Consider the following 60,834-nt stretch of genomic DNA (forward strand, 5'->3'; position numbering starts at 1 on the left):
CAGTGGTCCAAAGAAGGACAACTGGTGAACTTGCAATTGGGTCATGAGTATCCCAAGACTTATTAATGAATATGAAGAGTGATGGCTAGCCTAGTCGCACAAATTGGTGAAAAGTTAAAACCCCTTTAGTTCTCTTCTGGAGTTCATGAGTCAAGAGTTATGGATTTGGTATTGTGTAGACCATAGTATAGCTGAAACAACTCTGGTTTCATTAAAATAAAAAGTTTAATTATGATCTTTTTGGTAAGTTTTTGCAAATGCTAGATGACACGAAGATTCCATGACCTTCCTCCCACGGTCACTATTCCCTGGCGTATTACACACGTGTAACGTCCTTGGGTAAGTACTTGTGCTTGTATAATGAGAACACTGGGAGACTTCTTGACTACTCCTGGGGCTGACAGATTTAGCCGGTTGCCATTCTTGTACCAACTGCAATACAATTAGGGGTTAAAAGAAAAATGAAAAGTTAAGGTAATAAGATAATCTAACATCTATATTATCATGCTTGTTATCTGTATAGTAAATCACCATATATAAATAAAGTGATAATGTAATCCTAGGTTTTTATTTTTAGATGTGTACAACTTTACAAATAGTGTAATACCTGGACACCATGGTAACATAACACCATTAGAAATTAATATAATTTGTGAAGATTTGTTAGATTCCATTTCTCGAATAACTGTCATGGCTACAATGTGAATGGAAGTAATGATAATACCGTGAACAAACATATCCATATGAAAGTAACCATCAACAATGCTAACATATTTGTGAAGGAGGCAACGACTTTCTTCTATAGACAATTCTTGGAATGCATATTTCCCATCAACAGATTTTTCTAGTTTGGACCTCAGGTACTTAAAGGTTTACTGTATGCCTGGACTGGTTATTTGACAATTATGGCAAATGCCAGATGTGCTGTTACCCCAAGTGTGTTGTTAGACCACGGGCGTACCTAAAGGCTCATGAGTCCTGGTCCGAAAGTTCAGGTAGGGCACCCACTCCTCTTTCAAGGTCATATCTCTGTAGCTCTTATGTCAGCATGGTATAAGTAGAAGACAAGTATACAATTCAACAGAGTAGTAGGGGGTAGTGTGGCAAAGTGGGCCTGTGGGTCCGCCCGCTTTAGGAGCAAGGTCACAAGTACAACTTATTGAAACGAGGCAGTCGGAATGGAGGAGAGAGAAAATGGACATACAATCCTGCACTTTGGTATGTAGACAGGAAGCTTTATTCATGTATTGGAACAGACCACCACATAGAGACCAAACAATAAAAGCAGCCTAGCCTATATGTCTCGGGTACGATCACCCCTGCTCATGGCCTGTGGCTGGGCCTGACTACACATAGCCTCCTGCAGTAACTGTCAACATCACTTAGCTTGCCATAGTGCTGAGATGACACGTCTTGTAAAAGGTGCAATAATGTCAGGCCAATTTTGAGGCCCTGCCTCCTTAGCCCCTTCCTATAAGGTTACGACTTCTTGCTACTACAATTTATTGTGTTTTTTTCAGTCATGAGCAATGTGCTGTGTTAAAACCATAACACACTATGGTCCTTTTTTAATGATTGTGACATCAGTACAAGCACCTAAAAATACAGAGGGATTCATCAAGACTGGCATAATGTACACCAGTCTTGATATTCCCTGTGGCAGGACTTTATGCATGGTGCAGCTGAATTAATGAATATAATCACTGAATTTAATGAATATTAATGAATATTTATCAATATTTATATTATCACATTTGCTCTGTAATACACTAGTGACAGTTGAGTATGCTTAGGGGAGATGATAGACTCCCTTTAAGTAGTAAAGAACGTTTAAGAATGGTTGGCATGGTGAATATAGTTTTTCAGTCTATGTGGTCTTATTGATTGTTCCTGTAGTTGTACGTCCATACCGAAATGACCTTTATTGTAGATTAAAACTTTCAACGTTGCTCAGGCTTAGCGGATGACCACATTGACCATATCCTTTATCTGATATACCCATAGTTTGATCCCTATGAGTTAGGAGACTATTTCCTTTAAAAATATGTAACAAAGTATGTTAGGAATGCCTGTTTACCTGACTCTCCAGCGTGGTTGTGAGGCACTATGGGTACAGTTGAGTGTAACCATCTCATCCTCGGAAGCATAAAATGGCTTCACCTTGACTTTGTGTGATTTTGGATTTTCATTAGACACCTCTTAATGGAAAGAAAATGAGAATCAGTGTCACCCGACTGGTGAGTGAGTGGAGTGTGGGATTATTATTATTATTATTCTATATACATGTAATATTTAAATATTTTCTTACCTTTACAACCCTGACACTTTTGGTAACATGGACTGTGTACTCTGCAGCCTTCTTGCTCTTTCAGTGTCTCACAGCTGGATCTTGAAGCTGGGCAGCCTGTCAACAAAAACATTACTACAAATGCCTCCTTTGCATCCCAGCCCCACTCCCATCCTTGCCATTGTAAATGCCTTAACACAGTGAAAAGCAATTTCTTTTCTCTGCATAAGTCATCATTTCTGTTTTTCTGGTTTGTTTTACAAGGGACTGCCTTTATTGAAATTATATCTCCCCAGTTACTTGACTGATATTCATGAGTTAACATTTGGCTAGGATTTAGAAAGACTTGAAAGAAAAGGCAGGTGGTTAAGGACAACAACATAAATGTAACATCTTTGCCCGTCTGGGCTTTGGCGTCATCATCTGGCCGCATGCTGCGGCACAGGAGGCGTGTTCTGCTGTGATTTCTTCTTTTGGGTTCTTCTCGCATTGTCTGAACACTGTCCTATTCTTTCACCTTGGTAAATGATTTCCCACCACACCCATCTCCTTCACCTTCTTTCCCTCTGCTCCTCTAATAGTTAATTTTGGCCTTGCCCTGTGATTGACAACCTGCCTTTCTATCAAGTCCAGGGTGGGTTCTTCCTCCCTATTTATTCTTGGCTCACATTCACATTGGTGCTTGCTATTGCCTTGTGCGTGCTGGCTTTCTCTTCCTGTTATTTCTTGTATTCTGATTCTTGACCTCTGTCTTTCCCTATAGACTACTCTTTTGGATATCGATTTTGACACTGCATCGCTCGACTGTTACTGACCCCTGGCTAGCTGACCTCCTTTGTTGTTGTTTGTCTTGTCCGTGTTTTGTGTGTCACATACTTAGGAAGGGATCGTCTCCAAGTTGTTGCCTATTACCTAGGATAGGACTGGCAAGCAGGAAGGGACAGTGTGGGGGGGGGGAGTTTCAAACCAGGGCTCACTGTCTCTTGTGCCCCCTCTTCCAGGGTTCATTTACAGCACTGGAGAACTGCTGTCTCGCACTTCCCTAACAATATAAGGGTGAAACAGCATCAGTTCTTTACAATAAATGACACAGAAGTAAACAGTTACCATATAGATGTTGTATAGCCAAAATATCATCTCGTGCCAAGTGTCGAGTCCGTGTATATGTAGCATTAGGATGCATCAGTGCAACAGTATCACTAGAGTGCCATAAGCCAAGGGCATGACCAATCTCATGAGCTGCCACCTGGACCAGATCATTATACCACACGCCTGTAGGAAAGGTAAACGAAAGAGTAAACACCAATGATAAATATATTCGTAAGATGGTGAGTACAGCACTAAAGCAATAATATCAGAAATTAGAACTTAAATTATTTTAAGATATATATATATAAATATATATATATATATATATATATATATATATATATTAAAAAAATAATTTAGATTTTTAATATGTAAATTGTAAGCCCCATATACAGTGTTGGCCAAAAGTATTGGCACCCCTGAAATTCTGTCAGATAATACTCATTTTCTTCCAGAAAATGATTGCAAGCACAAACTCTTTGGTATTATCTTCATTGAATTTGTCTTCAATGGAAAACCACAAAAAGAATTGTCAAAAAGCCAAATTGGATATAATTACACACTAAAAATAAAAAAGGGGGTGGACAAAAGTATTGGCACTGTTTGAAAAATCATGTGATGCTTCTCTAATTTGTGTAATTAACAGCACCTGTTACTTACCTGAGGCACCTAACAGGTGGTGGCAATAACTAAATCACACTTGCAGCCAGTTGAAGTGGATTAAAGTTGACTCAACCTCTGTCCTGTGTCCTTGTGTGTACCACATTGAGCATGGAGAAAATAACGACCACCAAGGAACTGTCTGAGGACTTGAGAAACAAAATTTCGAGGCAGCATGAGCAATCTCAAGGCTACAAGTCCATCTCTAAAGACCTGAATGTTCCTGTGTATACCGTGCAAAGTGTCATCAGTATGTTGAGGTTAGAGAAGCTCCAGAATCCACCTTTTGGGGGCCAAGGGCCTTCAAGGTAGTTTACATGCTGGAGAAGATTAAGGACTTTATTATCTTCAGATGTTTTAAGAATCTAATATACCGTATTAAGGAGGAACAGCATGGATATGGCTTTGGCTAAATTGTTAAGGCGCATTATTGTGTCTGCAGAAGATGTCACAAACCTTCAAGATCCAATAGTTCGAAGAGCAAATGCTCTTTAAAATACTTTTATTCTACCATGTCAGCCCAAGCCTCAGTGACAGTAGCCTTCAATGAGGTCTCCAGAAATTGACATATTGACTAGAGATGAGGAAATATTATTCAAAACTAGAGTTTCGAATACTTCACTCCCATAGGAATGCATGGGAGCGGCCATACAAAAAGGGGTTAAGCGCCGGCTGCTTAACCCATTGCTGTACTCTAGTTTCGAATACGAGGGGGGACCCAAAAGTTTCCAGAACGAGGCTGCTGGGCACGCAGTTTCCGTAGTACGCGATTCTGCAGCTAGTTATTTGTTCAACCACGCCTTCTCGGGCAGTGTGCCAAGCGGCTTTGATGCAGAAGGTTTCGTCTACCCGCAGTGAATTTTCTTGCAACAGCTGTTTTGTCCAGCCGTCATTTTTCTTCATGGAGCGCGGCTGTGAAGTTTTGCTTTCTGCTTGGAAAAAAAGCATCGGAAACCATTGAAAAGTTGAAGACCGCTTACAAGGATGACGCTATGTGTCAAGCTCAAGTTTACTCGTGTTTCACCTGCTTTAAAAATGGTGAAATGTCAATTGATGATCAACCGCGTTCTGGATGTCCGTCAACTTCCCGAATGGACGAAAGTGTCCAAAAAAATCAACCAGCTCGTGCGTGAAGATCGACGACGAACCATTGAGGAACTCGAAGAGTTGTCTGGAGTGAGTTGGAGCTCGATTCAGCATATTTTATCGGAGGATTTGGGCATGTCATGGGTCTCTGCAAAGTTTGTGCCGTGACTCTTGACTGATCAACAGAAAGAGCGTCGCATCGAAACATGCCGTGCTATGAAAGAACATGCCGAAACCGACCCAGAATTTTTTTCTAAAATTATTACGGGAGATGAGTCTTGGTGCTATGCTTACGACCCGGAAAGCAAACAACAATCAAGTCACTGGAAGATGCCATCCTCGCCCTGCGCCAAAAAGGCTTGTCAAGTGAAGTCCAATGTGAAGACAATGGTCATTTGTTTTTTTCGATGCAAAAGGGATTGTGCACTCGGAATTCGTTCCAACAGGGCAGACCGTCAACCAGGTTTTCTATTTGGGGGTTTTCAAGAGGTTGCGAAACAGTGTGCGACGAAAAAGGCCCAAAATGTGGAAGTCTGGTGATTGGTTTTTCCACCACGACAATGCCCCAACCCACACCGCCATCTCGGTGACCACTTTCATGGCAAGAAACGGCATGGCTGTCTTGCCCCACCCACCCTATTCACCTGATATGGCTCCCAGTGATTTTTTTTTTATTCCCACGAATGAAGCGGAACCTCAAGGGGAAGCGTTTCGCCGACGTGGAGAAGGTGAAGAGGAAAACGACGGAGGCGCTTGCACACATCAAAGTAGATGAGTTTACAAAATGTTTTGAACAATGTCAGACGAGATTTGACGTGTATTGCCGCTAAAGGAGAGTACTTTGAAGGAGATTGAAGGAATTTTGTACAAAAAAATAAATACACGCTTCAAAAACAACTTTTCTGGAAACTTTTAGGTACCCCCTCGTACTATTCGCTCATCTCTAATAATGACCTGTGTTACAACTTCAGAAGGATATTGATTCTGGAGTTTTTAGAGATGATTCTTTAAACTCAATAAAGTATATTGGGAGCTGAGTTCTTAGTGGAGGCCTCCCTCCACAGCTGTGAACCTTGGATGCTGGACAAAGTTTCAACATACAATACTGGTGATCCCACATATTAACCGAATAATCTCTTTAGTCAAGAACTAGATAAGATTATGGCAGGCCTTGTCAGTTCTTGGGAGGTAGAGCCAGATAGTCTAGAAGGGACAGATCCCCTTAAAGGCCTCAAATATCCAGGTCACAACATCAGAGTTGTTTGGAGTTTCAGAAGTCAAATCCTTCTGCAAAGTACCCCAAAGATGACAGGAAAAAGAAATTTAAACTATGACATCAGCTTGAATCTCTTTCTTCCTGGGGTGACATCAGACATCTTGTTATTTTCTACAATATGGGTCAGAAAAATGAGTCCTAAACTTCATTTAGTCAAGCTATTCAGTAGACTTTATCTCCTCTCCCCAAGACAGGTTTATTTAACAGGCCTTCTTCCAGAAGAAAGCCAGAAGGTTCTGGAAGATTTGGTTCTAGAATACCTGCATAAATGAGTGTTAAAAGATTTTCCTGCAGGAGAACAAGGATCAGGGGTGTATTATCCAGTATAACTCATTCTCAAACAGTCTGGAGATTGAGGTAGTATTGGTCTATTATTGACCAATCATTTCATCAGAAGGAAGAAATTCTGCATGGACAACATAATATTGGTAATTTCGATACTGGAATATGGAAACTTCATGGTCACTCTACACTTGAAAGATGCCTATCTTCATGTGCCCATTTACCATGCTCATAAAAGATTCTTGAGGATTGCCGTAATACTAGGAGGTCATACAAGACATCTACAATTCACTGCTAGGATAGGGAAAGCACATCAGATCTCTGTTTGCATTGGAATGAGAGTCTTAGGTCTCATGTCAACAGCAATAGAAGCAGTTCCCTGGTCTTAGTGGTTCCTCTGGTCTCTTCTGAGGGACACCCTCAGGGTGTGGAATCAGACCCCCAGGAGACTTAATGGGAAATTTTCCCTTCTATCAAAAACTGTAGGTAGGGTGAGTCCATGCAGTGCCGCAATTCACAACCATTACGGACATGTCCTATAAATTGCGGGCCACGGTTGCGGCCCGGGCACACCACAGATAAAATATCTGGTGGTGTAAGAGGCCACATTGAATATAATGTGTCCGCAATTTAAAACCCTCAATTGCGGACTTACATTACGGCCGTGTAAGACCAGCCTTACTCCAGGCTTTCTGTTCTGTTGAACCATAGAATTCAGTTAAGATATCTGGCTAGATTCCTACCCAATGTTTGTCCCTCAAGGTTAGACTTCATTCCTTTCAATCCCTCGACCTCTCAAGGTGTTTGAGAATCCACCTTGTGATGAATGGCCCAGAGTTATGTTTTTTTTCACTGCCTTCTCAGATATATTTCCCTTTTTCCCTGTTAATTTACTCGACCTGATTAGCAAGATGCCAGAGATACTGTCCAATTGTCCAAGCCTAATTCCTCCCTGGAGGTAGCTTGGCTCATCCGTTTGTCTCAATCTGGGCACGGCATTATCAGGATTGTGCTAACTTCATTATTCTTAGCAGGGGGTTTCTGGGATCAGTGGACTGAGAGCCTTGCTCTCACCTTTTAGAAGACAACCTGACTCCTCAGGACAACTGCAAAGAGTTATGACCGTATATAGTCATACTGGTACAAGGTGAGGGGGAGAGCTGCCCACCTTCCTGACCTCATCGTGGGAGGGGGCTGAGTGGAGATATATTGTAAGACATGACAAGACCCCAAGCTCTTGTTGTTCTTCCTGGACTGCTGGGATGTGTCACGAAGTGCTGTGATGCTGTGGAAGCTAATCCCTTGGACTAAGGTCTCTATTGCCTATGGAGATACCATGCACCCTGGACTATTCTGCTAATGGGGAGCTAAACCCTTACCACCTAAGGATTACTTATGGACTCTAAAGGACTGTGCCCTGGATTTCATGAGGTGAACTCCAGAGACCCAACTGGGTATTCTAATTCTATTTCTAATCTTTTATTCTTTTTATCTTACTGCACTGTAACATACCTTTCTGTAACCATATAAGCTTGTATCCACTAGCATATACCTCTATGTATGTTGGTTGTCTAGTATCGACCCTCTTGGGTTAATAAATATAAAACTTTAGAAGGCTCGTCTCATATTATCCTATAAGACCCGGTCCCTCTCTGAGAGTGAGAGTGGACGGTAAAGGTAAGAAGGTGATCACAGTTTTGCCCGTGGCAAGGCCAGGTAGGCCAGAGGCTGGGTAAAAGTGGCTTTGGGCAGGCGAGATCCTTCACACACCTAGACAGGTCTAAAGGCTTATGTGCATGGAATACCTTACCTCTTTCCTGCATGACACGATTGAAACGTATACTAGAACTTGGTTCTATTGGTTCGAATTCCAGCGGTCTAGGGAATATTGGGCTCTGGACCTTCCTCCTAGATTCAGCTGGTGTGATTTATCTGTGGATACTGCAGGTGGGTGTTTCTCTCGCCCTCGGAATCTGCAGTTTCTCCTTTTTGATAGAGGTCCACTTGGTACACCTGTGGTGGGTGGTTTAGCGGGTCCTCCTTTTGCTCGCTCTCTTCCCTCTCCCAATCCCTCCCTTCCCTGCCCCCTTTTTTTCTTCTTCTTCTTCTTCTTCTTTTTCCTCTCCTTTTTCCCTTTCCTTCTCCTTTCCTGTTCTCTTCTTTGCTGATGGGGGTTCCCCTGGTGGCCCAGTGATGGATTCTGCTTAATGTTTCTATTGTTTTTCGTTTATTTTGTCTTTTAGTGTCTCCTCATGTTTTGGAGACACTTACTAGTCCTGTTGTCTGTTTTAATATGTTCTTTTGAAAACCTTCAATAAAAACTTTGAATTCATAAAGACAGGTCTAAAGAGTTCAGGAAGGCAGATAACCTCTTGATTATCTTTCCTGGTAGATACAGGAGTCCAATCCAATCCCACCTTAGCCAGACAGATAAGAGAAGATCTCCTTTATCTCTCAGGATTTAGATCCACCCAATTTTGATAAAGCTCATTCCATGAGATCAGTATCTACCACCCAGGCACAGAGAAAGTTAATCTCTCTGCATCAGATCTGTGGAGCAGCTTCTTGGAGCTCCCAACTTACATTTTGCAATACACTATAAATGAGATCTAAGGAGTTCAGAATCCAAGGACTTTGATCATTCAATTTCACTGTGGCAGGTGGACCACCCCTATGGGTTATACGGGATATCTCCCCATTATTGTGCTGTTTGCAGAACATCAGGGAAGCATTCATTTACAGCAGCACAAGGCTTCCTGCCTAGTTTTTAGTTGCTTCTTTATAATTACACAGTTGGGGTGGGGTCTTTCTTCTTTATAGAGTAAATAGGTGGGGTGAATGTTATTTAATTAAAATAAGGGATCTGTTTTGGGTTCCTTGGCTCAATCAGCTAAAGAAGCCATGGCAAAATAGGACAGGAGGCTTATTTTTTCCAGGTTTCCAGCTTTGGTTTTCCTCCCTTTGAATAAATAGGAGGTAGTATCAGGACATAATTTGACACTGATTTTGAGTCCTTCGTGTGATCTTTATATGCAAGGTAGAAAATCTAACCAACTCTGTGGGCAGTATGTTAAAGAGCAGGAGCAAGCTGTTAAATATAGTCATATTTATGGGAGAAGATTCAGCAAGTAATCTGTGAGGCCTTTTCTATTAAAGGGAGTCTATCACTGCCCCCAACTACTTTAAACCACTCCGATAGTGCTGTAGATGCTGTTAGCGGAATAAAAACGATACCTTTCTTATGTTCACAGCCCCAGGGATATGGAGAAAAAGCACTTACCGTATTTTCCGGACTATAAGCCGCACATAAAAACCTACGATTTCCTCAGAAATCGTAAGTGCGGCTTATAGTCCGGTGCGCCATATATATGGATGGAAGCGGCGGCAAAGACTGCGTGCCGCTTCCATACATACATAAAAGGCACCGTAAGGGTGCATTCACACTACCGAACGCCGGCGTGTATCACAGCCATACACGCCGGCGTTACAGCAGGGCTGCCGGACACTTCCTATTCATTTCTATGGGAGCAGGCATGCAAGCGCTCCCCATAGAAATGAATGGACAGACACTTCCCATTCATTTCTATGGGAGCCAGCATGCGAGCGCTCCCTATAGAAATGAATGGAAAAAAGCAGTCCATTCATTTCTATGGGGAGCGCTCGCATGTCGGCTCCCATAGAAATGAATAGGAAGTGTCCGGCAGCCCTGCTGTCACGCCGGCCTGAAACAGAACGTGAAACTTACCCAGCGGTGCAGGGCGGGCGGGCGGGCATTCAGGCCTCCTCTGCCTCCGATGTTCCGTCCTTCTCCTCCGGCGCTCGCTGATAATGGCCGGGGCGCATGCGCAATATCATAATGCTTCTACTGCGCATGTGCCCTGGCCATTATCAGCTTGCGAGCGCCGGAGGAGGATGGAACATCGGAGGAAGAGGAGGCCTGAATGCCGGCCCACCCTACACCGCTCGGTAAGTTTCACATTCTGTTTCAGGCTTTTATTTTAAAACGGGGGGGGGGGGGGGAGGTAGTTTAACCTAACGTTTACGGTTGGGCTCTATCAGCATGATTTTGCTGATAGAGCCCCTCCTCGCCTGCCGAGCGCTTCCAATAGAAGCGGCTGGCACGCGGGGGGTTAAGCGGCCGCTGGCAAAGTCTGCCTGCCGCCGCTTTCAATAAGATATAATGCGCACCGGACTGCGGCTTATAGTCCGGTGTGCCTTATATATGAACCGAGATGGACTATAAGGCGCTCATGGGCAATGCGGCTTATAGTCCAGTGCGCCTTATAGTCCGTAAAATACGGTTTATTCTTTCTTCAAATTTATGAATGACAAGACAAGGCATTTGTTTTCTCAAAGCCTCTTAGATATAATTCTAATACTGCTTAGTTCATATCCCAAAAAAATGATAACATTTTATTACCCTGCTTCCAGCTGAATCGTGAAGGTCCAAGAACCCAGAACTCATGATTATCAAAGTGGATCTCTCCTCTTGGTGGCAGAAAAGCATGAGCTAGTTCTCCATTCAGACCATCAAAGCAGGGATGTAATGGGGAGTGCCAACAGTCACTGTGATTGAAGGAGTAAAATCCTAGAAAATTAAGAGTTGAGTAAAATAAATAAATAAACACATAAATAAAGTGAACTGGGATGGTGTTATATAATGAAAAGAAATGCTATGTCTATTAATTTAAGATGATCTTGTCTGCCCCAGTTACAGATGAAGAGCTCATTGGTATTTTGAAGGGTCTCCCGAATGGTAAAGCCCCTGGCATTGATGACTTCACCTGTCTATACTACAAGAAATTCCAGACTGTCTTCATGTATTACTTGTGGAACCCAGGAAAAAAAATATAGAAATCTGTTCTCCAGGATGTAGTTAAAGGAGTATTCCCATAACTCTTGTTCTGCAGCCTGAAGGCTCTGTACTCTCTTCACTTACTGGATTTCTCGCACATTGGTGGGCGGGGTTTCACTTGCTCTATCTGCTATGATCCACAGTATGACGCTGATGTGGAAACTGATGTAGCAGAGCTAGATTTGAGTCAGCTTGCATTACATACAGAGGTAATGGAATCCTCATCTCAGCCCTTATCAGCCAAATTCAATTAAACCGGCTGATAAGTGGAAAAGATGAAGATAGATAGCACAGTAATCCCGGAGCTCTCATCTCCTCCTCCCCTATATGAGGAGCTCCGTTGTTTGTCAGCCCCTCCCCCCCCCCCCCCCCCCCCCGAGAGCAGGCAGCTACGTCACTTGACAAATGAGCAGATAATCCCAAGGGCCAGTGTCAACAATGAAGTGAATAAATTAAGATAGCGGCCAAACAAAGCAGTTTTAATAAACCAATGTATTTAGGAAAAGTCTTATATCCACATAAACGAGCAGTATAGATAGGATCCTTGTTATGGGACAACCCCTTGAAGAGAGCAGTGCCTCTGTTTGCTGCCCTCTAGGGGCAGCCCCCTTAACATCATTCATGACTTTTTAATAAGCCTAATAACATAATGCAGGGATTATTGCCAAACGAGTATTTCTATTCCAAAAGAAACAGATTCCCAGCTGCGGACAGCGCTGTTTCGATCTGTTGGATCTCGTCAGCGCAGCGTAGGGATACTAGTTTGGCAGATCCTTGTCTATAGTCTCTCACTCAGCCAAACCAGTATCCCTATGTTGCGCTGAGATCCATCAGATCGAAACAGCACTGTCCACAGCTGGGAATCTGTTCCTTTTGGAACAGAAATACTAATTTGGCAATAATCCCCACATTATGTTATTAGGCTTATTAAAAAGTCATGCATGATGTTAAGGGGGCTGTTCCTAGAGGGCAGCAAACAGAGACACTGCTCTCCTAATTACATCCTGGAGAACAGATTTGCATATTTTTTTCCCATAATCCCCTAGTGGAGCAGAAATGGCTTGTAAGTCTCCATTCGCTTGTCCTTGTGGAACCTATTCAACTCATTTCTTGAAGTTGCTCCCACTCAATGCTCCACTCTCAATGCACTCTCAATGCTCCACTCTCAATGCTCCACACTCAAATCACCTTAGTCCCTAAACCAAACAAAGACCTCCCAGAGTTCTCCAACTATAAATATCTATGCAAGGATCTGGGATTACCAGTAATTCATACAAGACCAGAAAGGGGTATCCCCACAGCAACAAAAATCAAGATTAAAACCTAACTTTTATTAAAGTCATTTAAAATAAGTCTATAAAGTTCACGTGTACCTCCTTCTACCACCTAGTACAATAAAATCACTATTCCTCACTGAGTGGCAAATCTTTTTATGCAAGCGTGTGTTCTGTGATACCTAATCCGTATGTCGGGTGTTCACCCTGAATCTAGGTACTAGTTCACACCACTCTCTATAGCTCACCTAAGCTGACAGGTGGATTCAGTATCACAATGTGAAGACCAAGGTTCTATACTCATAAATTAGGCCTCTCACAGCAAATATACTGTTTCATACATGCCCAAGTCATATGTTAGATATCCTAGCATGTGGTCCCTCTGGTTATACCTAATACAGAACTGGCACCATGTACCTATTCCTGTCAGTCCACACATGCACAAATAAACAATTCTGTGTATGGGCAATTCGATAGTTTAGGGGTGAATGTCTATATTTAGGGGTGATTATCACTGTATGTGACCTCTATGTTGATAAATTTAACTAGGTCACACACAAAGCTATATGTCTTAAATAAATGAAAGAAACAAAATCCCGTCATTCAGACCCTGGGGTTTCACTGATGAAAATCGGAAGATCCATTGCGCCTCACGGCGAAGAATCATCTTATCCCAAATCCCACCTCTCATGGGTCTCGGGACCTTTTCAATAACCTGGAAGCTGAGACATAAGGGTTCACCATTGTGTTTGTCCCAGAAGTGTTTGGACACGGGAGTCTCTATATGTCTGAGCACATCGCCCACATGTTCGAGGATTCGCACCCGCAGTTGGCGGCGGGTTTTGCCCACATAGTTCAACTCACAAGGGCATGTGATCACATATATCACCCCTTCCGTCCTGCAGTTAGCAAACTCTCTGATTTGGAAGATGTGTCCCGTGGCACCCGCACGTATCTCCTTGCCCCGTTTTATGTAGCAGCAGGCTTTACAAGAGCCACATCTGTGGGTGCCCACCACTCCCGTCCGCCCCAGCCAAGTTCCCGGTGTTTGTAGGGGGTGAGAGATGACTGTGGGTGACCCTGTCTGCCAAGTTACGACCCCTCCTGAACGTAATCGAGGGGTGTGGGGGAATTACCCCACAAATGACAGGGTCTTGTTTTAAGATATCCCAATAGGTTTTAAAAATATTAGTGACCTCCCTTGACTGGCTATCATAAGAGCCGATCATACGGATCAGTTGTTTCCCCTCCATTTTTGGTTTGGGTATCAGGAGGGAGTTACGTGTGACCCTCCGTGCGGATTCTCTCGCCGCTTCTACCAAATGCCGTGGATATCCACGTGCCACGAAACGTTCAATGAGAGTGGAACTTTCCCTTTCAAAATCTCCCATCTCCGAGCAGTTCGTCCGTAGTCGCAGGAACTGCCCTTTGGGTATTCCCCGTTTTAAGGGCTGTGGGTGTTGACTATTCCAGTGTAGGAGTGCGTTGGTTGCAGTAGGTTTCCTAAACAAGGTTGACGCAAATGTACCATCATTTTTTAGAGTAATCTCCACATCCAGGAATGGTATAGTTTTGGTGTCATAAAATGAAGTAAAGTGTAGATTAAACTCATTAGAGTTGAGGGCATTCACAAACTGATCAAATTCAAGCTTAGTCCCGGTCCACACAATGACAATATCATCAATGAACCTGAGCCAAAGCACTATGTGCCTGGCCCAGGTTTCTGCATGTTGGCCGAAGACAACCCTCTCTTCCCAGTGTCCCAAGTACAGATTAGCATAAACGCTGATGGTATACCTGTCCGTCAAAAAGGAACACGTTATGCGTTAGGGTAAACTCCAGGAGATCTAGGACTAATTTATTATGAGCCCCAAACTGTTCTCCCCGGGTCCCTAGGAAGCGCCCCACAGCCCCACACCCCTTGTCATGGGGGATGGAGCTGTAGAGCGCCTCCACATCCAAAGTTGCCAGGGCCGCCCCAGATGGAATCTGGATGTCCTCTAACTGGCGGAGGACATCCATCGTGTCTCTGACATATGACGGGAGGGCCAACACGAAGGGCTGCAATATTTGGTCTAAGTAATTGCTGACCCCCTCGGTGACCCCCCCAATGCCAGAGACAATGGGGCGGCCCTTAAGAGGATGATAGCCCTTGTGGACTTTTGGTAGACTATAGAATGTAGGGACCCGGGGAAACTCCGGACACATGTACTTATATTCCTGATGTGAGATTAAACCCAAGCTTCTACCCTGGTCCAACAACTGGATCAAATCTCTGGCAAAATCTGGGGTGGGGTCTGAGAGAAGGACCAAGTAGTTGTCTTCGTCCTCTAGAATACGATTGCACATGGAGATGTATTCAGTCCTATCCATGACAACAACATTGCCGCCTTTGTCTGCATTTTTTATAATAATTGATTTATCGGACTCCAAAGATTTTAAGGCGGCACGTTGGTCATGGCTAAGGTTATTCCGCCTAGGGGTTCTATCTCTAGCAAGCTGGGACAATCTCTCTCTGACCATCCTTTCAAAGATATCTATACATTTATAGTCCCCAGGTGGTGGGTTATTGCAATTTTTTGGTTTCAAATTTGTCAGTTGTAAAGTTTCTTCCTCCCCCTGTGCCTCCAAGTAGAGGCTTTCCAGTGTCCTTAGCCCCTCCAAATCCTCCACCTCCACCCCTAATTCTCGTGCCCTTCTGGTCTCAGTTGAATCCATAAATTTGGACCACCGTAATTTCCGGGTAAAAAGTGCCAGGTCTTTGACCCAGTCAAAGTGACTAAAATTTTGGGAAGGTACAAATGATAATCCTCTAGCTAGGACTACACGTTCAGAATTTGTTAGTGGGCGCTGAGATAAGTTAATAATTTGTAGTGCATCATCTTGTTTTTCCACTACAATGGGGGTAGCCCCTCCATTACATCTCATACTGGTGGTGGCTATTCCACTCGCCCCCGTAGCATATAGCTCGTTATCTGTGGAGTCTGGGCTAAAAAAACCCCAGATATATTGGCACTCCCAGTGTCCCTGGCGGGGTTACGTGGTTTGTTTTTACCCCTATGACCAGATCTCAGCCCTCGTCCCCTACTTCGAGTTGTTTCCCTGGGTCTACTATTAGAGTCATTGTCAGACCAATCGTAATCTGGAGAGGAAATATCTGATATAGTCTGGGGTTTGTTCGCCCCCCAGTACGCTCTGTTCTCTTTGAATTCTTGTAAATCGCGAGTAAATTGTTGATGTTTGTTGATCTCTACGCGTTTCATCAAGATCATCAGGAGACGATTAAAAATTTTTTGCAGGCTGCCCTAATAATTATAGCCTGCCATCTAGCCTATTGCAATACCAGCGATATGGCATGTGGTAAAAACCACAGTTGAGACCGGGACCCTGATTCATGGATCCCGGTTGTAGTAAAGAGGCTGACACTGCGCTCTATCGTCTCGCTCTTAAATAACCCCCGAGCGAGTGTAGGGCTCCACCTCTTTTAGGTCACGCCCCCTCAACAGGTACCCACGTGGGGGAGTGATGTCTCAGCGACGTCACAGGGGTGGGGTGGGGGGGTGGTTGGGGGTTTGGCGTGTCCCAGCTGGAGCCGTTCATTTCATTGGCCCAAGATTCCTCCATGTCTCTCCTCAGAAACAAAATCACAATACCACAGATAGTGATACTGTTGCACTCATACCACTGCCAGTACTTCAGTCCAGCAACACAATGTGAACACGGTTCAATAAGCATCCAGGATATATTGTATTGATGTTTAGACGGTAAGTATCCTCACCCCCCCCCCCCCCCCCCCGAGTATATGGATTCAGTATCACAATGTGAAGACCAAGGTTCTATACTCATAAATCAGGCCTCTCACAGCAAATATACTGTTTCATACATGCCCAAGTCATATGTTAGATATCCTAGCATGTGGTCCCTCTGGTTATACCTAATACAGAACTGGCACCATGTACCTATTCCTGTCAGTCCACACATGCACAAATAAACCATTCTGTGTATGGGCAATTCGATAGTTTAGGGGTGAATGTCTATATTTAGGGGTGATTATCACTGTATGTGACTTCTATGTTGATAAATTTAACTAGGTCACACACAAAGCTATATGTCTTAAATAAATGAAAGAAACAAAATCCCGTCATTCAGACCCTGGGGTTTCACTGATGAAAATCGGAAGATCCATTGCGCCTCACGGCGAAGAATCATCTTATCCCAATTCCCACCTCTCATGGGTCTCGGGACCTTTTCAATAACCTGGAAGCTGAGACATAAGGGGTCACCATTGTGTTTGTCCCAGAGGTGTTTGGACACGGGAGTCTCTATATGTCTGAGCACATCGCCCACATGTTCGAGGATTCGCACCCACAGATGTGGCTCTTGTAAAGCCTGCTGCTACATAAAACGGGGCAAGGAGATACGTGCGGGTGCCACGGGACACATCTTCCAAATCAGAGAGTTTGCTAACTGCAGGACGGAAGGGGTGATATATGTGATCACATGCCCTTGTGAGTTGAACTATGTGGGCAAAACCCGCCGCCAACTGCGGGTGCGAATCCTCGAACATGTGGGCGATGTGCTCAGACATATAGAGACTCCCGTGTCCAAACACTTCTGGGACAAACACAATGGTGAACCCTTATGTCTCAGCTTCCAGGTTATTGAAAAGGTCCCGAGACCCATGAGAGGTGGGATTTGGGATAAGATGATTCTTCGCCGTGAGGTGCAATGGATCTTCCGATTTTCATCAGTGAAACCCCAGGGTCTGAATGACGGGATTTTGTTTCTTTCATTTATTTAAGACATATAGCTTTGTGTGTGACCTAGTTAAATTTATCAACATAGAAGTCACATACAGTGATAATCACCCCTAAATATAGACATTCACCCCTAAACTATCGAATTGCCCATACACAGAATGGTTTATTTGTGCATGTGTGGACTGACAGGAATAGGTACATGGTGCCAGTTCTGTATTAGGTATAACCAGAGGGACCACATGCTAGGATATCTAACATATGACTTGGGCATGTATGAAACAGTATATTTGCTGTGAGAGGCCTGATTTATGAGTATAGAACCTTGGTCTTCACATTGTGATACTGAATCCATATACTCGGGGGGGGGGGGGGGGGTGAGGATACTTACCGTCTAAACATCAATACAATATATCCTGGATGCTTATTGAACCGTGTTCACATTGTGTTGCTGGTCTGAAGTACTGGCAGTGGTATGAGTGCAACAGTATCACTATCTGTGGTATTGTGATTTTGTTTCTGAGGAGAGACATGGAGGAATCTTGGGCCAATGAAATGAACGGCTCCAGCTGGGACACGCCAAACCCCCACCCCACCCCCGTGACGTCGCTGAGACATCACTCCCCCACGTGGGTACCTATTGAGGGGGCGTGACCTAAAAGAGGTGGAGCCCTACACTCGCTCGGGGGTTATTTAAGAGCGAGACGATAGAGCGCAGTGTCAGCCTCTTTACTACAACCGGGATCCACCATCAGGGTCCCGGTCTCAACTGTGGTTTTTACCACATGCCATATCGCTGGTATTGCAATAGGCTAGATGGCAGGCTATAATTATTAGGGCAGCCTGCAAAAAATTTTTAATCATCTCCTGATGATCTTGATGAAACGCGTAGAGACGCTATAATATAAGGGACGAACATATCTGATGTCCTAGAATATCAATCTGTCCTCACAGATACAGGCAGAATAACTAGCAGGGTCCAGAGCTGCAGGTTCTCAGAAGTGTCCAGGCTCAGGCAGAGACTCCCAGCACAGTCAATTTGAAACCCAAATGTTTGAGGAGGGGAGAGGGAGCGGTCAGAACGAGCACCTGTCAGCTTAGGTGAGCTATAGAGAGTGGTGTGAACTAGTACCTAGATTCAGGGTGAACACCCGACATACGGATTAGGTATCACAGAACACACGCCTGCATAAAAAGATTTGCCACTCAGTGAGGAATAGTGATTTTATTGTACTAGGTGGTAGAAGGAGGTACACGTGAACTTTATAGACTTATTTTAAATGACTTTAATAAAAGTTAGGTTTTAATCTTGATTTTTGTTGCTGTGGGGATACCCCTTTCTGGTCTTGTATGAATTACTGGTAATCCCAGATCCTTGCATAGATATTTATACTTTTTGGATCAAACCCGCTACAGGGGTTTATCTGTTTAACCCATTGAGCACCATAGCTGGGTTTCTGGCAGATGGTGATGTATCAATCCAATGGCTTGAGGAAGCCAAAGTGGTCTTCTCAGAGAGAGAATTAACACAGAGTGAAACAACAGGTAGCATTAAAGAGACATTCAAATTACTTACCAAGGTTTATCATGACTATACACGTTGTTGGTGGGAGGTACGGGCACTACAAAACTATTTGGAGAACAAGGACCAAGTAGTTCTGGTCTTCTCCAACTATAAGCCGATAGCTCTCCTTAATTCTGAAACTTAAAACTTAAATTGTTCACAATACTTTTAGCTAATAGGCTTAACACCAATAGTTCTGCTATCCCTGCTCTTCTATTGATTTTAGACGCTGAGAAGGCCTTTGACCGTATCGACTGGTCTTTTATTATGGCTACTTTGGAGAGGTTCAGTTTCTCAGGGACCTTTAGCTCTGCAGTGAGAGCACTCTACTCCTCCCCTCCTGCAGTTGTCAAGCTCCCATACACTTCCTCCTCATCTTTCCCTAACCGCAGTGAGACCAGACAGGGCTGCTCTCTAACTCCCCTTATTTTTACCATCTGCATCGAACCCCTAGAGTCTAAAGTGCATTCTAATCCTGATGTAACAGGGATCTCTGTGTGTGAGTTGGACTTTAAAATCAGCCTCTTTGCTGGTGACGTCCTGTTGACCCTCACCAATCTCCACACCTACCTCTCTAATCTCATGTCGATGTTACAAGATTATGGCCACTTCTCTGGTTATAAGATTAACGCCTCAAAAACAGGGGCTTTCCCTTTAAATATTTCCATCTCTAGCCTTCATCTGCTTCATCACAATTATGACTTCCAGTAGAGAGACCGCTCCCTCCAATATTTAGGCATCTAACTGTTCTCATCCTACACCACCCTATATTCAGTTAATGGGGTGCAATTGGAGAACAACTTTCACCTGTAACCAATGGGTCAATATAATTCTGGGGATACCAAAGTTATACAGTTTTATTTACGTTTTAACCCTGTAAAAATCTAAACTTTGCAAAAAATTCTTAGATTTGCAATATTTTGACACCCATATCTTTTATATATTTTACATTTTCTCGTACAGGGATGTATAAGGCGCCTTTTTTGCAGGGCCAGATCTACTTTATTAGTTATAGCATTTTGGAGAATGTTTACTATTATGATCACTTTTTATTCTAATTTTTATGGAAAGCGAAAATACAGCAGGTTGGCTCTTTTGATTTCTTTTCCTGCGTAGCGTTTTCCTTATGAGAAAATACTTTTATATGTTTGTAGACCAGGTGTTTTCAGACTCAGGGATGTATAATTTGTTTATGTTTTTTTTTTTTAATTATTTCTCTTTATTTTAAATCTAGGGAAAGAGGGTGATTTAATTTTTTTTTTTTTATAATTTTAAAACTCTTTTTTTTTGTTTTCAACTATTTTATTAGCCCCCTAAGGGGCTTGAACCTCCAATTCTTTGACTGCAAGTACCATAGACTGTATTGCAGTCTACAGGACTTTCAATACATTACTATTGTTATTGTTTACATTAATTATAGTCCTATGGCAGGCCTGAGAGCCTTCAGAAGGACGGGGTAGGTTCTGGCCCCAGGGTGGACTTTTTATACTTTGCAGAGATGCATCAGAGTACAGTGGCCATGATCAGAGTGGACTCTGTTCACTGGTATTAGCTCTGGGTCTTCACTTTACAGTAATATACACTGACCAGTTTATGCAAACTACTGTATGGGGAATGACATGGCCATGGAGGACTACACGTGTGTAAGATTATAATGAGGGAGCTGTGATGCAGACATAGAACAAAGTGCTGCAAGCAGGAATTTTGAGCCCCTTTCCCACAGTATAATGTTCCACATAGTTTATAATGCTCCACAATATAAAATGCTCCTCTGAACCCTTCACAGTTTCCCCACATGGTATATAATGCTCAACAATGACCCCATACAGTAGAAAATGCTCCCCTGAGCTCCCCATAGTGGTCCCACATGGTATATAAGGTTCCACAAAGTATAATATGCTCCTCAGAGCCCCAACACAGTATACTACCCCTTAGTGGCAGCAAATAGTACAATATGCTCCCCAGCAGCCCCATACAATATAATATGCTACACACAGTATAATATGCACCCCACTGTGCCCCCCCCCCCCAGTATAATGCTCCACAGAGGCCCCACAGAATATAACATGCTCTCCAGAGACCCATTCCCCCATTATAATGTTCCACAGTGGCCCCCACACAGTATAATATGCTATCCCAATGCACTTGCAACGGGCCCTATGATAGCGAGGGCCTCCTTGGGACGTTGGGATCGTTTTGCATTTAGAGAGCTGTCCCGGATATTGGGCCTGGCTGCCTTGACACTGAATATGGTAGTGAAGCAGGGAGCTGTTGTTCCCTGAAGACACCTGGGCGTACCTGAGACAGAAAATAACAGGCAAATGAGGAAGGCACCTGGAAGGAAATAGTATATATTGTGGGGAATAAGAAACTAGGGGTAACCGCGGGAAAATATATACTCTGGGTGCAACTGGAAGGGGATGTTATACTATAAAATAATATGGGGGGGGGGTCATTTGGAGGGACAGGTTAATGTATTAATATATGTGGCCCACTTGGGGATGGCAGGTTCATGTCTGAAGAGCCACTTGGGTATACAGCCTAATGTCTGAGGGTTCACTGGGGAGGGAGTTAATGTGTGATGGGCCCTTATATTATATGGGGCCACTGCAGGAGCAGCTATATTGTATAGGGACATTATACTATGTGGGAGACAATGAGGGGCATTATAATTTAGCCATCTGAGGTGGTGATGGTGGGGCCTACTTATGAAACCTTTGCACTGGGCCCATTGAGGTGTTTAAATGGCCCTGTACATGAAGATGATGAAGCCTTTTTCTTGTAGATGTAGTGAATATCCCCTTATCATTATTACAGGTCTAAGTGTAAAGAGATTATGAGAAATAGCTCTGTACTGTCTATGCTTACACTTGTATATTGTGATTAATTTGCCTCCTAAACCACAGTTTCCAAATAGATTAACCACAAATATGATAGTCTGGCTTTGTACTTTCCACTCATTTCCTTATTCACCATTGTTGCTATCCTCTGCACCTACTCTAGTTCACAACCATGTTTTCAGTTGGTCATTAAAGTGACATTGTGGGCAGGAGCTGAAACCCATTGGAGTGACTCCAGTACAGGTCAGAGTCACAAAATCAGATTTACTTTAGGTACGCATCTGTGCTTGGTTTTCCATTCTTCGGGTCCACTTGGGGCCCTGAAAAACAGAAACCCAATCTGCTTTTAAAGTGGTTATCTATGGAAACCCATGGACCCGATAGACTATGATGGGGTCCACCGGTTTTCCGGCTGAAAAATGCAGAGAGAAAAGTCCTGCTTGCAAGATCTTTTTAAATGGAACGGGAAACAGAATCTCTGAGTGCAGATGTAAACCTAGCCTAAAATTATTGTGATTTAATGATAATAAAATATGAGCTCATACAAGGTGGTGGAACGCTGTTTAGATGATGGCTATGTTCTAAAAAAAAACTACTATAATTACTATTATCTACACCTCAGGTCAGAGGGACATGACAAATGTGAAATTCACATTATTAGGCTCCATTCCCACGGAGTAACGTGCTACTCATTCTGACACGTAAACACGTGTCAGAGTGTGCGCTTCAAAATAGATTCCATTGACTTCAATGGGTGCCGTCTTACGTGTGCTACACATTGAAATCAATGGGAGGCTTTTTAACCCATTGATTTCAATGTGTAGCATGCGTAAGACGGCACCCATTGAAGTCAATGGGATCTGTTTGAAGAGCTCACTCTAACATGTGTTTACGTGTCAGAATGAGCGGCGTGTTACTCCGTGGCAACGGAGCTTTAGTATCATAGATAAGACTGAAGAAGGTGAACGGATTGGGCCGAACAGTCAAAAAAGGTCCATGGTATGAATCAATACAATTAGAAAATAAATTGACAGTACTTACCAATGCTTAGGTCTGACTCGTGTTTAGGGAGTACACGTTGAAAGGTTAGAGGGGAAACCTTACTCCACATACTGAAGGCAATCTCTAATGCTTTATCTGTGTCACCTCTGTTTAAAGTATTGGGATACTGGACAATCCTGCAGAAAGTCAAAGGGGGAATATTGTCTACATCAATCGTGATGATTTAGTAGCACATAGTGTGATGATATATAAGCCTATTTAAAGGTAAGAATAATTCTTTTGTATATAGCAATGTTAGTTGGGGTGTTTCACCTTTAGTAGATGCTGAGTAAGTATTTCATGTATAGTTAACTCACCTATATGTTAGGTTTAAATGATCCCACTTGTATCCCAGTGGATTTATGGTATAACGCTTCCATCTGCCACTCTGTGACGGGAAGACCATACCACAAGTTTGTCCATTGCCCCGGATCTGCATAAGAATAACCAGAACAGCTAAGTATTATAAATCTATTGAATCATTGGGGATAGAGACTGATATGAATGATGATGGAATATGTGGTGTCTATAATAATAACATGAATAAATTACACACACATATCTATCTATCTATCTATCTATCTATCTATCTATCTATCTATCTAGAGATGGATATAGATATAATTATACTCACTCCTATTTTAATCAAATATATTCTAGGATAAAAGCTGCTACTCACCATATCCTGTACAGATCCCTGCTGATGCCAAATGCCAAAACTGAGCAAAAGAAAAGAAGCGCCAGTGATAACAAATACAGACAGACTAGAAATGCCAGCAGTAAACAATGCCATCCTGGGTATATATAAGACACCAGACTCAAGTGGCGGCAGCTGCGCTCCTGTTGAGTATCCCAAAATCATTGCAGTGAAATCAAAACACTACAATCTCCAGCAGGAAAAAAATGTGGATAAAAGATGGGAGATCAAACAAACAAATATCCTATGGCAGGAGGGAACAAGGCTATGTCTGAAAGAGGAAAGAAACATAGATAAAAGTATGAGATCTAAAACGAAAGCAGACATGCATGGTACAGAGGGAAAGAGGAAAGTGCAAGAGAAAAAGAAGGGCTGCGGACCTCATGTGTGTTTTGTTAGTGGACACGTGGAGAGATGAACAACCCTCTCTTTGTCTTAGATTCCAATATGCCATTTATAACCATATGTTACATTTAACACCCTCTACACGGCTTACAGTATAACAAATTAGACTTTGTGAGTGCATTTACATTAACGCGTAATACATTCTCAGAATTGTTTAATACATTTTCTAATATACTTTATTAACAGATTTTAGCTCCGTTTCATGAATTCCGGCAATGTAATACATTTTCTGTCCCTGCAGTATTCTTATTCTAAAGCCCAACAGAAACGCTCTCACTGCCTCACACTGTCAGTATGGAGGTATGGGTACAATATAGACAAGCTGAGACTGGGGTGGGGGTCACTTCAAACAATTATTTATCAGGCATTATAAATCATATGATAGGGGTTCTTTGTCCTATGAAAGAGGAGATATTTCTCTTTACCTGAGACCATCCCAATTCTACATGTACAGAAATCTCCCAATTTCTAACCCCTCATTCACATCTGCGTTCGGTATTCCGTTCAGGGAGTCCGCATGGGGACCCCATGAACGCAACTGGAAGCGCTGTACAGTGAAAGCACACGGACCCCATAGACTATAATGGGGTCCGTGTGCTGGCCCTGCGCTGCCACCGTGAATCATGCGGGCAGGAAAGTAGATTGTGAACTACTTTTCTGTCCGCAGGATCTCTGCAGAGATCTGACGGCAAGCACACGGATTCCATTATAGTCTATGGGGTCCGTGTGCTTTCACTGGCACACCGCTTGCAGTTGTGTTCAGTATTCCGTTGGGGGGGGGGGGGGGTGTCCTCATGCGAACTCCCCTGGACGGAATACCAATGCAGATGTGAACGAGGCCTAAATGTGTTTTCAGCAGGAGCTATCTTATGAAATGGTCCTAACAGTAAATGACAACTTACCCTGTATGACTGTGTATACAGAGACAGTTGTCAGTCACTGCTAGGTTTGTCCACTGGAGGGGCCACATGGTGGCTCAGTGGTTAGCACTGCAGCCTTGCAGCGCTGGAGTCCTGGTGTTCAAATCCCGCCAAGGGCAAAAAACCATCTGCAAGGAGTTTGTATGTTCTCCCCGTGTTTGCATGGATTTCCATCCCATATTCCAAAAAGACATACTGATAGGGAAAATGTACATTGTGATCTCTATGTGGGGCTCACAATCTACATTAAAAAATAAATAAAAAAATAAAAAAAAAGGTTTGTCCACTGGACTCTTATTTTTTCTAAGTATAGAAAGAACAGAAAAAGAAATGGATAAATGACAGGTCATAATGAATCCTTTTTTTATTTTTTTTATCACAAAACTATATATCATTCTGCTCAGCTCCAGGGGTGAACCATGGGTTTCTGCCGCCTGAGGCGGCGTCAGAAAGCTACGTCAGGCTACGACTATGGTACATATGGTACCGAAACGCGTCAGCCCTGGCGTTTCTCCACATCCATGTGAGTCAAATATTGCTATATATGTCATGTATTTTTTGGAAAAAAAAAAAAATTTTGTACATGTTTAAAAAAAAAAAAAAATCTATGAAGAATAAAGCAAAGTCGATTTTTATGCCATTTGAGATTGCTGGTTTTCCTTGGAAGAAATTCCTTTTAACCCTTGATCGTATTGCTCCTGACCGTGGACAGCGCCGCACCTCCCATGAGGCGACCTGAAGCGAGCGCTTCAGGCGGCGCTATGCCAGGGCCTCAGGGAGGGCGGCATTTTTGGTTACCTAAGCCAGTCCAGAACAAGCTGTCCTGGACTGGCTTAGCACCGAGCGGTGGTTTGAGGAGGCCACTGGAGCAGCGGTGCTCCAGCAGCCTCCTCTCACGCTCAGGGAGAGAGCAGGTCTTCTCCGTGCCTGCTCTCTGCCGGCGAACGGTGCTAAGCTCCGCCCCTTCACTTCACCATGCCCCCTCCACTCCATCACGCCCCCTCCACTCCGCCACGCCCCCTCCGCTCCGCCCCCTCCTCCCGGCGGGGAGGGGGGTTGGCTTTCTGTAGTTCGCCTCGGGCGGCGAAAGGGGTAAGTTCACCCCTGGCCGTGGAGTTTAATCCGTGCACTCTACCCAAAGTGTGGGATATCATATATATATGGACATAGCATTTTTGTCTTTACTATGCATATATCTTTCTGTGCTAATCTTTGAAATAGTGGGCTGTGTTTCCCTTTTCCCCTACCCTACATGTGCTTGTCAGAAAGCCCCCCCGAGGAGGGGACGGAACGGAGGGGGTGGGGCCGAGGAGAAGGGGTGGGGCCGAGCAGAGGGGGCGGGGCCGAGCGGAGCGAGCATCTTTAGCAGGCAGAGAGCAGGCAGGGAGAGGACCTGCTCTCTGCCTGAGCGTGAGGGGAGGCCACTGGAGCAGCGCTGCTCCAGCGGCCTCCCCAATCCACCGCTCAATGACAGTGACAGCTTGTCCTGGACTGGCTTAAGTCAGCAAAAATGCCGCCCTCCCCGGGGCCCTGGCATAGCGCCGCCTGAAGCGGTCGCTTCAGGTCGCCCCATGGGAGGTGTGGCACTGCTCAGCTCCTCCTGTTCTGTTGCCTGCAGATTACACAGCTTTTTCATGGTGACAATGGTGCCCTGTTCTGGATCCCAGCATGGCTGGCTCATTCCTGGCCCTCCAGCATTGTATCCATTTAAATCGTAGGCCTTAGCATGCTTCCCCTCTCTTTCTAGTCCCCAGCACAATGTGCTTTTAAAGAGGACCTTTCATATCCTCGGTCACGCACGGTTTTATATACCGCTAGAAAGCAGACAGTGTGCTGAATTCAGCTTTCCTATTATATGCCCCTGGTGAAGAGCTATCGGTGCCATTACCGTAGCTCTTCAGTGTCAGAAGGGCGTTTCTGACAGTTTGTGGGGAACACACACGCTGTATGCACACTGTCAGCTTTCTAGTGGTATATAAAACTGCAGGTGCCGAGGACCTGAAAGGTCATCTTTAAATCATGGTCCTCAGCATGGTACACCTCTTGGAAGTCTTGCATGGCTACACTTTCATTCCTAGACCACTTGATAATACTTGCTTACATTTCACAAGACACGTGTACAGCTCACCTTAGAACATCCTAAGAATTTTGGTGTTGGGTAAACCTAAAGCCATCCCCTTTTGTGGCCCAGTTCTTGAGACTGATCTGGCACAGTTCGGGCTGTTGGCATTTCTGCTCAGCACCTCAGTACAGACTGCATTGACTATGGACGTGGAAGCTCTCAGACATTTTTGGGCTGTTGTCTCTTACAAGCCTCTACCGTATGCTTTCAGTAATATAGCATATCACAGAGCTGCAACCATATTGATCTCATGTCCTATATATGGTTTTTCTAAAGGGTTCTCACAAAAAAAAAAGTTCAAAAAAGGGGTCTTTGGATAAGCAGGATAGTCTGCTTATTGACAGGTAGCTTCCATAGAATATAATAGGAGAAAAGGCAGTCAATGGAAAAATTGCTCTTTAACCCCTTAGCAATAAGTGACATAATAGTACATCCTAGATGCCAAGGGGTTCGCACATCTGGACATACTGTTACGTCCCAAGCCATCCATCCCCTCACTGCACTGTTGTTTAAACGCCTAAGGGCTCGTTCACATCTGCGGCCCGGCACTCCGTACTTAGGTTTCCGTTTCCTGCCTAAATCACAGGCAGGATACGGAAACCTGCAGGAGTCTCTCTCACCCATTCATTTGAATGGGTGAGAGAGATGTCCGGCCGTGCGCGGCGGTGAGCGTTTTAGGCTCTCCGCCGCGAAACCAGGTTTTATAATCCGGACACAGAGTCGGACATGCAGTACTCTGTGTCCGGATAAAAAAATCCGGTTTCGCGGCGGAAAGCCTAAAACACTCACCGCCGCGCACGGCCGGACCCGGTCTATGGTTTCCATCTTCTGGCATGCAGAAGACGGAAACCATAGAACGGAGACCCCAAACGCAGGTGTGAACCCAGCGTTAGATGTTGCAGCATCTAAGGGGATCCGCTATAATAATGTCCCTCATCACTCAACTCCCCCCCCACCCACCCAGTTAGTTTGGGGGGTTGCCAATACAAGATTTTGGTAGCCCGGGGTCTGACTAGTGACCCCATACATGTGTATTGCCGTGTATACTACTAAACCAGCGATCAGAGCATCACTCATTCAGGTCCTCTAGTGGGACATCAAAAAAGTGTAAATAAATAAATAAAGTGTGTTAATTTTTTTTTTTTAGAAATGTATAAATTAGGTATTGCTGTAATCACACCAGCCTATAGGATAAAGATAACATGTTACCTATGCTGTACACTGCATGCCAAAGTATTTAAAAGGTAAAAAGCAATGCCAGAATTTATGTTAGGGGGTTTGGGGTTTGAAAGAGTTAATAAAATGAAGTTAAAAAGTTATAGGCACCCTAAAACTTACTAGTGCTTTCCCTACACTGGTTAAGTTTTATTATTAATGTACACCCAGGTCCCTTTCAGCCATGTTTATACATTATCCAGAGGACTGTGGGGAGAGGCTGCAACTCTGGATCCTCAGTCTCTCCTGCAGCTGCTTGAAGTCTATGACGTTACTGACTCTCACAGTTTTGGGCCGCAGATCTATACAGTAGAATGGAGTTGGACATGGAGAGTTGAGCAGCTGCAGGGAAGACAGAAAGCAGAGTTCCAGCCTCCCCCTGCAACCCTTCGCAAAAGTAACCCCCGGAGGACCAAGGTGTAAATTAATAATAAAGCTTAACCGGTGCAGGGAATTTACTGGTAACCGTTATTATTCTCCAGACAGGGTTGCACTGGCCCGCCAGGGAATCGGGGAATCCCCCGGTGGGCCCCGAACCTTCACTATCAGTCCTCATTTTCCCAATGCAGATGCATTGACCAGGGGCCCGATCGGGATGTCAGGGGCCGCTTCGGGCCCCTGGCCAATGCATTTGCATTGAGAAAACGAGGACTGATAGTGGTCCGGGCCGGATCTGTAACCCCGGGGCCCCAGGCTGCCAGCAGCACTGTAATGATTAAAGATGGCTGGCTGCCTACAGTTTCCCAGGGCCCCGACACTTACACAGGGGCCTCCTGCCCGTGGTATACTTTCCCTATTAATACAGGGAAAGTATACATCGGGAGGACTGAGGACAACCTGTGCAGCTGCAGCTTCCCCTATGCTATCATCCAACTCTCTGTGCAGCCCGGAATTCCCCCCTCCCCCTCCCAGCAGTGAGTCATCGCTTATCCCTTACATTGTACAGTGTGGGGACAGGAGCAGTCTATAGCCGTGCTGCACTTCCTTCTTCATAAATGTGAGTATATTCTTTTTTTTTTTTCTTTTTTTTTGGTAAATGTAATAATTAATATGTATATGTTTATATTTGTTTACCCCTTAAAGGGGTTGTCCCATCACAAGGATCCTATCTATACTGTTTGTTAATGTGAATGTAAGACTTTTCCTAAATACATTGCTTCAGCAAAACTGCTTTGTTTGTCCGCTATATTACTTTATTCATTTTTTTGGGACACATCCCTTGACTTATCTGCTCATAAGTCAAGTGATGTATCTGCCTGCTCTGAGGGGGGAGGGAGGAGGGGCTAAGTGCATGGGAGCGAGCCTGGAAGGGGGGGTAGTTTACCCTTTGGGGGGAAGGGGCCGCCAATGCAGACCCGGCATCTACTGTAATAGAGAGGCGGATGCCGAGGAGGGTTAGACGCCAGAAAAGATGCACAGACGACGGCACAGATGCGGAGGAGCGGAATAACAGCATCGCTTCTGCCGCTGCTGGCTTCATGCAGGGCAGGAGCATAGCGATGTTGCAGGCATCTGTGCCGGCGTCTGTGCATCTGTGCCGGCGTCTACACTCCCCGGCATCCGCCTCTCTATTACAGCGGATGCCGGGTCTGGATTCACATATGCACATATGCACGGATGCCGCTGGCCCTGCGTGCGCACTCATAGACCAGTCTAGCCTTCACAATGCGAATACAGACCGGCACCCGCTGTAATAGAGAGAGGCGGATGTCGGGTCTGTATTCGCATTTGTGAAGGCTAGACTGGTCTATGAGCGCGCACGCAGGGCCAGCGGCATCTCGCCGCTGGCTTTGCATATGTAACCCCGCCCACCAATGACGCAACAAAACCGGAAGACAGAAGATTTTTCAACAACGAAGACTGGTGAGTATGCGACGTGGGACAACCCCTTTAAGTACTGTCATGGTGTCTATCATACACCACTACCATACACATATCATTAGGATAGACACCATGATAGTACTTAAGGGTTAAAGTATGTGACTTGTATACTCTGTGAGTACTGTATGATTGTATACAGGTATGTATGCAATACCTGTATGTGTGAGTGAATTTATATAAATGTATATATTTATATGTGTGAGGATATATGAATGTATATCTATCAGTGTGTAGCTATATAGTGTGTGCAGTCCCATCCACACATTGCAGAAAAATACACACAGTGGACACACTGCAATTTCCAAAACTGTTGCGGTTTTGGAAATTGCATCATGTCACTTATACCTATAGAATCACCTATAGTGTCCCTATAGGTATAAAAGGAAGCAGAAAGTCCTCAGAGGAAAGCTCTGCGGAATTTCTGCAAAAAGCGCTGGGGGAAAACTGATGCGTTGCCGCCGGGGATTTTCCTGCAGCGCTTTTTTGCTGCGGGACGCTGTGTTAGACCTTATCCAACAGCGGGACGCAGCTAAAAAATACTGGAAAAAAATTGTGTTGAATCACAATGTATTTTTTCCACAGTATTTTTCATTGAGCTTTTGTCCCAGCACCCCATTGTCCCCTGCCTGTGTCTGTTCAGTCTCATGGCCTTATTTCTGGAAATCCTGTACCTAATAGTCTCAGCGATCACATGAGGTGCAGGACTCCCAGCAAGGACGCGCCGAGACTAAATGGACACTGGCGGCAGACAACGAATCAACAGGGACAGGTAAATGTGCCTTTTATTTATTTTTTTATTTTCCACCTCCCGCCCAGCATATGGGTTGCTCCTGGACAAATCTTTAAGGGTAAGTTCACACTAGTTTTTTGGTCAGGATTTTGAGGCCGTATTTGCCTCCAAACCTTGACCAGAAAGACGGCTCCCATTGAAATCAATGGGAGCCGCTCAAGAGCTTTTTCCGGGAGCTGGCTTGTGACTCGCGATTTGGCCTGAAGACACACCCTCCTCCGGACTAGGCCCATTCATTTGGGCCTAATCCGGAGCAGAGAGCGTGGCTGGATACCGGTGCAGTGCACTGGCTTTCAGTCATGACTCCCCGGTTTGGATTGGAATCCATCTATAAAATGTATTAGAATTAGTTGTCCAGCACCATCCCTGTCCTCAAGGTTGTGTCTGGTATTGCAGCTCAACTACATTCACTTCAGTGGAGCTGAGCTGCAATACCTCATGAAACCAGTGGGCAAATGTGGCACCGGGAAACTCTTTTAAAATCTTAGCTTCCTTAATCTCTTAATTCCCTGTGTGGAAGCTTTGGACAGCCCATTTAAAGGGAGTTTGTCACCAGACCCAGCATATTGTCTGAGCCATGCAGATAGATAGGTTAGGGTCATCTGAATCAAATGGGGGGGGGGGGGGGATGGGGGGGGACTCCTACGCTGTCGGCCTCCACTGCCATCCTTGTTCAATGACGTTGGAGGTCACATGAACCCGGACGCAGGGAACCCGGGATATCAACCAAGCCCCACAGATAGATTAGGGTCACTTGAATCAAATCCCCATGTGAGTCGCACCCCCCGCTGCAGAGATGTCACTGGTTTTGTCAGTATGCAAATGAGCACAGCACATATAATGTCTAATGATCCAGGCACCAATTCTCCCTTCCTCAGGGCCATTTCTAGATGAGCCTGGGGCAGATAACTATTCTCCTAGGGGCTGTATGGATAGCCGTTGAGGTCCAGAGCTGGTGCCTTTCTGTACAGCCCAGCATAGTCTGCACAGGATCACTATTACCACTGAACTGAGGCCTCAACTGACATCCGGAAGACCCAGGTCTCCTACAACCCGGCCAAGTGGCCCCTGATTGGCCATGGCTGAACCAAGGGTAAGGGTTTAAAACACTGTGGGAAAACAACAGGAAAGCTGCAAAACAGTGACATAGACCACAGAACATAGAAGACGGGACATACCAACACACCCCAGAGGCACATTAGACAAACACATAAAGCAGTAGCACTCTGGGATGCTGCACCACTGAGGTCCAATCACAGTCACCTTCGAGTTCACGGTACCGAATCACTATCCCGCCCAGGGAACATACATATTTAGAAACCCTTACATTTAAAACCCTCCTTGTTCGCTCGATCACCTGGAGGTCCCTAGCGCCCCACCAGGAACGCCGTGGCACAATCTCTGACCAGATGAGGATCACCCTGAAAAGAAATCCACTAGTTAATCCCGAACTAAAGCAACAGGACATATGGAGTCCCCTAACATTCGAATGGTTAACCAGGTACCAATACTGAATAAAGTCGTTTTAGAGCTTTGGATGCATACGTGGATCAAGCCCACCACCCAAAAAGTCTGTCGAAGCCAGACCACCGATCTTGTTGCTGACCAACTCACCAACGCGAGGGGCTGCCAAAAAGGCCAACGCAACTGCCATGCAAAACAAACGCACCACCACTGCACCTGAGCAGACTCTGGGTAACATGGACATGAGTCTACTCAATAACGAGAGGGAAACCGGATGCCTGACGTCTCAGTATACTGACTCTTTGGACCACCCCTTTGACACTAAGTATTTTGACCATAAATGACACCCAAGCCAGAAGTTTTATGGCCACATTGGCCGACCATCCCCTAAACCGCAACACCATCAACAAGAGAACAGTAACGTCCAGTAAGACGGCTTCCTCTGTGGGTACCTTACAGCTCCATTAAGACCTCCCGGCCAGGTCCCACAAGTAGTCTGGGCATCCAGTTCCCTCCCCATCCGCTGAGAGTCAGAGAAGCCTGAAGACCTGAAACTACGAACGGGAAAGGGCAGTCCAAACACCATTCCCCTTTTTATTCTAAATTATGCAAACTGAACTTCTGCCATGCAGTCCCTGTCCCTCTCCCTGAACGGTCCAGGTCCTTCAACACTGTGTGAAATGAACCTTAGGTTGTGTATTAAATTCTGCAGAAAAGTACAGTATAGCTTAATTTTTTTAAATAAATTTTACATTTAATTTATATTATATGTTATATATGTTATAATATCGTTTGATATAAAAATATAAATAAGTATAGTCTAAAAATACATTACAGTATAAAGATAGAAAAAAACATGGATGGAGTTTTGAAAACACAAAGTAGAAAAAAAAAACTGCAGAAAAAAATGAGCATGTTGTGCTTGTGAATTTTGAAATGGGCCCTCGTATTCTTTCTAAGGCTGAGACTTGGGAATGTCACGGGGGTGGGGGTGGGGGTCATCACTTTAATGCATAGATGAGAAGTGAGAGGTACAAATCAAAGCTGTAACTGCTGATCCAAAAACTACACTTCAGGGGCCCCTTATACCCCCGGGAGAAAATACAGAAAATGGAGAACATCCCCGGGACATTGATGCCAAGGAGCCATTCCATGTCCAAGAGCTACCGCCTGCTAAAAGGACAAGAAAGACCCAAAAGAGAGGATACAACGTAAAGACTCGTCCAGAACAAGACCCAGTAAGAATGGTCATGCCTGATGTGAAGGCATCAGGTGAAGGTCAAAGAGTCAGTCGTAAAAGAAAGGCACCAACCTCCAAGGAGAATCAGCCCGGGACCTTCCCACCAGCCAAAAAATCTGCAGAGGAACACACTATTAATCCATCTGCAAAAGTTCTAGGGAACCCGGAGAAGAAAACACCCCAAGTGGAGATGCCTGATTTCTGGAGACAGCACAACATCAACCAGCTGTCTCCAGAGCACTTATCTATTCTGAGGAGTACAGGAGAAGCCGGAATGTTGGATGATGACATCATCAACAAAGCCCAGGAGATCCTACAACGCCAATATGAGGACTTCGATGGCTTGCAGCCCTCTGCCGTTCTTCTCTTTCCAGGCTACATTGTACTAAAAAAAGCGGTACAAATCCACTACGATGAGAACAGGGTGCACTGGCTGACCACCTGCTTCAGAGATGGCAAAATCCAAGTGGCCGACAGCATCAAGACCAACAATCTGTCTCCATCAATCCGGGAGCAGATCATTAATATCTACAGTGACGTGGTCCACGAACCCCTGAAGAACCTGATATTTCTGAATGTGGATCAGCAGAGGAATACCTATGACTGTGGGGTATTTGCTATAGCGTTTGCCTATGAGCTCCTGGCAGAAGATGGTGACCCCACAGTCATGTATGACCACAAGAAAATGAGAAACCATCTTATATCCTGCCTGCAGAATGGCAGGATAACAGGATTCCCCAAAATGGTCAAGTAATGACTCCATGTCGGCCGACATGTAGAGTCCATGGTGGGCACAGTGATCGCCCTGACCTTCAGAGAGACCTAAGACAGACCCAGGTCCTCCCCAGTAGTCACTGCCAAACCCTGAGAATTGCCAGTGACCCTGGTACTTGACCACGGCATGCCAACCTGTTCTATCCGGTAAGTAACCATTGACTTATCTAAGTTCATTAATGTACTGATTATAATAAATGATAGGGGGGGGGGGGGTCACTGCTATTATAGGGAGGGGTCTAACCTTCATTGTTTTCACCTTTTCTTTCAGAATGAATATCAAGCAAGTGTTGATGTTGCTGTCTACGCCATGGAGCAGAAAAGATTACCAGGAGGCAGATTACCGGCTGGTCTCTACTCTCACCCTCGGACTTGATTCTTCACCAGACTTTTCGCAGTCAGATGCGTTCACTGAATAAGTGGATTTCCTGCTGCATCAGGAGTCAGATTCCGGGCTCGGTCTCTGTTCTCACCATCCTGACTTTATCTGGAAACATCTAGATTTATCACCTTGTATAATTTAAATAAAGAAGTCAGTATTAGGGCTAGTTCACACAGGGGCAATGAGGCAGATTTTGACAGCGGATTTTGCCTCAAAATCTGCCTCCATACAATGGTGGTCTATGGAGACTGCTAGCATTAATTTTTCTGCTAGTGTTTTTTCGCCGCTAGCAGAAAAAAGAAGCGACATGACCTTTCTTCATGTGAATGGGAGGCAGAAAATGCATCATGTTTTTTTGCAAAAAATGCATCATTTTTTTTACGGTTCATTCACTTTAGGGGAGGGGAAAACCAATCCACTCCAGAAAAACGCTCCAAAAACCGCTTCCTAATTTTTCCGGACCAAAATTTGCCACGCTGTTTTCACGTGTTTACTAGCCCTTATAGAATTTATCTGCCATGTATGTCAGCCTCTATCTCAGACCTGGGCAATGTGCGGCCCCCGGGCCACATCCGACCCTCTGACTGCTTCTGTCCGGCCAACATAGCGCGACGGTTTTGAAAATCGCAGCGTGTCTGCGCTGTGATTGTTTCCGTAAAGTGGGCATGGGATTCGCATGAATCCCATTCACTTTACAATAATGTAAAATAACAGATTTTTCCTGCGGCGTTTCTGGCGTGGGCAAATCGTGGCATTTCCGGCCCGTGGGTCCTTAGCCTAAGGTGGCATTTTACTGTGTGGGGGCCTCACAACCATTTTAGCAGTCACTTATTTCTGTGATTGGTTCAATAAGGGGCATTATATTGTGTGGGGCCACAAAAGGGCAGACTATTGTGTTGGGGCCAATAATGAGACATTATATTGTATGGGACCACTAAGGGGTTTTAATACTTTATTAAGGTCATTAAGAGGAATTATACTGTGTAGGTGCTACTAAAGGGGCATTATACTGGGGGGCAGGGTTGGACTGGCCCGCCGGGGAATCGGTGAATCCACCGGTGGGCCCCGAGCCCTGACTGAAAGTTCTCATTTTACCATTGCAGATGCATTGGTCGGGGCCCGATCAGGATGGCCAGGGGCCCCCAACCGGGCACCTGGCCAATGCATTTGCCTCCACACACAGGGGCTACCATTAGCGGATGCTGAAGCTGTACACAGTGTCTTCCCGATATATAGGGAAAGTACATACTGGAGGACACCATGTGCAGCTTCAGCTAATGGCTGCTTGTAATCCTCTCACTGACCTGTTGCCTGCTTTCCTATGAGGTCTCGTCCCTGCTGCCGGACTTCCTCCCTCCCCGTCCCCCTCACAGTGAAGTCTCTCACATCGTAGCGTGTGGGGAAGCCAGGAAGACGTCTGCTGTGATGGTTGACTGCTAGCAAATGTGAGTATACTCTTTTGTATGTATGTTTAATATTTATATGTGTTTATTTGTGTAAAGTATGTGTGTTGTATACTGTGAGTACTGTATGTTTGTATACAGGGCCGCCGATAGGCCAGTACTACTGCTACTGGCGTCAGGGGCCCGGCCAAATTTAAAAATGGGGGGGGCCCGGGCCCCCTTGTGCCAGCAGCAGTCATTGTATGTCCTGTTTCAACTCAGATCTGCGTCCAGAGGACGCAGATCTGAGACGAACACATACGCGGCTGAAGCGAGGAGCTGACCTGTGTCAGCTCCTCGCTTCGCCGCTGCCGCCTCTCTCGCTGACACATATGCGGCTGAGCCGGAGCATATTTGTCACCGAGAGAGGCGGCAGTGGCGAAGCGAGGAGCTGACACAGGTCAGCTCCTCGCTTCTGCCGCATATGTGTCAGCGGCAGTGAGAGAGGCGGCAGCGGCGAAGCGAGGAGCTGACACAGGTCAGCTCGCTTCAGCCGCTGAAGCGAGGAGCTGACCTGTGTCAGCTCCTCACTTCGCCGCTGCCGCCGGCTACCTGGCAGTGTAGACGCGATGTGATGACTTCACATCGCGTCTACAACTGTGCGCCAGTAAGAGAGAGAGGCGCACAGAGAGCAGCGGGGGAACAAAGGAGAAGGTAAGTGTAATGTGGAACGTGAAACTGGGGGCAGATGAAGGAGTGGACGGCATGACACTGAGGGCAGAGATGGAGGGACATGAATCTGGGGGCAGAGATGGAGGGGACATGAATCTGGGGGCAGAGATGTGGGGACATGAATCTGGGGGCAGAGGTGGGGGGACATGAATCTGGGGGCAGAGATGGAGAGGACATGAATCTGGGGGCAGAAATGGAGGGGACATGGATCTGGGGGCAGAGATGGAGGGACATGAATCTGGGGGCAGAGATGGAGGGGACATGAATCTGGGGGCAGAGATGGAGGGACATGAATCTGGGGGCAGAGATGGAGAGGACATGAATCTGGGGGCAGAGATGGAGGGGACATGAATCTGGGGGCAGAGATGGGGGGACATGAATCTGGGGGCAGAGATGGAGGGGACATGAATCTGGGGGCAGAGATGTGAGGACATGAATCTGGGGGCAGAGATGGAGGGGACATGAATCTCGGGGCAGATGAGGGGTGTATATGAAGCTGGGGGAGAGACAGAGGGGGGACAAATAATTTACGGGTGAATGTAGGAGGATTATACTGTGTGCGGGCAAATGGGAAATTAATGAGTGGGCGGAGTCAACATAACAGTGGGTGGGGCTAAATTTCCCGCGGTGCGCAAAGCACACTGCACATTTTGTCCCTCTTTTGGTTCTTCAAAAGTTGAGAGGTATGGGTACAGGGGGCAATGGAAAAATGTTAGAAGGTGGACGGGGGGGATTGTTGGGACATCGGGTGTGCGGCACTGCGGAGAGGGAACTGGGGCAATAATATATAATATATAAGTTTTTAGCTGGAGAATAATAATGATGTAGGCCGCTATACTACTAGCATAGCAGCCTGTTTGGGGGTGGGACTTTCACTTTAAAGGAGTGTTCACATTGCGTTTTTGGCCTCCCTTGCTGGGATACGTTGGTAACCAGTCACAATCAGCTCCCCACTTATCCCTGCATGGAGAACTGTAGGCCCCCCTTTTTTTTTTAATGGCCAGTTCTTCATGCAGGGATAAGTTGACAGCTGATTCTGACTGGTTACCAACGGATCCCGGCAAGGGAGGCCAAAAACGCAAAGTGAATAAGCCCTGAGGATTTATTAGGAGGGCTCTTATAAATGGTGCTGGCTCTCTATAGGCGCTGTCACAGCAGATTGTACCTGCAAATAGAATCTGATTAAGCCTTGTAATGCTGCTAAATAAAGGGAAATGTAATACAGAATTGGTATGACGCAAAATAAGGTAGTTTTAAAATGGCGGGGGAGGGGGGGGGGCAGACACTTAGGCTGTATGGGGCCCCAAAATTCCTGATGGCGGCCCTGTTTGTATATAGGTATGTGTGAGTATATACAGTATACTATAATAATGTGTATGTATATATGTGAGTATACAGTATATAGTATTCATACACACACATATATATTCACTATCAGTCCTCGTTTTCCCAATGCAGATGCATTGACCAGGGGCCCGATCGGGATGGTAAATGTAATAATTAATATGTATATGTTTATATTTGTTTAACCCTTAAGTACTGTCATGGTGTCTATCATACACCACTACCATACACATATCATTTGATAGACACCATGATCGTATTTAAGGGTTAAAGTATGTGACTTGTATACTCTTTGAGTACCGTATGATTGTATACAGGTATGTATACAATACCTGTATGTGTGAGTGAATATATAAATGTATATATGTTATTATTTATATGTGTGAATATATATGAATGTATATCTATCAGTGTGTAGGTATATAGTGTGTGCAGTCCCATCCACACATTGCAGAAAAATACACACAGTGGACACACTGCAATTTCCAAAACTGTTGCGGTTTTGGAAATTGCATCATGTCACTTATACCTATAGAATCACCTATAGTGTCCCTATAGGTATAAAGGAAGCAGAAAGTCCTCAGAGGAAAGCTCTGCGGAATTTCTGCAAAAAGCGCTGGGGGAAAACTGATGCGTTGCCGCCGGGGATTTTCCTGCAGCGCTTTTTTGCTGCGGGACGCTGTGTTAGGCCATATCCAACAGCGAGACGCAGCTAAAAAACACTTTGGAAAAAAATTGAGTTGAATCACAATGTATTTTTTTCCACAGTGTTTTTCATTGAGCTTTTGTCCCAGCACCCCATTGTCCCCTGCCTGTGTCTGTTCAGTCTCATGGCCTTATTTCTGGAAATCCTGTACCTAATTGGTCTCAGCAATCACATGAGGTGCAGGACTCCCAGCAAGGATGCGCCGAGGCTAAATGGACACTGGCGGCAGACAATGGAGCAACGGGGACAGGTGAATGTGCTTTTTTTTAATTTTTTTTATTAATTTTCCACCTCCCGCCCAGCACATGGGTTGCTCCTGGACAAATCTTTAAGGGTAAGTTCACACGGGGTTTTTTGGTCAGGATTTTGAGGCCGTATCCTCCTCAAAATCCTGACCAAATAGACGGCTCCCATTAAAATCAATGGAAGCTGGTCAGTTCTTTTTTTCCGGGAGCAGGAAAAAGAAGCGAAATGCTCATTCTTTCAGGCAGATTCGCCTCGCGACATCCACCTGAAGACACTGCCTCCCGACTAGGCCCATTCATTTGGACCTAATCCGGAGCACCAGCATCCAGTCACAGCTACCCATATTTTGGTTCAGGTCCAAAAAAACCCGTGTGAACTTACCCTAAGAGTAAGTTCACACAGAGTTTTTTGGTCAGGATTTTGAGGCCGTATTTGCCTCAAAACCCTGACCAAAAAGACGGCTCCCATTGAAATCAATGGGAGCCGCTCAAGAGCTTTTTCCGGGAGCTGGCTTGTGCCTCACGATTTGGCCTGAAGACACCCCCTCCTCCGGACTAGCCGCATTCATTTGGGCCTAATCCGGAGCAGAGAGAGTGGCTGGATACCAGTACAGTGCATCGGCTTTCAGTCGTGACTCCCCGGTTTTTGGATTGGAACCTGAGGTGGCCTCCAAAAAACCCTGTGTGAACTTACCCTGAAGGATTAACTGTTGTTCAGTGAACGGCAGCATGCTGCTCACGGAAAAAAGAAGCCTGGCGGTCTACATAGACCACCATTGTGAGGGAGCGGATTATGACGTGGATTACGCGCCATAATCCGCCCCTTCTGTGCCCGTGTGAACGGGCCCTTACATTCTAGGAGCCACGCTGCTCACATTCCATACAGTGTGTAGCAGTGGGTTTAGGTACTGTAGTGGTGCACATCGTGTGGTGGGTGAGCAGCATGGTGACTCCCTTGAGACAAAGATCAGATTTGTAACAATGAAGACAATTTATTGGGGAAGACATCTGAGCTACATTTAGACTACAGGAGACAGGAATTTCAGTAAGCAAGTTTCCGTACTTTACCCAGGTAACCCCAGCTTTGTGTAGATAAAACAGGCTTGTGGAGTGGGCAGTCATCGAAGACATCTGAGAGGTTTACAGTTACTGTGGAGATGGAGAAAATCTGCTGATAGTGAAGTAAATGATGAAACCAACGTGTCCAGTTCTATTGAGATGTAGAGAGAAGGAATGATTGTTCGCACTTGATAAGGGGAGTCCCTCTCCCGAAACGCGTAGTGCTCAGTATCTTCTGCATTAAAAAAAAGTTTATTTTTAAACTATTGAAGAAGTGAGATCTCAATTTCTACAGAAGGGCGCGACTTGTCCTACCGCGGTTGTAGGTGGTACCATCCCAACTTTTGCTTCTAGTTAAGTGGAATATCAGGCGGATTCGCCTGAATGGCAGTGTGAACCTAGAGTCAGTGCCGATCTTATTGTTTACATTTTGAATTTTTTCTTTACAATGTATCTGTTTAAGAAGGTTAAGTCTATAACCGGCTGCCATTTGTTTCTTGGCTTTGAAGCTGGAAAGAACCTGGAGTGAACTCCTTGGCCATGTTCTAGCAAAAAGGACTTCTTTTAAAGCCCCTGTGAAAATATAGTCTTGTATGAGGAAATGGACTACTGGATTGGAGGGATTGTTTAGAAAAAAAAATTGTCTGGAGGCATGGATTTGAATTTTATTTCATGTACCCTTTTTACCAAGGAACGAGACCCAAATGTCTGTTGATGTTTGCGACTAAACCTGGGTGAAAATAGAAAGACATGCCCCTCTCTTCTGGAAAACTGGCATCAGGATACATTGTTCTTCTGATCCATCTAATTAAGAATATGTGGACACCTGGTCTTGAAAATCTTTAGAGAGTTGGCTAAGCCAAGTTCTGAGGGCTCAAGAGACTGGAATGGCAGCTACGGGGGATTTTGCCACTGGAGAGGCACATACATCCATAGGATCTTTGAGTAGAGTAGTCTTTTCAGCAGGAAAAATAGATTTTATTGCCATTTTAGCCATTCCTAAATGCACTTACGACAGGGATTCTCAATCTCCAGTGGATTTATGGTCTAATTTAAAGAGGACCTTTCACCACTTTTGGGCACATGCAGTGTTATATACTGCCAGAAAGCCAACAGTACGCTGAATTCAGCGCACTGTCGGCTTTCCCGATCTGTGCCCGGTGTAAAGAGGTTACGGTGCCGGTACCGTAGTGCTCTATGGTCAGAAGGGCGTTTCTGACCATTAGCCAGAGACGTCCTTCTGCCTCGCGGCGCCTATCACACTGTACTGTGGAGCGGGGAGGAACGCCCCCTCCCTCTGCTCACACAGCTCGTCCATAGACGAGTATTATCAGGAGGGAGGGGGTGTTCCTCCCCGCTCCACAGTACAGCGTGATAGGCGCCGCGAGGCAGAAGGATGCTCCTGGCTAACTGTCAGAAACGCCCTTCTGACCATAGAGCACTACGGTACCGGCACCGTAAGCTCTTTACACCGGGCACAGATCGGGAAAGCCGACAGTGCGCTGAATTCAGCGCACTGTCGGCTTTCTGGCAGTATATAACACTGCATGTGCCCAAAAGTGGTGAAAGGTCCTCTTTAAATATGGATTTATATCTAGCTCCTGGATCAGGACGTTTGTCTGTTTTTTGTCCCAAGTAGCTTCCATTTCCTTAAAGATGGCTGCAACGGGAATTCTTGGCCCTTGTGTTTAGGGAAATAGAATAAAGTTTTCTTTTTCGAGACATTATCTGCATCTCCAGAAGATTCAAGTGTCTCTTTAACAACTTTGATCAAACTATTAACTTTATCTTTATTAGAGATGAGCGAACAGTGAAATATTCGATATTTGATTCGAATAGCCCCTCAATATTCGACTATTCGAATGAATATCGAATCCCATTAAAGTCTATGGGAAAAAAATGTCATTTCAGGGGAAACTACTAAGGAGGGTCACCAAGTCCACTATGACACCTCAGCAAATGATGACAACACCTCTGGAATGCAAATGGGACAGCAGGGGAAGCATCCCTTTTGGCATCTAGCATGCCCAAGTCACAGTTTTACTCCACTATCACAGCCTATCATCTGGACACTTCCCACACTCAAAAAAACCTCTATGAAAGTGGAAAAATACCTGGAAACCTTCTTTCCTCCCCAATTGTATGGACAGGAACCCAAATTGTAAGCTAAAGAAACATTAGCATGCGCTCATCACAATCCCTGACTTGATAGTTGTGTTAAGCAGGGTACCATACTGAACAGGCCCGAGCACCAGGAACAGGTATTACAATGGCTAGCAGATAATGCTTACAGCTCTTTAGCCACCAGCCAGTCAGCCACTACCTCAAGTCCTCTTCCTTGCCAGGAATTCTGGTCCTCCTTCCTCCCAACATGCCCAAATGTTCCCAGCACAGTCATCCCACATTTCCCCCCTCCCAAGAGATGTTTTCAGGTCCTTTAACTGTCCCTCACTCCGTCCCAACACTTCACCAATCCCAGGAGCTACCAGACAACTTTGTGTGTCCTGATGCCCAAACACTGGAGCATCCGCCATCTCTGCGTGATTTAGTTGTTGTGGACCAGCAACCCGTCCTCAGTGACGACAGTGCTGGCGCTGCAGTCCAGACCACCAGCTAGGTCACCTCCACATCTGCCTCTGACACTTTGGGGAGTTCACCCTCATCCTCTCCTTTTCCTGCCACTGCTCCTTTTGCCTACACCATCATGCGCCTCTTCCCAGCAACTTCCCATCTCCCAGGCCTTTCATCACCGGCAGAAGTACAGCACAACCCACCCACATGCCCAAGCCTTCAACGGCCTCATCTTAAAACTGATGGCCCAGGAGATGTTGCTTGTGGAGACTCAGGCCTTCTGTGACCTGCTGGAAACTGCGGCACCTCGCTATGCCGTCCCTACTTCTCCCAGTGTGCCGTCCATGCCTTGCACCAGCACATGTTCTAGAACATCAGGCGGGCCCTAAATTCTGCGCTTTGCACAAAGTTCCACTTGACCACTGAGGCGTGGACAAGTGCATGTGGCCAGGGATGCTACATCTCAATCACGCCACACTAGGTGAATGTAGTTGAGGCTGGGACCAGGTCGCAAACTGTGGCGGCCTACCTTGTCTCCGCACCCAATATTCCTGGCAGGAGTGCTGAAACACCACCCTCCTCCTCCTCCTCCTCTGCCGCCGTTAAATCGACCCCAGCTACAAGCTGGAAACGCTGCAACACTGGCGTGGGGAGACGTCAACAGGCCGTGCTGAAGCTCATCAGCTTAGGGGACAGACAGCACACTGCCTCCGAGGTAAAGGATGCCATCCTGGATGAGACGGCAATGTGGTTTTCGCCGCTGCACCTGGGCCCAGGCATGTTTTCATGTGTGATAATGGCCGGAACCTGGTAGCGGCTGTGGAGCTTGCCAGCCTCTAACACGGTTCATGCCTGGCCCATGTTTTCAAATTAGCGGTGCAACAGTCTTTAAAAACGTACCCCAATGTTCTCGAGCTAGTGATGAAAGTGCGGCGCCCACTTTGGCAAGTCTACAGTAGCCGCTGCTAGCCTCAATACACTCCAGCAACGCCTCCATCTGCCTGAAGCACCGGCTGTTTTTCGAGGTCACCACACGCTGAAACCCTATATAACCTATGTTGAGCAGGGTGTGTGAGCAGCAGAGACCTTTGATGGAGTTCCAAATCAAAAACCCAAGGGTTCATCAAAATCAGCTCCCTCAGTTTCTCAAGCATGAGTGCCCAAGGATGGCAGACTTATATGAAATCCTATCCCATCCTTTCCACTGGACACTTTACAAACTCACTAGAACCTCTATGAAAGTGGATAAATAATTGGAAAACTTCTTTCCTCTACATTAATATTGACAGAAACATAACTTTAAACCGAAAGAAACATTAGCATGTGCTCATCACAATTCCTGATTTGACAGCTGTGTTAAGCAGGGTGCAGGGTACAACGCAGACCAGGCCCGAGCACCAGGAACAGGTGTTACAATGGCTAGAGAATAATGCTTCCAGCTGCTTTTCCACCAGTCCACTGTTTCCAGAGCTGGTGCTGCAGTCCAGACCACCAGCCTGGACACCTCCACATCAACCTCTGACACTTTGGGGAGTTCACCCTCTTCTGCCCCTTTTCCTGCCTCTGATCCTTTTGCCTGCACCATCATGCGCCTCTTCCCAGAAACTCCCCATCTCCCAGGCGTTTCATTACAGGCAGAAGTACAGCGCAACCCACCCACATGCCCAAGCCTTTAACGGCCTCATCTCAAAACTGCTGGCCCTGGAGATGTTGGCGTTTATGCTAGTGGAGACTCAGGCCTTCCGTGACCTGATGGCAGCTGTGGCACCTCGCCATGCTGCCTCTAGCCGTCACTACTTCTCTTGGTGTGCCGTCCCCGACTTGCGACAGCATGTGTCCCATAACATCAGTCGGGCCCTGAGTTCCAAGCTTTGCTCTAAGGTGCACTTGACCACCGACGCATGGACAAGCGCATGCGGACAGGGACGCTACATCTCACTCACGGCACGCCGGGTGAATGTAGTCAAGGCTGGGACCCTCTCACAAACCCTCCTCCTCCGCCATAACATCGACCCTATCTGTGAGCTGGAAACGCTGCAGCACTGGCGTGGGTAGATGTCAGCAGGCCGTGCTAAGGCTCATCAGCTTGGCCGACAGAGCACACTCCTGTCATCTTCGCACCGTTGGCTGACGGAGGGAGACGAGGGGGATGAAGTGACATTGCATGTCACTGTCCCACACGAGGCTTGAGGGGAAGTTCAGTGCATCCCATTGCTTCAGCATGGATGGTGTGAAGGGAAGTGTAAAATGGAGGAAATGGAGAGTGACCCTTCCAGTTTGGGGCAGCGAAGTCATGCCAAGTAACACTCTGGCACACATGGCTGACTTCGTGTTGGGCTGCTTTTCAAGAGACAAAGGCATAGTTCACATCATGGAGAGCAAACAATACTGGATTTTTGCAATCCTCGAGCCCCGCTATAAGAAAAATCTCATCCTTCGTTCTGGTAGGGGAGAAGAAAAATCGCATAAATGATTGCCACAAACAACTGGTGCAGAATATGATGGAAATGTTTCCGTAAACCCTCGCTGGCAGCAGAGAGATTTCCTCCAAGAGGCTAACAACTGCCATCTAGTCCACAACCACCAGGCAAACACTCTCCAAGGTCTGGGACACGTTAATGCCTCCCTGGTCAAACTACCACCACTGAGGGGCCTAGTGTCATTAGGATGGTAAAGTATAGGCACATGTTGCATGAGTACCTGGCCAACCACAGCCCTGTCCTCTCCGATCCCTCTGCGCCTTACACATATTGGGTGTAGAAGTTGGACCTGTGGCCGTTGGGTGAGTGGAGGCTTCCCCCAGCTGAGGTTTGGGTGAGTTTGGCGAGGGGGTGCAAGTACGCCCCACAGTTAGCCTTTTTGGTGGCATAGACTGTACACAATGAACCCCAACTGTCACTTGCTGTGCCACTCTTCTACTTGTAACTGCATGATAGAACCTGCGTGTCTATGCTCTCTTGAGATAGATTGGGGCATTTTAAAGTTTATGCCCCATTCAGCTTCAGCCCATAAACAGAGATGTTATTTTGTGCCCATTAGTGCCAATTCAGCCGTACCACCCTCAGGATTAAATCTCTTACCCCCTTTTGGAGTTGTCACTTGCCCCATCAGTGTATATCGTGTCAGGCCCAGCATTCAGCTTCAGCCCATAAACAGAGATGTTATTTTGTGCCCATTAGTGCCAATTCAGCCGTGCCACCCCCAGGATTAATTCTCTTACCCCCCCCCCCCCATTGGAGTTGTCACTTGCCCCAGCAGCGTATACAGTGTCAGGCCCAGCATTCAGCTTCAGCCCATAAACAGAGATATTATTTTATATTTAGATGTATACCACTTTTATTTGGGAGTGGAATACAACCAGGAAAGCTGGATTCAGTGTATATATACTACACACAGACTTGCTGTATCCCACTTAGGGTTTTATTTTGTGGGTATACACCAAGGAAAGCTGGTTTGAGTGTATATTGACTCCTCTCCCTGCAGTATAGCTCTGAAAAGAGCTGTTGTTGTTCTTCAGTTTTTTCCTGCCTAGCAGAAGCTAATCCCTCTCTAGCCCTCAGCAGATCTCTGTCCCTATGTCTCCAAGCTGCAAATGAGACGAACATGGCAGCCACTATTCTTATGAATCCGAGGTCACCTGATTTCGGCAGCCAATGGCTTTTTCCTATTTTTTTTTTCAATGCCTCTGTTGTCGTAGTTCTTGTCCCACCTCCCCTGCAGTTATTGGTGCAAAAAAAGCGCCAGGGAAGGTGGGAGGGGATACAAATATTTACTGCATTTGCCGCATGGTATTCGATTGGAATCGAATATATCGAATAGCCTGATATTTGATCAAATACCTATTCGATCGAACGCTGTTCGCTCATCTCTAATCCTTATGGAAAAGAAAAAAATGCCATTTGGGTCTGCAAAAGAAGATTCATCAGATGAGAATTTATCTCCAGAGATGAAATGCAAATCCAATGGAGAAGATGAACATGAGTCCACTGAAGATTCTACTTTTCTGCGCGTAGACGCATAGCCCTGATAAACTTCAGAGAATGCTTTTTATAACTTGGAGTGGAATCAAGAAAAGAATTGTTTAGAGTCTGTTTAGTGTCTGTAACTATGACTCATGATCAGGAGGAGTACGAGACTGACACAAATCACCTCTAAAATCATCTGGTAGGGGTTGTTGACAATTAGAGCATATCCTATGTCTGGCTTTGCTGGAGCATTTCCTTCCTTGAGAAGGAAGCGATCATGAGACTAAGTATGGTGAACATGCAAACAAACACTGCAAGAAAAAATGTTCAGCATAGAGAGTGACACTGAAAAGTGGCACAAACTTACTGTGGTAGGCTCTGCTGCCTATGCAAGGTGCACCGAATGCTTCCAGGATGCTAGCAAGACTTCCAAGATACGAGTACTGCAAGACCTCTGGGATGCTGCACATGTGACTCATTGCATGCAGCCATGGAGAAGCTTGTGTTCCACTTTGGAAAACAGCCAAATATGCTGCCAAAAAGGTGAGGATTACGAAAGAAGATACAACAACGTAAAAAGCAGAGCTCACCTATCACCTAGAAAACTTAATAGGCTCTTAAAAGATACATCTTCAATGCATTAGTGATCAGACCCCCTTGACTTTTTTTTTCCCCCTTATGGTAAAAATACCCTATATGTGGAAGCTCCCCCTCCAAAACCCTTTAGATGCTGAATTTCGTGGATCAGGACTACATAGAGTAGCATATTCTGACTGAGGAGTGTCCTGGAGGAGGGTGGAGTTTAAGGCACTCGTCTAAATGCATTGGGGCTTACTCTTCCCACATCTAGTATGGTCTATATACATTAAACATTTGTAGCTAAAACTGCAAGACTGAAAAGTACAACTTACCTTGGCACAATTCATACAAAGAAAAATCAGATTAGAAACCTCAGTTCCCCACAAAAACTTCCCTTTACCAATTTATACTGAATCCCCTAAATTAAAGAAGTATCTTTCCAGCTTTCAAGCACTTGGGTCCATTTTTGCAGTACAGTTTACTAAAACCTGTAACAGTGCCATTTCACTTAATTGGTGGAAGGTCTGCAAACCATGTCCTATGAGGAGCGGCTAAAAGAACTGGGATTGTTTAGTTTGCAGAAGAGAAGGCTGAGGGGAGATTTAATAGCAGTCTACAAATATCTGAAAGGTAGTCACAGTGCAGAGGGATCTCCCCTATTCTCATTAGCACAAGGAAGTACAAGAAGCAATGGGATGAAACTAAAGGGAAAGAGATACAGATTAGACATTAGGAAAAACTTTCTGACAGTGAGGGTAGTGAGAGAGTGGAATAGGCTGCCACGGGAGGTGGTGGGCGCTCCATCAATGGAAATCTTCAAGCGGAATCTGGATAAACATATAGCTGGGATGATTTAGGAAAACCTGCACTTGCAGGGGGTTGGACCCGATGGCCCTTGAGGTCCCTTCCAACTCTACCATATGAGAAAAAAAAAAAAAAAAGTATGTCTTGAGCCACTCAGCCGTGCCTCTCCGGTTCTTCCAACAGATGGACACTCTGACCTCCTCCTTTGAGTGGGGCCACTCCAGGTCTAATTTGAGCTAGTCTACCCTCCGGAGGCCGAAACAGCTCGGTGGTACATCTCATCTGTTCCTTTATTACTTAGCTGGCCAGCTTCGTTTTCTCAAACGCTGGCTTTTCCCCGGACTGCTTCCGGGCCCCGAGGCTCACCATCTGGACTTGCATAGCTTGTGGCCTGTGTTGGAACATTCCCGACTGTTTAGGGGCAGGCTTGTGTCCCTTCACTCTCTGGCAGCGCAGGTCTGGAAGCAAGCCCGGAAAGTGACTTCCATCCCTGATGTTCATGCGGAGACCCCACTATGGGACAATCCTGGTTTGCCCGACCTTCATAGATTGCCCGATGCCCAGTCCTGGTCCCGTTATGGTGTGTCCTCCCTATCAGATTTATACAAGAAAGGTGTCTTTCTTAAATTTGATTTCCTAGTCTCCTCACGTGAAATCCCCGCTCAGCCATGTGCTATTTCTGAATACCCACTTATTGGTGTGCTCCGTTCCCAGGGGTCTGATTTCCGCTCTTTATGAGCATTTAATTTACACAAAGGTCTCCTTGACTGAGGCCCCAGCACGTTGGCGCACCAATATCCCGGAGCTGAAATACGGATTCGAATATTTATTTTACATCAGTGTTACCTGACCCCAGCCCGTCTTTTTAAGATAGGTCGTCTACCAGGCCTGAACTGCCTCAGGTGCCCGTGTCCTCATGCGGACTTCTGGCACATGGTGTGGAGTTGCCCAGTTGTGCAGGCCTTCTGGCTGATGTTTTGGGCTGTCCTGTTCCACTCTCTCCCGAGGTCTGTCTGTTTGGTGTGCTTGAGGAGGAGCTGTGGCAACCTCACGTCCGGATCTTCCTTCGGGACAGTCTGTTTTATGCCAGGAAGGCCATTGCCCTCCGGTGGATGGCCTCGGTGGAGACTGCTCAATTCCATCCTTCCGTTTAATTAAGTTATATATAAGGGTAGGGGCTGCCCCCAGAAATTCTTTAAGGTCTGGGGAGTGTGGTGTGCTTCTCCTGCTACCCAGTACTCTCCTTCCTCCATGCGCTCGGCCCCTTTGCACCTTGAATAGGAGTTATCGTATTGCTTTGCTTACTGCTACATTTCCCTTACTGCGCAGGCTCACTTGCCATTTCACTTAATGGCAGTTCGCGATTGTACTGCGCATGCACAGTACTGTCACGTACGTCTACGGGGACTGAGCCTGCGCAGTAGCGATTCGGAGGGAAGCGCTACTACGCAGGCGCGGGATTTCACGAGAAGAAGCCGGAAGACGACACGGAGCAAGAGGGCGTTACTCCAAGAAGACAGAAGAGGCAGGCATGCCCGAAGCTGACGTCACACCGTGCACCCCTGCCCAGGGTGCACGTTCAAGTAAGTTTTGCATATATATTTTTATATCCTTTTATTTAAAACCGGGACCGGGGGTTAATATAAGATTTACGGTGCCTGAATAGCCTTTTTAAAGGCTATTCACGCATATGTGGGGCTATTAGCATGATTTTGCTGATAGAGCCCCTTTAATATTTTGTTGCAGACCCTTTTGAGGCAATCACACGATTCCTGTAACAGTCAATGAGACTTCTGCCCCTCTCAACAGATACCTTGGCCCACTCCTCATGAGCAAACTGCTCCAGTTGTCTCAGGTTTGAAGGGTGCGTTTTCCAGAGGGCATGTTTCAGCGCCTTCCAAAGATTCTCAATAAGATTTAGGTCTGGGCTCATAGATGGCCACTTCAGAATAGTCCAGTGTTTTCCTCTTAGCCATTCTTGGGTATATATAGCTATGTGTTTTGGGTCATTATCCTGTTGCAAGACCCATGACCTGTGACCGAGACCAAACTTTCTAACACTGGCCAGCACATTTATCTCTAGAATCCCTTGATAGTCTTGAGATTTCATTGTACCCTGTACAGATTCAAGACATCCTGTACCAGATGCAGCAAAGCAGCCCCAGAACATAACAGAGCCCCCTCCATGTTTCACAGTAGGGACAGTGTTCTTTTCAAGATATGCTCCCTTTTTTCCCCCCATCTGTGAACATAGAGCTGATGTGCCTTGCCAAAAAGTTCATTTTTTTTTTTTCTCATTTGTTCATAGGACATTCTCCCTGAAGCTTTGTGGCTTCAACATGTCATTTGGATATTACTTTTGTCAGATTCAAATTATTTTTGTGACCATTGTGGGATTTTCTTTCATTAAACGAGGGGTACCAACAATATTGCCCACGTGTGTATAACAGTGAGACTATACAATTAAGCACATTGCTCCTTACAACGACATCCCCTTCATTGCTCATTTGCAGATTGCCAAAAATGGCGCTCTCTGCAATAGAGCCACTGATTATAAAGGGGAAGACACCGTTAGATTAGGGTCACCGTTGACATGCTGGGTTCTGGTGAAACACTCCCTTTAACAGCCAAGTATCAGAAGTCATGTACATAAGGAGTGCTCTTCCACAAGTTGGGTTTTAATTGATGGGAGAGAACTCACAAGCACAAGTTGTATATTTTAGGACTGGGATAGGCAGCTTTTTTTTTTGTACAGCATGCCGATTGGGGTGGGGGTTTAGGAATAAAATCACAGATTAGGTCCTCAGAGTGCCGGTCAATAATTATAAGGCAGACAACCTCCTATTCTAAAGTCATACCTCAAACCATAACACAGAATTACTGCCATGAGATATTTCTGGATGCTTGTGTTTACTGCCATTTCCCAGGGCCGAGCTGTACTCCTCTCATTAAAAGCAATTAAAGTACAGGTACAGCCCCCCAACTAGTGGTAAGTGCATGCATCCTTGAGCATAGTGTGGCAGCACCCTAAAGGTGGTGAAAATATCAAGATGCAACTATAGTTGCATCCAGTCCTAAGCCACTGGTACTTTCACTTCAGTGAAAAGATGCATTCACATGGTGCGGGGGTTATTTTTTGCACAAAAATGCATGCATTTTTATTGTAAAACTGTCTTTTCAGACTAGAGTAGAATAACTGGTGGCCCAGGAAGGGTGATCAAACTTAAAAAATGTTACTTACCTTCCCTGGACTCATGTGCTGTTCTGCAGATTACCAACGCAGATGTGAACCAGGCCTAAGCATGTCTGTCCATTGCTTGAATTTCCACTTACTAAATGGAGAAGGTCAGGAATTGGTTCTGCTGAACTTCACATCAGAGGACTTGCTGCTAATACTGCTGGCTTATTCCGTGCCAAGAAACTGAATTTATGTAACAAAAGATCACTCTTAATTACATCCTTTTCTACACTGTTTATTAGGTTTATGATTCGACCATCACAAAGGAAAAAAACAGAGCAAATCACAGCACAAGGAGTACAGGAACATGAGAGAGAAAGAGAAGTCACAGGGCCACACAAATCACATCAGTGGTAGTTACAGGAGCCCATCCATGCTGCTTTAAGATCAGTGACTGCTCACTGGCAGTGATATGTTTTATTCGTTGCACTCCATGACAATGAATGTTGTGTGACACTTATAACATGGTCTTTACCTCCTCTTGCTCACTGATAAGTAGTAAAAGGGCCCCAAGAACATCACTGAACCCTTTACTCCTACATTTGGTCATATACATTGCAGACTAAAACCCTCAAAATGCATAAGTAATCATTCCTCCACAGAGTGGGCTTTCTGCGATTACCCTCTCCCATACACTGATGTCAAAATTCGCCAATTCCCTCTTGTTGTTGAGCTGGCCTGCGACAGCGTTAATAGGCAATGACAAACAGAAATACTTGGACACAGTAAACATGACGCTGCTACCTACTGGTAAGAGGGATGTGATGGGAAGCGTGCAGGAAGCACTACACTATTTAGAAATACTATCTGCCAGCAATATTCACAGACGTGGTGTTACACGAGGTCAGGGGCAGCTGCATGTGAGAAGGGTTTTAAAAACCACATAGCAGCAAGGTGGACAAAGGAGATCACTTACAAATTTCGATCTCCTACTGTGGTTAACCTTTCCAATGATAATTCTATGTGCAGAGCCTCCAGACAGAATGGGGTTAATGAGCCAAATGGCTGTAATGGTCGGGCGGAAGAAGCAAGAGAGGAAAGGAGCATTTTCCACTCTTCAGAGCCTGAGAGAATTGCCTCCCTTTTTTGACCTGGGTTCATCCCATCAAAATTTAGTGTAATGGGACAGAATTAATAATGGAAGTGGCTCCCTCCTCTCCAAGTACAGATGCGCTAACAACGTGTCTCATAGATTCCACTGCGGCCAATGTATCGCACCCATTTTATCACATCATGGTCGCTGTAGTTCAGCTTAGGTTCAAACACTTTCAGGTAACGAACTTTAAGGCCGGACGGAGCAAAAGGGACCTAGAGAGAAAGGCACAAATGTTAGTTATAGCAACTCATCTCCTATGCATATTGACTGCAGTAACAAATACTTACTAGTGTACTCAAAGAATGCTATGCAAACACTTGCTAGTGGTGCCAAACCTTCACAGCCTAAAGACACATTTGTCAACTTTTTCTTTTTGCCCAATGCACAGCTAGAAATGCAGCACTTTGTACAGCTAAGAATTAAATTACTGTGCAGAAACAGGACACGAGAAGAAGATTCAGAGTCGCCTCCCACTCTCCTGGGACCATTCATCTACTTTAGCTTTCCAATGCCTATTTGTAAGAGCTCCTGTTCTGCTTAAAACAAGTAATAAGAGCAGTGTGCTCATGTTTATCAAAGGACACAGTGAAGATAGACGGACGGGTAGAGCTGCGCTGAAGCTGTGCAGGTGAAATTAAATTTAAGAGATCAAGTGCCCTGTACTGGGGAACACCCCTGAGGCATAAGTCTGAACATACAAGAGGTTGCAAATTGGAAAGAAATTGCTAAGTGCATGGGAAGAACAATGCAAAAAAATAAATGCGCTCAGCTCCCCCAGGAAATTGGCAGGACATGAGTATTGATCGTTCATGCATAAATGAGTCCATAGCCTTAAATCAAATATAGGTCTTTAAATTGTGATGTGCCCAGGACATGTATACCTGTTATAAATTTAAATTGTCACCGGATGTGTTCACCAGGATCCCCGCACAGATCAGCTAGTACAGCCACCTCTGGGTGTTGGAAGCTACTGCAATTGATGGGTCTGCTCCTATTCAAGAAATAGTAGTGGATTTGCAGCCAAGTCCACTGTATAGTAGTGATGTCAGGGAACTGCAGCTCTGCTCTATTACATAAAGCTTCCAGGGTCTGGAGACTGCAGGTACAGCTGATCTGTGTGGGTGTCAGCCTCCAACAGAAACTGATGATCTATCCTGTGGACATCTAGGACTAGAAAGCATATATTTTTCTTAACACTAATATCGCAAACAAAACCAAACAAACCAAAACAAATAGCACAAGTGAACGATAACCAAATCCCAGCTCAGTTTTCAAATTGGTTGCTATGGGCCACTCCTCTTTACCATTAGGGTCAGTTCACACGTGAAAACCGCCTAGCTTATTTGTGCGAGGTAAAAAACCTCGGGGAGTTTTTTTGACGCTGTTTTTTGCATTCCACGCGGTTTTTGACGCGGTTTTCGCTAGCGGTTTTCGCTAGGGTTTTTTTTCCTATATGTGCTATAGAAACTGCAGGCGAAAACCGCGCGGTTTTTTGCAAAAAACCGCGCGGTTTTCTGTGCAAAAAACCGCGCGGTTTTTTACCGCGCGGTTTTCGCCTCCCATTCACTTCTATGCAATTCTTCAGGCGTTTTCCGCCTGAAGAAAGGTCATGTCGCTTCTTCAGGCGGAAAACGCTAGGAGGAAAAAAAAAGCTAGTGGTTTACATAGACCACCATGTTAAAGGAGAGGTTTTTGAAGCGAATTCCGCTGTCAAAAACCTCCCCTTTGCCCACGTGTGAACTAGCCCTTACAGTAAACTGGCATAAAGTCCCAGATCTCACGCTGCCTTACCTCAAAGTTCATGGAAATAGGAGGGCGAGCCCATTTCTTCTTGTCATTGGTTGGCAAGAGCTCAATCTCAGCACTAATCTGCGATTCCTTCATTCCAGCCATGCGTTTAATCCTGGGTGGTAAAGATTGAAGATGGGTTATTAAAGAAAATCCCATTATCCTTAACTGCATGCGATCAGAGAACTGAAGACCTTTAAATCTTATTCTTAGGTTATTTGCGTCCATGATAACTCCCAGGAAAAGTAAAATAAAATGAGAAGGAAATGGAGTTTTCTTCGAGAAGAAAACAAAAACATGCTAAATACTCAGGTTAGCTTATCCAAAACAAGTAAAACTCTGTACAATATTCTACACTTATCTGTTGTGCTTTGAGTCAGTGGGAACCATAAATTCAGGAGAAGAGGCATGGGTCTCATAGAAATTCAGTCACAGAAATGTTTCATTACCAGCCTGACCTGGCTCGGGCTCTTAGCTTTTACTCTCTGGTGGAAATAATTGGATCTACCCTAAAACACAGATCTTTGTGAACTTTGGAATAGTTCACTTTAAAGTGTTGTAAAATGGATTCTACATATTTAACTGAACCACTTGATAGGCACAAAACAAAGATGTTTGTATGTTAGAAATCTTAGGGCTCATTCACATGGGGGGCATGGGGCAGATTTTGGCACCGAGATTGACGCGGTGAGCCACGTCACACTCGGGTCAAAACCCGCCTGCCACTACCGTCACGGTTTCCCCCTCCGGAGTCGGCTCAAATGAATGGGCTGACACCGGAGGTTGCTGCCGCCAGGCGGAAGCCACGGGTCTGCGAGCCATGGAATCCACCTGAAGAAAGGGTAGCTCGCTTGTTTTTTCCGCTAGCAGCAACATGCCGCTACCAGAAAAAAAAAAAAACGCTAGTGGTCTCCATAGACCATTGTATGGAGGCAGATTTTGAGGCGAAATCCGCCTCCTTGCCCCCGTGTGAACTAGCCCTTAAAGTACAACTGAAAGGTTTCATCTAGAAATGTATTACAATCACTCACTTCCAGACAATGGCATTTTCACTGGCTTTGTACTTCGCTTTCCCCTTCATACAAATGACTTGCACTCCGCTTGTGTTCAGTGGTGTGGGTATTCGCACCTGCAGAGTAAATAGCTGGTTACACAAGTGTGTGGTGAACAATTGACAGCCATGGAGCATCTAGAAAGTCATTTTAAGGCTAGGTTTACACTTCTGCTGGGCTCTCAGTTGTTAGGGTGCGCGGCGGGATCTGAACGACAGAAAGCCGGATTGCATTAACAATATAGGGTCTGCTGTTTTCATACTGAAAGTGGCAGAGGAGGGGGGGGGGGGGGGTAGGGAGTCTTCCATGTAGCAATTCTCTGCAGATTTTTATTGGTTTCTGCAGCTGAGTCTCCAACTGATGTGTAAGTTTACATAATAACATATGCAGATGTAAACTCTTAGCCCAAATGGCATACGGAAAAGTTAGAGATGAAAAACTTTTTTTCGTGACAATTCTGTTGTATCCTAACTATATGCCACATAACGTACTGCTTAAAGGTTTCCCTAGTATTTCTTACAATGAAGTATACCACACCTCAATTTTCTGAGCGAGCAATGAAGGCTTGAAGTTGGATTTGATGACCACCTTAACTTCCAGTTTAGTACGCCCCACCTCACGAACCAGTGGGATGACACGGAACGGAAGGATTATGTCCTTTGTGGTTCGATATCTAGAGTGAAAAAGATGCATTTAAAATACTGTCTCTACACACTTAACATTACTTGTTTTGTTTTGTTTTTTCCTTCAAGAACCAAGAAAGTGCATACACACACACACAAAAAAAAAAAAAAACCCTGCAGCATTTTACAGCTCCATCAAAGGTCATGGGATTCTAGTGAATTCAATCCACACATTGTGGAAAAATATGCACTGTGGACTTGCTGTGATTTCCAAAACCATTGCAGTTTTGGAAACCGCAGCATGTCCATTATACCGGTTTCCTTACAGATATAAGTGAAGCAGAAAGTCTGCAGAGGAGATCACAGTTTCTCGCATTGCTTTCTTGCTGCAGCCCACTACGTGGGGCCTTAGCCCAAATCTTTTTGTTTCTCATTTCTTATAACACAAAGAGCAACCTGTTTTACCTCATGAGTTCAAACTCTCCATCGGGTGGAATAAAGCTGATGCTGCGCTCGGAATCAAACTTGCTGAGCCGAACGCACTGATGGAATGTACAGTCATCAATAGCAATGGATTGTTTCCCCCTGTGCAAAAAAACAAAAACAAAATGTGGGGATCCCAAGAATTGCAGTGTATGGGTAGATTTGCATGTGCATTTTTCTACGTTCCATTTATATGCATAGAGTATGCAGAAATACATACATTCTACACAGACTAATTCTAATGAAGTGAATGGATTGTTAGCCACAGAAATTTCTGCAACAAAACTGACACATACATGTAACCATGAGTGTTCAAGTCATCAAGTACTATTTGGATATTTCTAAAAGGATAAATTCTTATGCACAAGACACCTGGCATAAAAAAAACAAAACAACAAAAACACAACCCAAAAACTTATGCACCTACTTTAAATCTCATTTTGTGTGTTTTAGACACTGAATTTGTGCGCCTACAACACCACCAATGCTTTACCACACTCACGTTTTGCCCGTCTCATCAGCTGTTCCTTTGCCTTGCTTCTCAATTACAATCTTGTCATTCATTCCAAACTTGCATTCTGGCATGCCGCTCAAATAGCTCTTCATTACCACCCGTCCAGACACGTGAGCGCTAAGGACCTGCCCTGGAAATGAAAAGATGGATGCATTTGAGTACTAAGTAAATACCCAAAATTACAACTTGGCAAATTAGAAGTCTATATTGTACTTACCTTGAGGAGACATTAGCAGGTTAACACTCTCTAAAACATCCAAGAACAGCTCATTACGACGATATTTGATCCCTTCACGTCGCCAGCCAATCTGACCTGTCACCTGGCTGGTGATCTGAGACTGCTCCTCCTTTGTCTGAAAGATGAAAAATAAATAAAATTACGATGGTTTCCAAATACCTTGTCCTATTAAATTTTTTTCTCAACTTCAAATTAGTATGTGAGCTAACCAGAAAGTGGAAATTAAAGAGCTATTCTCAACAAAACTAGTATACCAACAGGCAAAGTCACCCAGCATCAAAGCATCTGGGTACAGTGAGAAAGAGATGGAACTGAGGATACGTTTGGCTCTCCAAGTCTAGGCGAACTGCCAAGAAAGCGCCACATTTACCTGATGTATAAAATAGGAAGTCATAATAAACTGGAAAAGACACCTTTTCATTTATTAACAATACCAGCAGAATCAGATGACCCCTCCCCACCACTAGATAATCAGCAGCATTATTTCATTCACTCCTACCTGGTGCTACATATGTCCAGCCACAAGAAGCAGAGGAGAAGCAATACGGTAGGCAAATGGGGGGAGAGCAGACAAGCAGGTCAGGAAACGCAGGGATAAAAAACAAGAAAATTCAAGTTAAAGTTTAGGGTGGCAGCTAAAGACTGGTGAGACAAGTTAGTAGTATATCAATCTAAAAAACCCACAAGGAAAAAGCAGACACCACATATGAAAAAAAACAGCAGGGCCCCGAATAAAAGATAAAAAGAAACTAACCACAAACATTTATAATAGGGGAAATAGGGTACCAGTAAGACACATACAGGGTGATCAATAGGTCAGCTACAATGCTACTTTTTAAAAATAAGTAAATATATACCAGCTTAAAAGGTGTTGTGAGGGGTTAAACACCTTATGGCCTTTGCCAGTGTACACAGCCACTTATTACCTGGCTTTTAATCCCTTGCTGGGTAATGAAGGTTTTCAGTGCTCCAGTTTCAGAGTTTTGTGGGTAGCCAAAATCCAGGATTTCTGTGAATATTCAAAAAACAAACCCCAAACACTGATTAGAAACTCTTTTTGTCCCCAAACAGATGCTGAACTTTGGGGGGAGAAAAACACAAAAACCACTTAATTGTTTATTACTTATATGGCCCCAAGACTTAGAGGGGGCTTCAACATTACAGAAACTTACCCATCCTTATGGAAAGGATATGGGACAGTGGGTGATCAATCACTAGGACCCCCAGCGATCAGGAGAACAGCGGCCTGAAACCCCCCTGTGAATTAAGCACCATGCTACATTGGAGATTCACTGTAAGGGTCTACCACACTGAAGCCCTAGCATCCCCATAGGAGTGAGTGAAGAGTCAGCTACTCAAGCACTTCATTCACAGGGAGGCTCCCGAGGGCCAAGTAGCCATACTCTCTGCAATATGACAGTTGCCACTTATCCACAGGATACAGGGTCACTGTTTGCAATGAATCACCCTTGGATTCCAGGCCATTTTAGGCTTCAATGTCTGAGCAGTCTTTTTTTTTCCTCTCTCTTTTTCACAACCTCCTTCCAAGGACCACAATACTTTTATGTTTCTGTATGAGGAGCTTTCTGAAGCAAGATGTAACTGGAAGGAGAAGGGTCAGTAACTACTCCTTTTCATTTTCTAATGCCAAATAGCTCAGCAATTAAGACATGAAAGGGCAATGCACCAGAGGGAACCAGTTAATAAAGATATGAGTATAAGTCAGCAGGCAAAGATATATATGCTCTTACCATCAAGCAGTTCATAGATCAGCACAAAGTTGTTTTTGATGTTTTCTTCACTGATCTTCCCAAAGTAGGCAGTCATGACGTCACACATCTTATAAAGGAACTCAAATACCATAGCGGCATTGACATTTTGCTTGGTGACTGCTGCCAGCCAGATGTTTGAGCGTTTTACATGAAAGAAGCTGGTACGAGCAATGTTGGTGACAGGAGAGCGCACCTGCTGCCGGGCATGGATGACATTGACACGGAAAGCGTCCACAGCGTTCCTCCTGTTTTAGGGCAAAACATACTAACATTAAAAACATGAATGTGATTCATTTCAGACTCTTCAAGCACATTTAAGTGGTGGATTAGGCAGGCGTCAAATACAGTGCACACAGTCCAAATACACAGATGACCCATCAGAATTAAAACTGAAGTCCCTTAGGCTGCGTTCACACAGTTTTTTGGTCAGGAAACCAACCAAACCTCCAAAAAATACCTCACCATACAGTCCTATGGTGAGGGGTTTTTAGGAGGAGAAATTTGAGTCAATTTCCTGACCAAAAAACTGTGAACACAGCCAAAAAGGTTTTTCAACTTACACCAAGGCCATATCTACAGGATAGCGAGATAAACGTTGGAGAGCTTGTTTTATTACTACTGGGATGTGTGAATGGAGCTGTACCATTCACTAATATGAGACTAAAGTGCAACACGCTGTTAGTCCCACAGAAGTAATTGGAGCAGAGGATGGACCTCCAGCATTCAGACACTTGTCTGAACAAATTAAATATAAATTTTAGGGTTTCAATTTCTTCTGGTAGATCTCCGCTAATGTTATTTTTGGGAGCAGTCAGCTACATTAAGGGTCACCATAATGACAAGGTTTAGAAAGCCACTAAGTTACAAGTTAATCCTGTTAATGCAAATCAAAGTTAGAAAACCATTTAGGATTCTTGCACAGAGGACGTTATTGTCTAGAAACTGCGCTCCATGTATTGGCCTCATTTCCCAGACTGCAATCTGCCTGGTGACCTGGACTCTCAGTATTAGCTAGCCATGATACTGTGCTTCACAGTGGGATTACTGTCCTGTAAGGTCCCTTGCACACAACTAAGTGTACTTCCGCTGTGGGGCAGTTTACTGTGGATTGCACAAAGATGGAACTTAACAACGTTCATTCTGTTATGCAGTCATGTCTATAGGGGGCCTCCTGTCTATTCTTATGACACTGATTATTATAGAACAGGTCCTATCCTGCTCCATGTCACTAAAACAGACTAGAAAGCCCCCATAGATGTGAACGCACTTGGATGTCATTCCGAGGGTCATCTGAATGCATTCTGAGGTGAATTCAGCCCCACATGGGAAGCACACTTGGTCATACGCATGGGGTCTACTCATCTAGTGCAATACATGAAAAGTGTATTGCACTAGAATAGTGAGTATTTTTTTGTACCATAACCACCTTTGTGCAGGAACCCCTAAACACAAAAGTAAGTAGACAATATACCTTTAAGATTTGTTAGTACTGTTAAAATACATACGTATATCAGCAAAAGAGAAGAACTGTACCAAATATACTTGTTACTACCACTGAAAGCTCAAAACGTTCCCTAAGGTAGACCAGCATAATAGGTCAATGTAGCACCCATACATTTTTTCTTTCATAGCCTGTTAGAGAGCGATGTCTAGCCTCAGCACCAATCTACTGTTTGAAACTGCTGCTGGGCCCAGTTTTATACAGTGTATAAAGGCAGAAGCAGACGGCTCCATACATTATA

At 45.0% G+C, this 60,834-nt stretch overlaps 2 protein-coding genes across 3 annotated transcripts in view; both read right to left on the reverse strand.

Moving 5' to 3' along the window:
• Positions 1-260: 260 nt before the first annotated feature.
• LOC142198513 (matrix metalloproteinase-23-like) lies at positions 261-32,749 on the reverse strand. Its single transcript, XM_075269545.1, has 9 exons — positions 32,656-32,749; positions 23,691-23,851; positions 23,329-23,444; positions 23,012-23,148; positions 11,101-11,268; positions 3,395-3,559; positions 2,309-2,404; positions 2,078-2,198; positions 261-432 (listed from the first exon to the last, which is right to left on the reverse strand). Exons 1-9 carry the CDS (start codon positions 32,747-32,749, stop codon positions 261-263), a joined length of 1,230 nt encoding a protein of 409 aa, XP_075125646.1.
• An 18,996-nt stretch (positions 32,750-51,745) lies between these two features.
• AP2M1 (adaptor related protein complex 2 subunit mu 1) overlaps positions 51,746-60,834 on the reverse strand; it is a 16,570-nt gene continuing 7,481 nt past the window's right edge. For both annotated transcript variants that reach the window (XM_075268457.1, XM_075268458.1), the window contains exons 3-11: positions 59,072-59,337; positions 58,247-58,329; positions 57,300-57,435; positions 57,071-57,212; positions 56,551-56,670; positions 56,000-56,135; positions 55,442-55,539; positions 54,414-54,525; positions 51,746-52,834 (exon numbers count right to left, since the gene is read on the reverse strand). In XM_075268457.1, the coding sequence (XP_075124558.1) occupies positions 52,700-52,834; positions 54,414-54,525; positions 55,442-55,539; positions 56,000-56,135; positions 56,551-56,670; positions 57,071-57,212; positions 57,300-57,435; positions 58,247-58,329; positions 59,072-59,337 (1,228 nt within the window). In that variant the 3' untranslated portion in view covers positions 51,746-52,699. The remainder of the gene's footprint in view (positions 52,835-54,413; positions 54,526-55,441; positions 55,540-55,999; positions 56,136-56,550; positions 56,671-57,070; positions 57,213-57,299; positions 57,436-58,246; positions 58,330-59,071; positions 59,338-60,834) is intronic.

Source organism: Leptodactylus fuscus, chromosome 3, assembly GCF_031893055.1.
Source record: "Leptodactylus fuscus isolate aLepFus1 chromosome 3, aLepFus1.hap2, whole genome shotgun sequence".
NCBI classification, from domain to species: Eukaryota; Metazoa; Chordata; class Amphibia; order Anura; family Leptodactylidae; genus Leptodactylus; species Leptodactylus fuscus.

Coding starts and splice junctions, on each gene's coding strand:
- LOC142198513 (XM_075269545.1), bottom strand. CDS start 32,749: ATGTCCATGTTACCCAGAGTCTGCTCAGGTGCAGTGGTGGTGCGTTTG. Junction 23,852..32,655: donor TTTGGCAGCCCCTCGCGTTG/GTGAGTTGGTCA, acceptor GATACTCAACAG/GAGCGCAGCTGCCGCCACTT. Junction 11,269..23,011: donor CGAGTCAGACCTAAGCATTG/GTAAGTACTGTC, acceptor TTAATTTTCTAG/GATTTTACTCCTTCAATCAC.